Source organism: Nothobranchius furzeri, chromosome 15, assembly GCF_043380555.1.
Source record: "Nothobranchius furzeri strain GRZ-AD chromosome 15, NfurGRZ-RIMD1, whole genome shotgun sequence".
NCBI classification, from domain to species: Eukaryota; Metazoa; Chordata; class Actinopteri; order Cyprinodontiformes; family Nothobranchiidae; genus Nothobranchius; species Nothobranchius furzeri.
Genome location: NC_091755.1, coordinates 18,976,411 through 19,048,499, shown reverse-complemented (window position 1 = coordinate 19,048,499; position 72,089 = coordinate 18,976,411). Strand labels below are relative to the sequence as shown.

The 72,089-nt window shown below is 41.6% G+C and overlaps 2 protein-coding genes across 3 annotated transcripts; both read left to right on the top strand.

Moving 5' to 3' along the window:
* The first annotated feature begins 27,071 nt into the window (after positions 1-27,071).
* Positions 27,072-34,320, top strand: LOC129166989 (uncharacterized). The gene is made up of 11 exons (XM_070545100.1): positions 27,072-27,312; positions 27,991-28,106; positions 29,857-30,013; positions 30,486-30,678; positions 30,765-30,848; positions 31,208-31,297; positions 31,826-31,909; positions 32,959-33,048; positions 33,581-33,664; positions 34,102-34,185; positions 34,261-34,320. The coding sequence occupies exons 2-11, from the start codon at positions 27,998-28,000 to the stop codon at positions 34,318-34,320; spliced, it is 1,035 nt and encodes a 344-aa protein (XP_070401201.1). The 5' UTR covers positions 27,072-27,312; positions 27,991-27,997.
* Positions 34,321-34,486: 166 nt separating this feature from the next.
* LOC139063373 (uncharacterized) lies at positions 34,487-58,282 on the top strand. Of its 2 annotated transcripts, none has more exons than XM_070545102.1 (9): positions 34,487-34,797; positions 40,892-41,026; positions 41,794-41,853; positions 41,980-42,099; positions 43,932-46,071; positions 46,250-46,285; positions 48,219-48,299; positions 55,299-55,385; positions 56,109-58,282. In XM_070545102.1, exons 1-9 carry the CDS (start codon positions 34,678-34,680, stop codon positions 56,324-56,326), a joined length of 2,997 nt encoding a protein of 998 aa, XP_070401203.1. In that variant the 5' UTR covers positions 34,487-34,677; the 3' UTR covers positions 56,327-58,282. The 2 variants fall into 2 exon arrangements, with proteins under 2 accessions (XP_070401203.1, XP_070401202.1); XM_070545101.1 differs by having other exon boundaries at positions 34,487-34,803.
* The last annotated feature ends 13,807 nt before the right edge of the window (positions 58,283-72,089 follow it).

Below are 72,089 nucleotides of genomic sequence, written 5' to 3'. Positions count from 1 at the left end.
AAAACCATAAGTGCTACTGACTCCATTCCTTTTAGTGGTAATGGGGGCTGTTAATTGGAGTACTCTAAAACAAACCTGACCTCTCTAGGATATTCAGAAGCCAAGTTATAAGCCCACAAAAGTGTAACTGGACTACTTATTTAAAGTGACACCAGGCCCGGTGACCTTTGGGACATGGTTTTACCCCCTTAGGAAAGTGCTATCATCATGAAACGTTCAGATCACGTACAACTCAATAGATTCTACCTTCCTGTAACGTTTCAGCCTGATTGGACCTTGTTTTCACACAAATGAACCCAGAATGATGTGAAATTGTGCTTCGTGCAACATAATTCTGGGTGCCATTTAAAAACCATAAGTGCTAATGACTCCATTCCTTTTAGTGGTAATGGGGGCTGTTAATTGGAGTACTCTAAAATAAACCTGACCTCTCTAGGATATTCAGAAGCCAAGTTATAAGCCCACAAAGGTGTAACTGGACTACTTCTTTAAAGTGACACCAGGCCCGGTGACCTTTGGGACATGGTTTGACCCCCTATGGGAATGTGCGATCATCATGAAACGTTCAGATCACTTACAACTCAATAGATTCTACCTTCTTGTAACCTTTCAGCCTGATTGGACATTGTTTTCACACAAATGGACCCAGAATGATGTGAAATTGTGCTTCGTGCAACATAATTCTGGGTGCCATTTCAAAACCATAAGTGCTAATGACTCGATTCCTTTTTGAGGTTGTAGGGGCTGTTGATTGGAGTACATTAAAACAAACCTGATCTCTCTAGGACATTCAGAAGCCAAGTTATAAGCCCACAAATGTGTAACTGGACTACTTCTTTAAATTGACACCAGATCCGGTGACCTTTGGGACATGGTTTGACCCCCTTAGGAAAGTGCTATCATCATGAAATGTTCAGATCACTTACAACTCAATAGATGCTACCTTCCTGTAACGTTTCAGCCTGATTGGACCTTGTTTTCACACAAATGAACCCAGAATGATGTGAAATTGTGCTTCGTGCAACATAATTCTGGGTGCCATTTACAAACCATAAGTGCTAGTCGTAATGGGGGCTGTTGATTGGAGTACTCTAAAACAAACCTGACCTCTCTAGGATATTCAGAAGCCAAGTTATAAGCCCACAAAGGTGTAACTGGACTACTTCTTTAAAGTGACACCAGGCCCGGTGACCTTTGGGACATGGTTTTACCCCCTATAGGAATGTGCGATCATCTTGAAATGTTCAGATCACTTACAACTCAATAGATTCTACCTTCTTGTAACGTTTCTGCCTTATTGGACCTTGTTTTCACACAAATGGACCCAGAATGATGTGAAATTGTGCTTCATGCAACACAATTCTGGGTGCCATTTACAAACCATAAGTGCTAATGACTCCATTCCTTTTTGTGGTTGTAGGGGCTGTTGATTGGAGTATACTAAAACAAACCTGATCTCTCTAGGGCATTCAGAAGCCAAGTTATAAGCCCACAAATGTGTAACTGGACTACTTCTTTAAATTGACACCAGATCCGGTGACCTTTGGGACATGGTTTGACCCCCTTAGGAAAGTGCTATCATCATGAAATGTTCATATCACTTACAACTCAATAGATTCTACCTTCCTGTAACGTTTCAGCCTGATTGGACCTTGTTTTCACACAAATGAACCCAGAATGATGTGAAATTGTGTTTCGTGCAACATAATTCTGGGTGCCATTTAAAAACCATAAGTGCTAATGACTCCAATCCTTTTTGTGGTTGTAGGGGCTGTTGGTTGGAGTACATTAAAACAAACCTGATCTCTCTAGGACATTCAGAAGCCAAGTTATAAGCCCACAAATGTGTAACTGGACTACTTCTTTAAATTGACACCAGATCCGGTGACGTTTGGGACATGGTTTGACCCCTTAGGAAAGTGCTATCATCATGAAACGTTCAGATCACTTACAACTCAATAGATTCTACCTTCCTGTAACGTTTCAGCCTGATTGGACCTTGTTTTCACACAAATGAACCCAGAATGATGTGAAATTGTGCTTCGTGCTACATAATTCTGGGTGCCATTTAAAAACCATAAGTGCTAATGACTCCATTCCTTTTAGTGGTAATGGGGGCTGTTAATTGGAGTACTCTAAAACAAACCTGACCTCTCTAGGATATTCAGAAGCCAAGTTATAAGCCCACAAAGGTGTAACTGGACTACTTCTTTAAAGTGAGACCAGGCCCGGTGACCTTTGGGACATGGTTTGACCCCCTATAGGAATGTGTGATCATCATGAAACGTTCAGATCACTTACAACTCAATAGATTCTACCTTCTTGTAACGTTTCAGCCTGATTGGACCTTGTTTTCACACAAATGGACCCAGAATGATGTGAAATTGTGCTTCGTGCAACATAATTCTGGGTGCCATTTCAAAACCATAAGTGCTAATGACTCGATTCCTTTTTGGGGTTGTAGGGGCTGTTGATTGGAGTACACTAAAACAAACCTGATCTCTCTAGGACATTCAGAAGCCACGTTATAAGCCCACAAATGTGTAACTGGACTACTTCTTTAAATTGACACCAGATCCGGTGACCTTTGGGACATGGTTTGACCCCCTTAGGAAAGTGCTATCATCATGAAACGTTCAGATCACTTACAACTCAATAGATGCTACCTTCCTGTGACGTTTCAGCCTGATTGGACCTTGTTTTCACACAAATGAACCCAGAATGATGTGAAATTGTGCTTCGTGCAACATAATTCTGGGTGCCATTTACAAACCATAAGTGCTAATGACTCCATTCCTTTTAGTCGTAATGGGGGCTGTTAATTGGAGTACTCTAAAACAAACCTGACCTCTCTAGGATATTCAGAAGCCAAGTTATAAGCCCACAAAGGTGTAACTGGACTACTTCTTTAAAGTGACAGCAGGCCCGGTGACCTTTGGGACATGGTTTGACCCCCTATAGGAATGTGCGATCATCATGAAACGTTCAGATCACTTGCAACTCAATAGATTTTACCTTCTTGTAACGTTTCAGCCTGATTGGACCTTGTTTTCACACAAATGGACCCAGAATGATGTGAAAATGTGCTTCGTGCAACATAATTCTGGGTGCCATTTAAAAACCATAAGTGCTAATGACTCCATTCCTTTTTGGGGTAATGGGGGCTGTTAATTAGAGTATTCTAAAACAAACCTGACCTCCATAGGATATTCAGAAGCCAAGTTATAAGCCCACAAAGGTGTAACTGGACTACTTTTTTAAAGTGACACCAGGCCCGGTGACCTTTGGGACATGGTTTTACCCCCTATAGGAATGTGCGATCATCTTGAAATGTTCAGATCACTTACAACTCAATAGATTCTACGTTCTTGTAACGTTTCTGCCTTATTGGACCTTGTTTTCACACAATGGACCCAGAATGATGTGAAATTGTGCTTCATGCAACATAATTCTGGGTGCCATTTACAAACCATAAGTGCTAATGACTCCATTCCTTTTTGTGGTTGTAGGGGCTGTTGATTGGAGTATACTAAAACAAACCTGATCACTCTAGGGCATTCAGAAGCCAAGTTATAAGCCCACAAATGTGTAACTGGACTACTTCTTTAAATTGACACCAGATCTGGTGACCTTTGGGACATGGTTTGACCCCCTTAGGAAAGTGCTATCATCATGAAACGTTCAGATCACTTACAACTCAATAGATTCTACCTTCCTGTAACGTTTCAGCCTGATTGGACCTTGTTTTCACACAAATGAACCCAGAATGATGTGAAATTGTGTTTAATGCAACATAATTCTGGGTGCCATTTAAAAACCATTAGTGCTAATGACTCCATTCCTTTTTGTGGTTGTAGGGGCTGTTGGTTGGAGTACATTAAAACAAACCTGATCTCTCTAGGACATTCAGAAGCCAAGTTATAAGCCAACAAATGTGTAACTGGACTACTTCTTTAAATTGACACCAGATCCGGTGACCTTTGGGACATGGTTTGACCCCTTAGGAAAGTGCTATCATCATGAAACGTTCAGATCACTTACAACTCAATAGCTTCTACCTTCCTGTAACGTTTCAGCCTGATTGGACCTTGTTTTCACACAAATGAACCCAGAATGAAGTGAAATTGTGCTTCGTGCAACATAATTCTGGGTGCCATTTAAAAACCATAAGTGCTAATGACTCAATTCCTTTTAGTGGTAATGGGGGCTGTTAATTGGAGTACTCTAAAACAAACCTGACCTCTCTAGGATATTCAGAAGCCAAGTTATAAGCCCACAAAGGTGTAACTGGACTACTTCTTTAAAGTGACACCAGGCCCGGTGACCTTTGGGACATGGTTTGACCCCCTTAGGAAAGTGCTATCATCATGAAACGTTCAGATCACTTACAACTCAATAGCTTCTACCTTCCTGTAACGTTTCAGCCTGATTGGACCTTGTTTTCACACAAATGAACCCAGAATGAAGTGAAATTGTGCTTCGTGCAACATAATTCTGGGTGCCATTTAAAAACCATAAGTGCTAATGACTCCATTCCTTTTTGAGGTTGTAGCGGCTGTTTATTGGAGTACTCTAAAACAAACCTGACCTCTCTAGGATATTCAGAAGCCAAGTTATAAGCCCACAAAAGTGTAACTGGACTACTTATTTAAAGTGACACCAGGCCCGGTGACCTTTGGGACATGGTTTTACCCCCTTAGGAAAGTGCTATCATCATGAAACGTTCAGATCACGTACAACTCAATAGATTCTACCTTCCTGTAACGTTTCAGCCTGATTGGACCTTGTTTTCACACAAATGAACCCAGAATGATGTGAAATTGTGCTTCGTGCAACATAATTCTGGGTGCCATTTAAAAACCATAAGTGCTAATGACTCCATTCCTTTTAGTGGTAATGGGGGCTGTTAATTGGAGTACTCTAAAATAAACCTGACCTCTCTAGGATATTCAGAAGCCAAGTTATAAGCCCACAAAGGTGTAACTGGACTACTTCTTTAAAGTGACACCAGGCCCGGTGACCTTTGGGACATGGTTTGACCCCCTATGGGAATGTGCGATCATCATGAAACGTTCAGATCACTTACAACTCAATAGATTCTACCTTCTTGTAACCTTTCAGCCTGATTGGACATTGTTTTCACACAAATGGACCCAGAATGATGTGAAATTGTGCTTCGTGCAACATAATTCTGGGTGCCATTTCAAAACCATAAGTGCTAATGACTCGATTCCTTTTTGAGGTTGTAGGGGCTGTTGATTGGAGTACATTAAAACAAACCTGATCTCTCTAGGACATTCAGAAGCCAAGTTATAAGCCCACAAATGTGTAACTGGACTACTTCTTTAAATTGACACCAGATCCGGTGACCTTTGGGACATGGTTTGACCCCCTTAGGAAAGTGCTATCATCATGAAATGTTCAGATCACTTACAACTCAATAGATGCTACCTTCCTGTAACGTTTCAGCCTGATTGGACCTTGTTTTCACACAAATGAACCCAGAATGATGTGAAATTGTGCTTCGTGCAACATAATTCTGGGTGCCATTTACAAACCATAAGTGCTAGTCGTAATGGGGGCTGTTGATTGGAGTACTCTAAAACAAACCTGACCTCTCTAGGATATTCAGAAGCCAAGTTATAAGCCCACAAAGGTGTAACTGGACTACTTCTTTAAAGTGACACCAGGCCCGGTGACCTTTGGGACATGGTTTTACCCCCTATAGGAATGTGCGATCATCTTGAAATGTTCAGATCACTTACAACTCAATAGATTCTACCTTCTTGTAACGTTTCTGCCTTATTGGACCTTGTTTTCACACAAATGGACCCAGAATGATGTGAAATTGTGCTTCGTGCAACATAATTCTGGGTGCCATTTCAAAACCATAAGTGCTAATGACTCGATTCCTTTTTGGGGTTGTAGGGGCTGTTGATTGGAGTACACTAAAACAAACCTGATCTCTCTAGGACATTCAGAAGCCACGTTATAAGCCCACAAATGTGTAACTGGACTACTTCTTTAAATTGACACCAGATCCGGTGACCTTTGGGACATGGTTTGACCCCCTTAGGAAAGTGCTATCATCATGAAACGTTCAGATCACTTACAACTCAATAGATGCTACCTTCCTGTGACGTTTCAGCCTGATTGGACCTTGTTTTCACACAAATGAACCCAGAATGATGTGAAATTGTGCTTCGTGCAACATAATTCTGGGTGCCATTTACAAACCATAAGTGCTAATGACTCCATTCCTTTTAGTCGTAATGGGGGCTGTTAATTGGAGTACTCTAAAACAAACCTGACCTCTCTAGGATATTCAGAAGCCAAGTTATAAGCCCACAAAGGTGTAACTGGACTACTTCTTTAAAGTGACAGCAGGCCCGGTGACCTTTGGGACATGGTTTGACCCCCTATAGGAATGTGCGATCATCATGAAACGTTCAGATCACTTGCAACTCAATAGATTTTACCTTCTTGTAACGTTTCAGCCTGATTGGACCTTGTTTTCACACAAATGGACCCAGAATGATGTGAAAATGTGCTTCGTGCAACATAATTCTGGGTGCCATTTAAAAACCATAAGTGCTAATGACTCCATTCCTTTTTGGGGTAATGGGGGCTGTTAATTAGAGTATTCTAAAACAAACCTGACCTCCATAGGATATTCAGAAGCCAAGTTATAAGCCCACAAAGGTGTAACTGGACTACTTCTTTAAAGTGACACCAGGCCCGGTGACCTTTGGGACATGGTTTGACCCCCTATGGGAATGTGCGATCATCATGAAACGTTCAGATCACTTACAACTCAATAGATTCTACCTTCTTGTAACCTTTCAGCCTGATTGGACATTGTTTTCACACAAATGGACCCAGAATGATGTGAAATTGTGCTTCGTGCAACATAATTCTGGGTGCCATTTCAAAACCATAAGTGCTAATGACTCGATTCCTTTTTGAGGTTGTAGGGGCTGTTGATTGGAGTACATTAAAACAAACCTGATCTCTCTAGGACATTCAGAAGCCAAGTTATAAGCCCACAAATGTGTAACTGGACTACTTCTTTAAATTGACACCAGATCCGGTGACCTTTGGGACATGGTTTGACCCCCTTAGGAAAGTGCTATCATCATGAAATGTTCAGATCACTTACAACTCAATAGATGCTACCTTCCTGTAACGTTTCAGCCTGATTGGACCTTGTTTTCACACAAATGAACCCAGAATGATGTGAAATTGTGCTTCGTGCAACATAATTCTGGGTGCCATTTACAAACCATAAGTGCTAGTCGTAATGGGGGCTGTTGATTGGAGTACTCTAAAACAAACCTGACCTCTCTAGGATATTCAGAAGCCAAGTTATAAGCCCACAAAGGTGTAACTGGACTACTTCTTTAAAGTGACACCAGGCCCGGTGACCTTTGGGACATGGTTTTACCCCCTATAGGAATGTGCGATCATCTTGAAATGTTCAGATCACTTACAACTCAATAGATTCTACCTTCTTGTAACGTTTCTGCCTTATTGGACCTTGTTTTCACACAAATGGACCCAGAATGATGTGAAATTGTGCTTCGTGCAACATAATTCTGGGTGCCATTTCAAAACCATAAGTGCTAATGACTCGATTCCTTTTTGGGGTTGTAGGGGCTGTTGATTGGAGTACACTAAAACAAACCTGATCTCTCTAGGACATTCAGAAGCCACGTTATAAGCCCACAAATGTGTAACTGGACTACTTCTTTAAATTGACACCAGATCCGGTGACCTTTGGGACATGGTTTGACCCCCTTAGGAAAGTGCTATCATCATGAAACGTTCAGATCACTTACAACTCAATAGATGCTACCTTCCTGTGACGTTTCAGCCTGATTGGACCTTGTTTTCACACAAATGAACCCAGAATGATGTGAAATTGTGCTTCGTGCAACATAATTCTGGGTGCCATTTACAAACCATAAGTGCTAATGACTCCATTCCTTTTAGTCGTAATGGGGGCTGTTAATTGGAGTACTCTAAAACAAACCTGACCTCTCTAGGATATTCAGAAGCCAAGTTATAAGCCCACAAAGGTGTAACTGGACTACTTCTTTAAAGTGACAGCAGGCCCGGTGACCTTTGGGACATGGTTTGACCCCCTATAGGAATGTGCGATCATCATGAAACGTTCAGATCACTTGCAACTCAATAGATTTTACCTTCTTGTAACGTTTCAGCCTGATTGGACCTTGTTTTCACACAAATGGACCCAGAATGATGTGAAAATGTGCTTCGTGCAACATAATTCTGGGTGCCATTTAAAAACCATAAGTGCTAATGACTCCATTCCTTTTTGGGGTAATGGGGGCTGTTAATTAGAGTATTCTAAAACAAACCTGACCTCCATAGGATATTCAGAAGCCAAGTTATAAGCCCACAAAGGTGTAACTGGACTACTTTTTTAAAGTGACACCAGGCCCGGTGACCTTTGGGACATGGTTTTACCCCCTATAGGAATGTGCGATCATCTTGAAATGTTCAGATCACTTACAACTCAATAGATTCTACGTTCTTGTAACGTTTCTGCCTTATTGGACCTTGTTTTCACACAATGGACCCAGAATGATGTGAAATTGTGCTTCATGCAACATAATTCTGGGTGCCATTTACAAACCATAAGTGCTAATGACTCCATTCCTTTTTGTGGTTGTAGGGGCTGTTGATTGGAGTATACTAAAACAAACCTGATCACTCTAGGGCATTCAGAAGCCAAGTTATAAGCCCACAAATGTGTAACTGGACTACTTCTTTAAATTGACACCAGATCTGGTGACCTTTGGGACATGGTTTGACCCCCTTAGGAAAGTGCTATCATCATGAAACGTTCAGATCACTTACAACTCAATAGATTCTACCTTCCTGTAACGTTTCAGCCTGATTGGACCTTGTTTTCACACAAATGAACCCAGAATGATGTGAAATTGTGTTTCGTGCAACATAATTCTGGGTGCCATTTAAAAACCATTAGTGCTAATGACTCCATTCCTTTTTGTGGTTGTAGGGGCTGTTGGTTGGAGTACATTAAAACAAACCTGATCTCTCTAGGACATTCAGAAGCCAAGTTATAAGCCAACAAATGTGTAACTGGACTACTTCTTTAAATTGACACCAGATCCGGTGACCTTTGGGACATGGTTTGACCCCTTAGGAAAGTGCTATCATCATGAAACGTTCAGATCACTTACAACTCAATAGCTTCTACCTTCCTGTAACGTTTCAGCCTGATTGGACATTGTTTTCACACAAATGAACCCAGAATGAAGTGAAATTGTGCTTCGTGCAACATAATTCTGGGTGCCATTTAAAAACCATAAGTGCTAATGACTCAATTCCTTTTAGTGGTAATGGGGGCTGTTAATTGGAGTACTCTAAAACAAACCTGACCTCTCTAGGATATTCAGAAGCCAAGTTATAAGCCCACAAAGGTGTAACTGGACTACTTCTTTAAAGTGACACCAGGCCCGGTGACCTTTGGGACATGGTTTGACCCCCTTAGGAAAGTGCTATCATCATGAAACGTTCAGATCACTTACAACTCAATAGCTTCTACCTTCCTGTAACGTTTCAGCCTGATTGGACCTTGTTTTCACACAAATGAACCCAGAATGAAGTGAAATTGTGCTTCGTGCAACATAATTCTGGGTGCCATTTAAAAACCATAAGTGCTAATGACTCCATTCCTTTTTGAGGTTGTAGGGGCTGTTTATTGGAGTACTCTAAAACAAACCTGACCTCTCTAGGATATTCAGAAGCCAAGTTATAAGCCCACAAAAGTGTAACTGGACTACTTATTTAAAGTGACACCAGGCCCGGTGACCTTTGGGACATGGTTTTACCCCCTTAGGAAAGTGCTATCATCATGAAACGTTCAGATCACGTACAACTCAATAGATTCTACCTTCCTGTAACGTTTCAGCCTGATTGGACCTTGTTTTCACACAAATGAACCCAGAATGATGTGAAATTGTGCTTCGTGCAACATAATTCTGGGTGCCATTTAAAAACCATAAGTGCTAATGACTCCATTCCTTTTAGTGGTAATGGGGGCTGTTAATTGGAGTACTCTAAAATAAACCTGACCTCTCTAGGATATTCAGAAGCCAAGTTATAAGCCCACAAAGGTGTAACTGGACTACTTCTTTAAAGTGACACCAGGCCCGGTGACCTTTGGGACATGGTTTGACCCCCTATGGGAATGTGCGATCATCATGAAACGTTCAGATCACTTACAACTCAATAGATTCTACCTTCTTGTAACCTTTCAGCCTGATTGGACATTGTTTTCACACAAATGGACCCAGAATGATGTGAAATTGTGCTTCGTGCAACATAATTCTGGGTGCCATTTCAAAACCATAAGTGCTAATGACTCGATTCCTTTTTGAGGTTGTAGGGGCTGTTGATTGGAGTACATTAAAACAAACCTGATCTCTCTAGGACATTCAGAAGCCAAGTTATAAGCCCACAAATGTGTAACTGGACTACTTCTTTAAATTGACACCAGATCCGGTGACCTTTGGGACATGGTTTGACCCCCTTAGGAAAGTGCTATCATCATGAAATGTTCAGATCACTTACAACTCAATAGATGCTACCTTCCTGTAACGTTTCAGCCTGATTGGACCTTGTTTTCACACAAATGAACCCAGAATGATGTGAAATTGTGCTTCGTGCAACATAATTCTGGGTGCCATTTACAAACCACAAGTGCTAGTCGTAATGGGGGCTGTTGATTGGAGTACTCTAAAACAAACCTGACCTCTCTAGGATATTCAGAAGCCAAGTTATAAGCCCACAAAGGTGTAACTGGACTACTTCTTTAAAGTGACACCAGGCCCGGTGACCTTTGGGACATGGTTTTACCCCCTATAGGAATGTGCGATCATCTTGAAATGTTCAGATCACTTACAACTCAATAGATTCTACCTTCTTGTAACGTTTCTGCCTTATTGGACCTTGTTTTCACACAAATGGACCCAGAATGATGTGAAATTGTGCTTCATGCAACACAATTCTGGGTGCCATTTACAAACCATAAGTGCTAATGACTCCATTCCTTTTTGTGGTTGTAGGGGCTGTTGATTGGAGTATACTAAAACAAACCTGATCTCTCTAGGGCATTCAGAAGCCAAGTTATAAGCCCACAAATGTGTAACTGGACTACTTCTTTAAATTGACACCAGATCCGGTGACCTTTGGGACATGGTTTGACCCCCTTAGGAAAGTGCTATCATCATGAAATGTTCATATCACTTACAACTCAATAGATTCTACCTTCCTGTAACGTTTCAGCCTGATTGGACCTTGTTTTCACACAAATGAACCCAGAATGATGTGAAATTGTGTTTCGTGCAACATAATTCTGGGTGCCATTTAAAAACCATAAGTGCTAATGACTCCAATCCTTTTTGTGGTTGTAGGGGCTGTTGGTTGGAGTACATTAAAACAAACCTGATCTCTCTAGGACATTCAGAAGCCAAGTTATAAGCCCACAAATGTGTAACTGGACTACTTCTTTAAATTGACACCAGATCCGTTGACGTTTGGGACATGGTTTGACCCCTTAGGAAAGTGCTATCATCATGAAACGTTCAGATCACTTACAACTCAATAGATTCTACCTTCCTGTAACGTTTCAGCCTGATTGGACCTTGTTTTCACACAAATGAACCCAGAATGATGTGAAATTGTGCTTCGTGCTACATAATTCTGGGTGCCATTTAAAAACCATGAGTGCTAATGACTCCATTCCTTTTAGTGGTAATGGGGGCTGTTAATTGGAGTACTCTAAAACAAACCTGACCTCTCTAGGATATTCAGAAGCCAAGTTATAAGCCCACAAAGGTGTAACTGGACTACTTCTTTAAAGTGAGACCAGGCCCGGTGACCTTTGGGACATGGTTTGACCCCCTATAGGAATGTGTGATCATCATGAAACGTTCAGATCACTTACAACTCAATAGATTCTACCTTCTTGTAACGTTTCAGCCTGATTGGACCTTGTTTTCACACAAATGGACCCAGAATGATGTGAAATTGTGCTTCGTGCAACATAATTCTGGGTGCCATTTCAAAACCATAAGTGCTAATGACTCGATTCCTTTTTGGTGTTGTAGGGGCTGTTGATTGGAGTACACTAAAACAAACCTGATCTCTCTAGGACATTCAGAAGCCACGTTATAAGCCCACAAATGTGTAACTGGACTACTTCTTTAAATTGACACCAGATCCGGTGACCTTTGGGACATGGTTTGACCCCCTTAGGAAAGTGCTATCATCATGAAACGTTCAGATCACTTACAACTCAATAGATGCTACCTTCCTGTGACGTTTCAGCCTGATTGGACCTCTTTTTCACACAAATGAACCCAGAATGATGTGAAATTGTGCTTCGTGCAACATAATTCTGGGTGCCATTTACAAACCATAAGTGCTAATGACTCCATTCCTTTTAGTCGTAATGGGGGCTGTTAATTGGAGTACTCTAAAACAAACCTGACCTCTCTAGGATATTCAGAAGCCAAGTTATAAGCCCACAAAGGTGTAACTGGACTACTTCTTTAAAGTGACAGCAGGCCCGGTGACCTTTGGGACATGGTTTGACCCCCTATAGGAATGTGCTATCATCATGAAACGTTCAGATCACTTGCAACTCAATAGATTTTACCTTCTTGTAACGTTTCAGCCTGATTGGACCTTGTTTTCACACAAATGGACCCAGAATGATGTGAAAATGTGCTTCGTGCAACATAATTCTGGGTGCCATTTAAAAACCATAAGTGCTAATGACTCCATTCCTTTTTGGGGTAATGGGGGCTGTTAATTAGAGTATTCTAAAACAAACCTGACCTCCATAGGATATTCAGAAGCCAAGTTATAAGCCCACAAAGGTGTAACTGGACTACTTTTTTAAAGTGACACCAGGCCCGGTGACCTTTGGGACATGGTTTTACCCCCTATAGGAATGTGCGATCATCTTGAAATGTTCAGATCACTTACAACTCAATAGATTCTACGTTCTTGTAACGTTTCTGCCTTATTGGACCTTGTTTTCACACAATGGACCCAGAATGATGTGAAATTGTGCTTCATGCAACATAATTCTGGGTGCCATTTACAAACCATAAGTGCTAATGACTCCATTCCTTTTTGTGGTTGTAGGGGCTGTTGATTGGAGTATACTAAAACAAACCTGATCACTCTAGGGCATTCAGAAGCCAAGTTATAAGCCCACAAATGTGTAACTGGACTACTTCTTTAAATTGACACCAGATCTGGTGACCTTTGGGACATGGTTTGACCCCCTTAGGAAAGTGCTATCATCATGAAACGTTCAGATCACTTACAACTCAATAGATTCTACCTTCCTGTAACGTTTCAGCCTGATTGGACCTTGTTTTCACACAAATGAACCCAGAATGATGTGAAATTGTGTTTCGTGCAACATAATTCTGGGTGCCATTTAAAAACCATTAGTGCTAATGACTCCATTCCTTTTTGTGGTTGTAGGGGCTGTTGGTTGGAGTACATTAAAACAAACCTGATCTCTCTAGGACATTCAGAAGCCAAGTTATAAGCCAACAAATGTGTAACTGGACTACTTCTTTAAATTGACACCAGATCCGGTGACCTTTGGGACATGGTTTGACCCCTTAGGAAAGTGCTATCATCATGAAACGTTCAGATCACTTACAACTCAATAGCTTCTACCTTCCTGTAACGTTTCAGCCTGATTGGACCTTGTTTTCACACAAATGAACCCAGAATGAAGTGAAATTGTGCTTCGTGCAACATAATTCTGGGTGCCATTTAAAAACCATAAGTGCTAATGACTCAATTCCTTTTAGTGGTAATGGGGGCTGTTAATTGGAGTACTCTAAAACAAACCTGACCTCTCTAGGATATTCAGAAGCCAAGTTATAAGCCCACAAAGGTGTAACTGGACTACTTCTTTAAAGTGACACCAGGCCCGGTGACCTTTGGGACATGGTTTGACCCCCTATAGGAATGTGTGATCATCATGAAACGTTCAGATCACTTACAACTCAATAGATTCTACCTTCTTGTAACGTTTCAGCCTGATTGGACCTTGTTTTCACACAAATGGACCCAGAATGATGTGAAATTGTGCTTTGTGCAACATAATTCTGGGTGCCATTTCAAAACCATAAGTGCTAATGACTCCATTCCTTTTTGAGGTTGTAGGGGCTGTTTATTGGAGTACACTAAAACAAACCTGATCTCTCTAGGACATTCAGAAGCCAAGTTATAAGCCCACAAATGTGTAACTGGACTACTTCTTTAAATTGACAGCAGGCCCGGTGACATTTGGGACATGGTTTGACCCCCTATAGGAATGTGCGATCATCATGAAACGTTCAGATCACTTACAACTCAATAGATTCTACCTTCTTGTAACGTTTCAGCCTGATTGGACATTGTTTTCACACAAATGGAGCCAGAATGATGTGAAATTGTGCTTCGTGCAACATAATTCTGGGTGCCATTTACAAACCATAAGTGCTAATGACTCCATTCCTTTTTGTGGTTGTAGGGGCTGTTGATTGGAGTACACTAAAACAAACCTGATCTCTCTAGGAAATTCAGAAGCCAAGTTATAAGCCCACAAATGTGTAACTGGAATACTTCTTAAAATTGACATCAGATCCAGTGACCTTTGGGACATGGTTTGACCCCCTTAGGAAAGTGCTATCATCATGAAACGTTCAGATCACTTACAACTCAATAGATTCTACCTTCCTGTAACGTTTCAGCCTGATTAGACCTTGTTTTCACACAAATGAACCCAGAATGATGTGAAATTGTGCTTCGTGCAACATAATTCTGGGTGCCATTTAGAAACCATAAGTGCTAATGACTCCATTCCTTTTTGGGGTAATGGGGGCTGTTAATTGGAGTACTCTAAAACAAACCTGACCTCTCTAGGATATTCAGAAGCCAAGTTATAAGCCCACAAAGGTGTAACTGGACTACTTCTTTAAATTGACACCAGATCCGGTGACCTTTGGGACATGGTTTGACCCCCTTAGGAAAGTGCTATCATCATGAAACGTTCAGATCACTTACAACTCAATAGATTCTACCTTCCTGTAACGTTTCAGCCTGATTGGACCTTGTTTTCACACAAATGAACCCAGAATGATGTGAAATTGTGCTTCGTGCAACATAATTCTGGGTGCCATTTAAAAACCATAAGTGCTAATGACTCCATTCCTTTTTGTGGTTGTAGGGGCTGTTGATTGGAGTATACTAAAACAAGCCTGATCTCTCTCGGACATTCAGAAGCCAAGTTATAAGCCCACAAATGTGTAACTGGACTACTTCTTTAAATTGACACCAGATCCAGTGACCTTTGGGACATGGTTTGACCCCCTTAGGAAAGTGCTATAATCATGAAACGTTCAGATCACTTACAACTCAATAGATTCTACCTTCCTGTAACGTTTCAGCCTGATTGTACCTTGTTTTCACACAAATGAACCCAGAATGATGTGAAATTGTGCTTCGTGCAACATAATTCTGGGTGCCATTTAAAAACCATAAGTGCTACTGACTCCATTCCTTTTAGTGGTAATGGGGGCTGTTAATTGGAGTACTCTAAAACAAACCTGACCTCTCTAGGATATTCAGAAGCCAAGTTATAAGCCCACAAAGGTGTAACTGGACTACTTCTTTAAAGTGACACCAGGCCCGGTGACCTTTGGGACATGGTTTTACCCCCTTAGGAAAGTGCTATCATCATGAAACGTTCAGATCACGTACAACTCAATAGATTCTACCTTCCTGTAACGTTTCAGCCTGATTGGACCTTGTTTTCACACAAATGAACCCAGAATGATGTGAAATTGTGCTTCGTGCAACATAATTCTGGGTGCCATTTAAAAACCATAAGTGCTAATGACTCCATTCCTTTTTGGGGTAATGGGGGCTGTTAATTGGAGTACTCTAAAACAAACCTGACCTCTCTAGGATATTCAGAAGCCAAGTTATAAGCCCACAAAGGGTTAACTTGACTACTTCTTTAAAGTGACACCAGGCCCGGTGACCTTTGGGACATGGTTTTACCCCCTATAGGAATGTGCGATCATCTTGAAATGTTCAGATCACTTACAACTCAATAGATTCTACCTTCTTGTAACGTTTCAGCCTGATTGGACCTTGTTTTCACACAAATGAACCCAGAATGATGTGAAATTGTGCTTCGTGCAACATAATTCTGGGTGCCATTTAAAAACCATAAGTGCTAATGACTCCAATCCTTTTTGTGGTTGTAGGGGCTGTTGATTGGAGTATACTAAAACAAACCTGATCTCTCTAGGACATTCAGAAACCAAGTTATAAGCCCACAAATGTGTAACTGGACTACTTCTTTAAATTGACACCAGATCCGGTGACCTTTGGGACAAGGTTCGACCCCTTAGGAAAGTGCTATCATCATGAAACGTTCAGATCACTTACAACTCAATAGATTCTACCTTCCTGTAACGTTTCAGCCTGATTGGACCTTGTTTTCACACAAATGAACCCAGAATGATGTGAAATTGTGCTTCGAGCCACATAATTCTGGGTGCCATTTAAAAACCATAAGTGCTAATGACTCCATTCCTTTTTGTGGTTGTAGGGGCTGTTGATTGGAGTAGACTAAAACAAACCTGATCTCTCTAGGACATTCAGAAGCCAAGTTATAAGCCCACAAATGTGTAACTGGACTACTTCTTTAAATTGACACCAGATCCAGTGACCTTTGGGACATGGTTTGACCCCCTTAGGAAAGTGCTATAATCATGAAACGTTCAGATAACTTACAACTCAATAGATTCTACCTTCCTGTAACGTTTCAGCCTGATTGTACCTTGTTTTCACACAAATGAACCCAGAATGATGTGAAATTGTGCTTCGTGCAACATAATTCTGGGTGCCATTTAAAAACCATAAGTGCTACTGACTCAATTCCTTTTAGTGGTAATGGGGGCTGTTAATTGGAGTACTCTAAAACAAACCTGACCTCTCTAGGATATTCAGAAGCCAAGTTATAAGCCCACAAAGGTGTAACTGGACTACTTCTTTAAAGTGACACCAGGCCCGGTGACCTTTGGGACATGGTTTTACCCCCTTAGGAAAGTGCTATCATCATGAAACGTTCAGATCACATACAACTCAATAGATTCTACCTTCCTGTAACGTTTCAGCCTGATTGGACCTTGTTTTCACACAAATGAACCCAGAATGATGTGAAATTGTGCTTCGTGCAACATAATTCTGGGTGCCATTTAAAAACCATAAGTGCTAATGACTCCATTCCTTTTTTGGGTAATGGGGGCTGTTAATTGGAGTACTCTAAAACAAACCTGACCTCTCTAGGATATTCAGAAGCCAAGTTATAAGCCCACAAAGGGTTAACTTGACTACTTCTTTAAAGTGACACCAGGCCCGGTGACCTTTGGGACATGGTTTTACCCCCTATAGGAATGTGCGATCATCTTGAAATGTTCAGATCACTTACAACTCAATAGATTCTACCTTCTTGTAACGTTTCAGCCTGATTGGACCTTGTTTTCACACAAATGGACCCAGAATTATGTGAAATTGTGCTTCGTGCAACATAATTCTGGGTGCCATTTACAAACCATGAGTGCTAATGACTCCATTCCTTTTTGTGGTTGTAAGGGCTGTTGATTGGAGTATACTAAAACAAACCTGATCTCTCTAGGACATTCAGAAGCCAAGTTATAAGCCCACAAATGTGTAACTGGACTACTTCTTTAAATTGACACCAGATCCGGTGACCTTTGGGACATGATTTGACCCCCTTAGGAAAGTGCTATCATCATGAAACGTTCAGATCACTTACAACTCAATAGATTCTACCTTCCTGTAACGTTTCAGCCTGATTGGACCTTGTTTTCACACAAATGAACCCAGAATGATGTGAAATTGTGCTTCGTGCAACATAATTCTGGGTGCCATTTAAAAACCATAAGTGCTAATGACTCCAGTCCTTTTTGTGGTTGTAGGGGCTGTTGATTGGAGTATACTAAAACAAACCTGATCTCTCTAGGACATTCAGAAGCCAAGTTATAAGCCCACAAATGTGTAACTGGACTACTTCTTTAAATTGACACCAGATCCGGTGACCTTTGGGACAAGGTTTGACCCCTTAGGAAAGTGCTATCATCATGAAACGTTCAGATCACTCACAACTCAATAGATTCTACCTTCCTGTAACGTTTCAGCCTGATTGGCCCTTGTTTTCACACAAATGAACCCAGAATGATGTGAAATTGTGCTTCGTGCAACATAATTCTGGGTGCCATTTAAAAACCATAAGAGCTAATGACTCCATTCCTTTTAGTGGTAATGGGGGCTGTTAACTGGAGTACTCTAAAACAAACCTGACCTCTCTAGGACATTCAGAAGCCAAGTTATAAGCCCACAAAGGTGTAACTGGACTACTTCTTTAAAGTGACTCCAGGCCCGGTGACCTTTGGGACATAGTTTGACCCCCTATAGGAATGTGCGATCATCATGAAACATTCAGATCACTTACAACTCAATAGATTCTACCTTCCTGTAACGTTTCGGCCTGATTGGACCTTGTTTTCACACAAATGGACACAGAATGATGTGAAATTGTGCTTCGTGCAACATAATTCTGGGTGCCATTTAAAAACCATAAGTGCTAATGACTCCATTCCTTTTTGAGGTTGTAGGGGCTGTTGATTGGAGTACACTAAAACAATTCTGATCTCTCTAGGACATTCAGAAGCCAAGTTATAAGCCCACAAATGTGTAACTGGACTACTTCTTTAAATTGACACCAGATCCGGTGACCTTTGGGACATGGTTTGACCCCCTTAGGAAAGTGCTATCATCATGAAACGTTCAGATCACTTACAACTCAAGAGATTCTACCTTCCTGTAACGTTTCGGCCTGATTGTACCTTGTTTTCACACAAATGAACCCAGAATGATGTGAAATTGTGCTTCGTGCAACATAATTCTGGGTGCCATTTAAAAACCATAAGTGCTAATGACTCCATTCCTTTTTGTGGTTGTAGGGGCTGTTGATTGGAGTATACTAAAACAAACCTGATCTCTCTAGGACATTCAGAAGCCAAGTTATAAGCCCACAAATGTATAACTGGCCTACTTCTTTAAATTGACACCAGATCCAGTGACCTTTGGGACATAGTTTGACCCCCTTAGGAAAGTGCTATAATCATGAAACGTTCAGATAACTTACAACTCAATAGATTCTACCTTCCTGTAACGTTTCAGCCTGATTGTACCTTGTTTTCACACAAATGAACCCAGAATGATGTGAAATTGTGCTTCGTGCAACATAATTCTGGGTGCCATTTACAAACCATAAGTGCTAATGACTCCATTCCTTTTTGTGGTTTTAGGGGCTGTTGATTGGTGTACACTAAAACAAACCTAACCTCTCTAGGATATTCAGAAGCCAAGTTATAAGCCCACAAAGGTGTAACTGGACTACTTCTTTAAAGTGACACCAGGCCCGGTGACCTTTGGGACATGGTTTTACCCCCTTAGGAAAGTGCTATCATCATTAAACATTCAGATCACGTACAACTCAATAGATTCTACCTTCCTGTAACGTTTCAGCCTGATTGGACCTTGTTTTCACACAAATGAACCCAGAAGGATGTGAAATTGTGCTTCGTGCAACATAATTCTGGGTGCCATTTAAAAACCATAAGTGCTAATGACTCCAATCCTTTTTGTGGTTGTAGGGGCTGTTGATTGGAGTATACTAAAACAAACCTGATCTCTCTAGGACATTCAGAAGCCAAGTTATAAGCCCACAAATGTGTAACTGGACTACTTCTTTAAATTGACACCAGATCCGGTGACCTTTGGGACAAGGTTCGACCCCTTAGGAAAGTGCTATCATCATGAAACGTTTAGATCACTTACAACTCAATAGATTCTACCTTCCTGTAACGTTTCAGCCTGATTGGACCTTGTTTTCGAACAAATGAACCCAGAATGATGTGAAATTGTGCTTCGTGCAACATAATTCTGGGTGCCATTTAAAAACCATAAGTGCTAATGACTCCATTCCTTTTTGTGGTTGTAGGGGCTGTTGATTGGAGTATACTAAAACAAACCTGATCTCTCTAGGGCATTCAGAAGCCAAGTTATAAGCCCACAAATGTGTAACTGGACTACTTCTTTAAATTGACACCAGATCCAGTGACCTTTGGGACATGGTTTGACCCCCTTAGGAAAGTGCTATAATCATGAAACGTTCAGATAACTTACAACTCAATAGATTCTACCTTCCTGTAACGTTTCAGCCTGATTGTACCTTGTTTTCACACAAATGAACCCAGAATGATGTGAAATTGTGCTTCGTGCAACATAATTCTGGGTGCCATTTAAAAACCATAAGTGCTACTGACTCCATTCATTTTAGTGGTAATGGGGGCTTTTAATTGGAGTACTCTAAAACAAACCTGACCTCTCTAGGATATTCAGAAGCCAAGTTATAAGCCCACAAATGTGTAACTGGACTACTTCTTTAAAGTGACACCAGGCCCGGTGACCTTTGGGACATGGTTTTACCCCCTTAGGAAAGTGCTATCATCATGAAACGTTCAGATCACGTACAACTCAATAGATTCTACCTTCCTGTAACGTTTCAGCCTGATTGGACCTTGTTTTCACACAAATGAACCCAGAATGATGTGAAATTGTGCTTCGTGCAACATAATTCTGGGTGCCATTTAAAAACCATAAGTGCTAATGACTCCATTCCTTTTTGGGGTAATGGGGGCTGTTAATTGGAGTACTCTAAAACAAACCTGACCTCTCTAGGATATTCATAAGCCAAGTTATAAGCCCACTAAGGGTTAACTTTACTACTTCTTTAAAGTGACACCAGGCCCGGTGACCTTTGGGACATGGTTTTACCCCCTATAGGAATGTGCGATCATCTTGAAATGTTCAGATCACTTACAACTCAATAGATTCTACCTTCTTGTAACGTTTCAGCCTGATTGGACCTTGTTTTCACACAAATGGACCCAGAATTATGTGAAATTGTGCTTCGTGCAACATAATTCTGGGTGCCATTTACAAACCATGAGTGCTAATGACTCCATTCCTTTTTGTGGTTGTAGGGGCTGTTGATTGGAGTATACTAAAACAAACCTGATCTCTCTAGGACATTCAGAAACCAAGTTATAAGCCCACAAATGTGTAACTGGACTACTTCTTTAAATTGACTCCAGATCCGGTGACCTTTGGGACATGGTTTGACCCCCTTAGGAAAGTGCTATCGTCATGAAACGTTCAGATCACTTACAACTCAATAGATTCTACCTTCCTGTAACGTTTCAGCCTGATTGGACCTTGTTTTCACACAAATGAACCCAGAATGATGTGACATTGTGCTTCGTGCAACATAATTCTGGGTGCCATTTAAAAACCATAAGAGCTAATGACTCCATTCCTTTTAGTGGTAATGGGGGCTGTTAACTGGAGTACTCTAAAACAAACCTGACCTCTCTAGGATATTCAGAAGCCAAGTTATAAGCCCACAAAGGTGTAACTGGACTACTTCTTTAAAGTGACTCCAGGCCCGGTGACCTTTGGGACATGGTTTGACCCCCTATAGGAATGTGCGATCATCATGAAACGTTCAGATCACTTACAACTCAATAGATTCTACCTTCTTGTAGCGTTTCAGCCTGATTGGACCTTGTTTTCACACAAATGGACCCAGAATGATGTGAAATTGTGCTTCGTGCAACATAATTCTGGGTGCCATTTAAAAACCATAAGTGCTAATGACTCAATTCCTTTTGAGGTTGTAGGGGCTGTTGATTGGAGTACACTAAAACAAACCTGATCTCTCTAGGACATTCAGAAGCCAAGTTATAAGCCCACAAATGTGTAACTGGACTACTTCTTTAAATTGACACCAGATCCGGTGACATTTGGGACATGGTTTGACCCCCTTAGGAAAGTGCTATCATCATGAAACGTTCAGATCACTTACAACTCAATAGATTCTACCTTCCTGTAATGTTTCAGCCTGATTGGACCTTGTTTTCACACAAATGAACCCAGAATGATGTGAAATTGTGCTTCGTGCAACATAATTCTGGGTGCCATTTAAAAACCATAAGTGCTAATGACTCCATTCCTTTTAGAGGTAATGGGGGCTGTTAATTGGAGTACTCTAAAACAAACCTGACCTCTCTAGGATATTCAGAAGCCAAGTTATAAGCCCACAAAGGTGTAACTGGACTACTTCTTTAAAGTGACACCAGATCCGGTGACCTTTGGGACATGGTTTGACCCCCTTAGGAAAGTGCTATCATCATGAAACATTCAGATCACTTACAACTCAATAGATTCTACCTTCCTGTAACGTTTCAGCCTGATTGGACCTTGTTTTCACACAAATGAACCCAGAATGATTTGAAATTGTGCTTCGTGCAACATAATTCTGGGTGCCATTTAAAAACCATAAGTGCTAATGACTCCATTCCTTTTTGTGGTTGTAGGGGCTGTTGATTGGAGTATACTAAAACAAACCTGATCTCTCTAGGACATTCAGAAGCCAAGTTATAAGCCCACAAATGTGTAACTGGACTACTGCTTTAAATTGACACCAGATCCGGTGACCTTTGGGACATGGTTTGACCCCCTTAGGAAAGTGCTGTCATCATGAAACGTTCAGATCACTTACAACTCAATAGATTCTACCTTCCTGTAACGTTTCAGCCTGATTGGACCTTGTTTTCACACAAATGAACCCAGAATGATGTGAAATTGTGCTTCGTGCAACATAATTCTGGGTGCCATTTAAAAACCATAAGTGCTAATGACTCCATTCCTTTTAGTGGTAATGGGGGCTGTTAATTGGAGTACTCTAAAACAAACCTGATCTCTCTAGGATATTCAGAAGCCAAGTTATAAGCCCAAAAAGGTGTAACTGGACTACTTCTTTAAAGTGACACCAGATCCGGTGACCTTTGGGACATGGTTTGACCCCCTTAGGAAAGTGCTATCATCATGAAATGTTCAGATCACTTACAACTCAATAGATTCTACCTTCTTGTAACGTTTCAGCCTGATTGGACCTTGTTTTCACACAAATGGACCCAGAATGATGTGAAATTGTGCTTCGTGCAACATAATTCTGGGTGCCATTTAAAAACCATAAGTGCTAATGACTCCATTCCTTTTTGAGGTTGTAGGGGCTGTTGATTGGAGTACACTAAAACAAACCGGATCTCTCTAGGACATTCAGAAGCCAAGTTATAAGCCCACAAATGTGTAAGTGGACTACTTCTTTAAATTTACACCAGATTTGGTGACCTTTGGGACATGGTTTGACCCCCTTAGGAAAGTGCTATCATCATGAAACGTTCAGATCACTTACAACTCAATAGATTCTGCCTTCCTGTAACGTTTCAGCCTGATTGGACCTTGTTTTCACACAAATGAACCCAGAATGATGTGAAATTGTGCTTCGTGCAACATAATTCTGGGTGCCATTTACTCTGACCTCTGACCCAGAACAGCACCGGAACAACGAGCTACGGCTACCAAACTGCCTGGGCTAGATCGGGGTGACGGCGGCATGCCAAATCGATGTTTGGTGAAAATCGGTTGAGAAATGCCAATTTGCCGAGCACATGGCAAAATGGAGGGAAAACCGCCCTCAGGCCCCAAACGGACGCTTAACACGATGCGACCGGCACGATTTCGAAATCTGTGGTTCGGACCAGTGCTGGGATGCACCAAAATTTTTTTCGTGCGCCTCGGACCAACGTGGGCCGAACGGCGGCCAAAAAGGGGCTCAAGTGGCAGAAGGCCGAAAATGAAGCCTGAGCTAAATTTTCACACTTTTGGGCCGCCGTTTGAATTCGGTTTGGCGTAGCCGCACGAAATTTGGGGTGGTGCATCCCGGCTACCATCTCATCGACGCATGTCGAAATCGATGCCGTCGGACCTTTTCGAGCGCCCTTACGGGACGCTTGTCCAAGCAGATATAGTCAGGTGTCTTGTTACACCTTTGTGGGCTTATAACTTGGCTTCTGAATATCCTAGAGAGGTCAGGCTGGTTTTAAAATACTCCAATGAATGGTTTGTATCTAGAAAAGAATGAATGGAGTGGATAGGATGTACAGTTTTTAAATGGCACCCAGACCTATGTTGCACCAAGCACAAGTTCACATTATTATGGGTCCAGTTCTCTGAAAAAAGCTTCAATCAGGCTGAAACATCACAGGAAGGTACAATCTATTGAGTTGTAAATGAATCATGTGTTTCATGATGATAGCACATTCCTTAGGGGGTCAAATGTTGTCACAAAGGTCATTGGATCACTTCTTCTTTAAAGGTGTGGTTCGTAACACACCTTTGTGGGCTTATAACTTGGCTTCTGAATATCCTAGAGAGGTCATGTTGGTTTTAAAATGCTCCAATTAACAGCCCCTACTACCAGAAAAAGGAATGGAGTCATAAGCACTTATGGTCTTTACATGGCACCCAGAATTATGTTGCACAAAGCACAATTTCACATATTTCTGGGTCCATTTGTGCGAAAACAAGTTCCAATAAGGCTGAAACATCACATGAACGTATAGTCTATGGAGTTGTAAGTGATCTGAAAGTTACTCTAACAGGGTCAAATGAAGTCACAAAGGTCACCAGACCTGAAATAGAGACTCAATTTTGGTGCTTCTTCAAAAGTAACCCAAAATGGAGGCCTCCAATTTGGGTCTTCTTCTAAAGTAAACCAAAATGGATAAAATGGAGGCCTCCATTTTGGGGCTTCTTCAAAAGTAACCCAAGATGGAGGCCTCCATTTTGGGTCTTCTTCTAAAGTAACCCAAACTGAATTTTTCAATTAAGGAAGCCTTCAATTTGGGTTACTTTCAACTACATGCAAAAGAAGCCCGAAATGTAGGCCTCCATTTTGGTGCTTCTTCAAAAGTAACCCAAAATGGAGGCCTCCAATTTGGGTCTTCTTCTAAAGTAACCCAAAATGGAGGAAATGGAGGCCTCCATTTTGGGGCTTCTTCAAAAGTAACCCAAATTTGAGGCCTCCAATTTGGGTCTTCTTCTAAAGTAACCCAAAATGGAGGAAATGGAGGCCTCCATTTTGGGGCTTCTTCAAAAGTAACCCAAAATGGAGGCCTCCAATTTGGGTCTTCTTCTAAAGTAACCAAAAATGGAGGAAATGGAGGCCTCCATTTTGGGGCTTCTTCAAAAGTAACCCAAAATGGAAGCCTCCAAGTTGGGTCTTCTTCTAAAGTAACCCAAACTGAATTCTTCAATTAATGAAGCATTCATTTTGGGCTACTTTTGAATGTCGTAAAAGTAGCCCAAAAGGAATTCATTTTGGTCTCTTTTTTTACAACATACAAAAGTAGCCAAAAATGAGCCATTCATTTTGGGCTACTTTTACAACATTCAAAAGTAGCCCAAAATGAGCCATTCATTATGGGCTACTTTTCCATACATGCAAAAGTAGCCCAAACGTAATTCTTCAATTAATGAAGCCTTCAATTTGGGTTACTTTCAACTACATGCAAAAGAAGCCCGAAATGGAGTCTCCAATTTGGGCTTCTTGTCTTAATAGAAAATGAAGTAGCACAACATAGGAACAACATAGAAGAGCCACCTCCACGGGACAGGACTCAGCAGTTCATCTGCATCAAAAGGACAAAGGTCACTCCAGGATGACAATGTTCACAGTTTGGACAGAGAGGACAGATGGTTTGAAAGAGGAGTGAAAGAAGCCATTTACATCCACTGTGAGCAACCATCTTTGAAAAGAGGCGGTGGTTTACGACACCAACTGTCTGCCATCTATAATCCAGTTTTGAGATGCCTTCCCAGATGACTTAACGCCCACTCACATCTTGGCCCATCTGACCTCAGGAAATCACATGATAGGGTGGGGCCAGGTTTCACAATGAGCTCACCCGTAACTATGGCTGAATAGGTTCCACACCTGGGCTCATGTGATTATGCAGAAGATCATAGGGGGTCCTTTGTTCTGCGACCCAGGGGCCTCCTGTTGGCAGGGCACACCTGAAACTCCTCCTCCGGAAGGCATTCTTACCAAGTGCCTGAACCTCCTCAGTGGAGCAGCTCCACTGCCAGTTCCTCCTAGATGTCTGAACTCCTCAAAAAACCTCTTTAAATATTCTCCTGCTTTGGTTAACCACTCCTGTTTGGAGGATTGGATTTGTGTGTGTGTGTGTGTGTGTGTGTGTGTGTGTGTGTGTGTGTGTGTGTGTGTGTGTGTGTGTGTGTGTGTGTGTGTGTGCACTTGCAGTCATTACGTTGGGGGGTCCGTTCGCAGGGAGCCCACCAACAATGTGGGGCCCGGTGTAGTTGTGGGGCCCAAAAACCAGGGCCCCACATGGGAAACCATTCTAGAAGAGCTTGGGAGCCTCTCTTGATATGCCTGGTACTTTTTTTCAAGGTGGCCCACAATGTAACAAAAACTGGAAATGTGTGTGTGAAGTGTGTGTGCTCATGCACGCCCCCTATGCCTGAAAGCAGGGTATTGCAAGTATACACACTACAGGAAGTGTGTATCATCGGGACCCCTCGAGGGTGGATTTTAAGAAATAGAGTGTGTTCAGAATGGATCGTGATTGGCTGTCTTTTAGAGGACATATGTCACTTCCTTAAGTTTCAGGAAGTGATATTTACATGATTCTAATTGAAAAAATGGTGTAAAGAATAATGCATAGAACTAAAATAGCATAACAGTGAACAAAAATGAAGTATAAAATAAAGGTATATTAAAAATAAAAAAATAAACAGAAGCTATTAAAAACACACAAGAACTGAAGTTTTAAGTATTAGCTTTAAAACTTTGTGTTGTGTATTTTCTAAAATTGTCTCAACCACAAAGTTTTAAGCACTAGCTATGAAATACAGCCCAAACCAGCAAACTATTTATTGGTAATCATAAATATTCATACTTCGTTTTTTTTTCAAAACTTTATTGAACAAGGTGATAAGTATACAAACAAATTGCATACAAAATTGAACAAAGAAGATTTCATACTTCGGTTTTTGGTTCGTTACCTGTTTGAGGAATGACGTAGCCTACGTTGTGCCGTAAACTGCAGTGACGTAGGCCGTAAAATGCAGTCCTACAGTAAGGTGCATACGTAAAGTAGGCCTGCTTTGCAGCATTTAAAGTCCGTGTGGCCAGAGGAACACAGACAAACCATTGCGGTGAGTACATGAACGTAGTTTGAATATTGCAAATATAAGACGTGTCTTCAGGTTAATATTCGCGTTGATACATCCAAATGTATGTTCTGTATTTGCTTCGGAGCATTATTAGTCAACATAGACCCGTTTTTAGACGTCACTGAGTAGCTAACAGGCAGCTAGCTTAGCGCTAGCTAGTAGCTACTTTGTAACTTCACTCTCGCGGTTTCAAACCATCCTGTTAATTTTTGAAGCAGGTGCATACAAACAGCGCATTTATGGGAGGTTAAACCTTTAGCTAGCTGTTGATGAAGCTAGGTTAATAATTTAAATGTCTTTATTTCGGTTGTAACATGAAGTGGCATCACACCTGCTCCTCCAAACTTCTTGTTGTGAGTTTGGGAAGTTTGAAAACCTAACAAAATTTGTGTTTTATTAAAACTATGTATTAGATGTATGTAAAGTTAAATAAGGGCTTTAGTATTTTAGCATCTGGACCAAATTAAAACCATTGAAGTTGAAATACTACTACTTCGACCAGAAATACCAAAGACTTGGCCTGGAGGTCTGCTATCAGAAAAAATAATTTGAAATTAGGTGATGCTGTTAATCTCATAGGGTGCCTAAGTCAGACCCATTTACTTCCATTTAATTATCAAAGAATGCTCACTAATTTCTTGTTTTATAATTTGCTTTCAGAGGCAAAATGTTCAAAAGGAAAGCAAGAATAAAACCTATCGATGAAGCCAAATGTTACATTCAATCTTCAAAGGACAAGCAAGGATTAAAGGAAAGATATATAGATGATTACAAAGGTAAGACATAACTCATTTTTGTTATGTTTATTACAAGTTGGATTTATTTGGTTTTGTAAATTTACACTGCTCACAAGAATTAAAGGTTGCTGCTGCTGTTTGGATCGCTGGCTGTAATACACATAACACACAAGCTTGCAATATAAAGAACAGCGCCTGTCCCCCTCCAGCTCGGGCTGTGTGACTGCACTGACCTGTCCTGTGGGACCCTCACCATGTAACTCTCATGTCCATGCTGTCTCTGGAGGAGCAGATAGGAGACAAGATCTCCTGTAACTTAAAATGAACCAAAGCTTCCTCCCAGCTTCTCTTTAGCTGAATTTAACATCAGTTTATCATCATGAAACAAAGGAATAAAGTGGAACAAGAACTTCTATCTTCTATTTCTCTCTCCTTTTAACTTCTCCGTGTCCCTAAATAAAAGAGACAGATGATTACGCTGCTCTGACCCCGCTCCCTCCCCAAGACCGGACCTTCCGACATCACAACACTCGGTCTGGCTGCTCCCACCTCCACTTTAGCTTTGGATTAGTTTCAGGTTAGCTTGTAGCTAGTTCGACCGGGTGTCGTCAGTTGATCCCAACCTTACAGCCCCACCCTCAGCTCCACCTCTCTTCCCTTTTGTGGAATTGTCTGGGCTTGATGGAACCTGTGACACTGTCAAAATGGCGGTGGTGGCCACCTCCCATTTCCCCTCAAAAATGTGTTATTGGAGCCTATGGAAATGAATTGTCCAGTATATATGTCGATGATCTCGATGCTGCGCTGGTGCCGCCGTTATAATAACACAACTACATTCCACTATAATTGATTATGGTACTCTTCTATGATGCAGAATTGTTTATGCCCGCATCTCATGCATTGATTATTTTCCTCAGCTCTATCTATCCTACATCTCCCGGTCGGGGGTGGAGGGTGCGCGCAGGGTTTGGGGGCCACAAAGAGAGGGCTCGTGGGCCGGACGTGGCCCGCGGGCCGCCATTTGCGGACCACTGCCTTAGGCTGATGCAGTAGGTCCTGGTTTTCTCCTAATGCACTACAATGCCCGGCCTCATGTGGCAAGAGTATGCAGGCAGTACCTGCAGGATGAAAGAATTGAAACAATTGAATGGCCTTCACGATCCCCTGACTTAAACCCAATAGAACATCTGTGGGATATTATGTTTCGATCCATTAGGCGGCGCCAGGTTGCTCCTCAGACTGTACAAGAGCTCAGGGATGCCCTCACACAGATCTTGGAGGAAATGCCTAAAGACAGCATCCGTTGTCTCATTAGGAGCATGCCCCGATGTTGTCAAGCATGCTTACAAGCTCGTGGGGACCACACAAGATACTGAAAAGCAATTTGAGTTGGAGAAATTAAGTTTTTGAAATAATGGACTAGCCTGCCACATCTTCATTTCACTCAGATTTTAGGGTGTCTACACAGTTGAGCCCTCTGTAGGCTGATAACTTTTATTTCCATTAAGACTTGGCATCCTTTTGTTCCTAAGACATTGCCCTGTCATTTTTTGTATAGATATCCAACTTCATATTGAGATCTGATGTATTTAATGTGTTTCTTTAAAGTGTTCCTTTAATTTTTGTGAGCAGTGTACATACAAGAAATAATTATTTAGGCCACACATTCATAATGTTGCTTTGTTCTTTGCATCTAAGCAAGACTTAAACATTTATTCTGTTAAAAATATATTTAAAGTAAAAAACGTTCTCTTCTAACCAGTGTGTTTATTTAAAACACCCTTTTCAGGAAGAGGTGTATTTGCTATGGAGGACATTGAACAAGGTGCTTTTGTCCTTGAATACAGAGGTGAACTTCTCTCGTTTGATGAATGCATGTCCAAAAAGTACTCTGAAATAGAGAGTACTTTTCTATTTGAGTTTGAATGGCAGAATCATCACTGGTGGTGAGTATCTTCAAATTTATTTTAGACAGGATTCTTATAACGCCTAGCCAAAAAAACATCATCACCAAAAAAATGTCACACACGCACTAATATTTTGTTGAGACATAATTTTCACACATGGATTGGCCACCACAGTCCCGCAGCGCTCCTCCATGAGAGAGCGGGGGTGGGGGGTTTGCACACGTTCCGCTGCTGTTTCTCACAAGTATCAGCTGATGGAGGGCTCTAGTTTCTTTGCTCCGTTCGTGTCTGGAGACACTGTAGGGTCGGGGAGGGGGGCGGGGCAAGACACTTAGCCTGGCAGGTGGCCAAGCAAAGCCTGGTGGCCCGCCAGGCTTCTAAAGCGCTGGGGGAAACCCTGACCTGATTAACTGAAAATCAACACACAATTTTCTGTTTTAAAAAAAAAAACTTTTCTATGACCTCAGAAATTTACATTTTATTAATTTTTTTAACACTTTTTTCTTGCTAGTGTTGATGCGTCAAAAGAAGATGGATCTCTTGGAAGATTAGTTAATGACAACCACAGATCACCAAACTGCACCATGAAAAAAATTACAGTAAATGGTCAGCCCCATCTGTGCCTGTTTGCCATCAGAAAAATAGAGAAAGGCACTGAAATTGATTACAATTATGGTAATTCTAAATGGCCATGGCGTGAAAAGGTACGTTTATTAGATAAAGAATACAGGTGTACTTAAAGTGGTTAAAAAAAACTTAATGATTTTCCTTTTTCTTACATGGCTCTCAGCCTCCAGTTACCGAAGCTGAAAAAGCTGTGCTTTCCCGTGATTCCTCAACTGAGGATTGTGTCAGACCCAGAATCAGCAGACAGGTAAAAGTGAATTATGGAAAAAATTCACTAACAACTATAAACTTCCCAGGCACTGTTGTATGGATGTAATGTTTTGTTTATTTTTACATGCTAGTTGCAGTGTCTGTTCTTATGAAAGCACATTATATTACAGCTACAGTTCCACACATTGTCACTGTGCAACAGGTAATCTGGCATTTTAAGTTGTGATCCCAAATATCCACTTACATGTGGGTGTAATGGCTAAAAAATGGTCCTAAACAGGCTGGAACATGAGTAATTAGGGGTTTGGTTTTGGGGACAAACGGCACATGAATTGCCTTCTTGACTCTTGACAGTAATGTATGTCAAGAAGACTTATTTTTGTTTTTTATTTTCAGGTGAAGGACTCGAAGACTCGAGTTTCTGAAAAAGCTCAGTTGTTCCAAGACTCGTCTCCTAGCAGACTGGACGTTGGCCCACAGGTAATGGTGAGTTAGATCTTAGACTGTCACTTGTGCAAATGCGAGTGGATCTCTTCTTGATATCCATGAACTCAGTCTCTCACACACATACACACACACACAGATCTCAAGATTGTATCTTTGTGGGGCCCTGCCGTATAGATGTGCAAATGCGAGTGGATTTCTTATATCCATCAACTCAGTCTCACACACACACACAGATCTCAAGATTGTATCTTTGTGGGGCCCTGCCGTATGGATGTAATGTTTTGTTTATTTTTACATGCTAGTTGCAGTGTCTGTTCTTATGAAAGCACATTATATTACAGCTACAGTTCCACACATTGTCACTGTGCAACAGGTAATCTGGCATTTTAAGTTGTGATCCCAAATATCCACTTACATGTGGGTGTAATGGCTAAAAAATGGTCCTAAATAGGCTGGAACATGAGTAATTAGGGGTTTGGTTTTGGGGACAAACGGCACATGAATTGCCTTCTTGAGTCTTGACTGTAATGTATGTCAAGAAGTCTTATTTTTGTTTTTTATTTTCAGGTGAAGGACTCGAAGACTCCTGTTTCTGAAAAAGCTCAGTTGTTCCAAGACTCGTCTCCTAGCAGACTGGACGTTGGCCCACAGGTAATGGTGAGTTAGATCTTAGACTGTCACTTGTGCAAATGCGAGTGGATCTCTTCTTGATATCCATGAACTCAGTCTCTCACACACATACACACACACACAGATCTCAAGATTGTATCTTTGTGGGGCCCTGCCGTATGGATGTAATGTTTTGTTTATTTTTACATGCTAGTTGCAGTGTCTGTTCTTATGAAAGCACATTATATTACAGCTACAGTTCCACACATTGTCACTGTGCAACAGGTAATCTGGCATTTTAAGTTGTGATCCCAAATATCCACTTAGATGTGGGTGTAATGGCTAAAAAATGGTCCTAAACAGGCTGGAACATGAGTAATTAGGGGTTTGATTTTGGGGACAAACGGCACATGAATTGCCTTCTTGACTCTTGACTGTAATGTATGTCAAGAAGTCTTATTTAAGTTTTTTATTTTCAGGTGAAGGACTCGAAGACTCGAGTTTCTTAAAAAGCTCAGTTGTTCCAAGACTCGTCTCCTAGCAGTCAGGACATTGGCCCACAGGTAATGGTGAGTTAGATCTTAGACTGTCACTTGTGCAAATGCGAGTGGATGTCTTCTTGATATCCATGAACTCAGTCTCTCTCACACACACACACAGATCTCAAGATTGTGTCTTTGTGGGGCCCTGCCGTATAGATGTGCAAATGCGAGTGGATTTCTTATATCCATCAACTCAGTCTCACACACACACACAGATCTCAAGATTGTATCTTTGTGGGGCCCTGCCGTATGGATGTAATGTTTTGTTTATTTTTACATGCTAGTTGCAGTGTCTGTTCTTATGAAAGCACATTATATTACAGCTACAGTTCCACACATTGTCACTGTGCAACAGGTAATCTGGCATTTTAAGTTGTGATCCCAAATATCCACTTAGATGTGGGTGTAATGGCTAAAAAATGGTCCTAAATAGGCTGGAACATGAGTAATTAGGGGTTTGATTTTGGGGACAAACGGCACATGAATTGCCTTCTTGAGTCTTGACTGTAATGTATGTCAAGAAGTCTTATTTTTGTTTTTTATTTTCAGGTGAAGGACTCGAAGACTCGAGTTTCTGAAAAAGCTCAGTTGTTCCAAGACTCGTCTCCTAGCAGACTGGACGTTGGCCCACAGGTAATGGTGAGTTAGATCTTAGACTGTCACTTGTGCAAATGCGAGTGGATCTCTTCTTGATATCCATGAACTCAGTCTCTCTCTCACACACACACACACACACACAGATCTCAATATTGTGTCTTTGTGGGGCCCTGCCGTATAGATGTGCAAATGCGAGTGGATTTCTTATATCCATCAACTCAGTCTCACACACACACACAGATCTCAAGATTGTGTCTTTGTGGGGCCCTGCCGTATGGATGTAATGTTTTGTTTATTTTTACATGCTAGTTGCAGTGTCTGTTCTTATGAAAGCACATTATATTACAGCTACAGTTCCACACATTGTCACTGTGCAACAGGTAATCTGGCATTTTAAGTTGTGATCCCAAATATCCACTTAGATGTGGGTGTAATGGCTAAAAAATGGTCCTAAATAGGCTGGAACATGAGTAATTAGGGGTTTGATTTTGGGGACAAACGGCACATGAATTGCCTTCTTGAGTCTTGACTGTAATGTATGTCAAGAAGTCTTATTTTTGTTTTTTATTTTCAGGTGAAGGACTCGAAGACTCCTGTTTCTGAAAAAGCTCAGTTGTTCCAAGACTCGTCTCCTAGCAGACTGGACGTTGGCCCACAGGTAATGGTGAGTTAGATCTTAGACTGTCACTTGTGCAAATGCGAGTGGATCTCTTCTTGATATCCATGAACTCAGTCTCTCACACACATACACACACACACAGATCTCAAGATTGTATCTTTGTGGGGCCCTGCCGTATGGATGTAATGTTTTGTTTATTTTTACATGCTAGTTGCAGTGTCTGTTCTTATGAAAGCACATTATATTACAGCTACAGTTCCACACATTGTCACTGTGCAACAGGTAATCTGGCATTTTAAGTTGTGATCCCAAATATCCACTTAGATGTGGGTGTAATGGCTAAAAAATGGTCCTAAACAGGCTGGAACATGCGTAATTAGGGGTTTGATTTTGGGGACAAACGGCACATGAATTGCCTTCTTGACTCTTGACTGTAATGTATGTCAAGAAGTCTTATTTTTGTTTTTTATTTTCAGGTGAAGGACTCGAAGACTCGAGTTTCTGAAAAAGCTCAGTTGTTCCAAGACTCGTCTCCTAGCAGACTGGACGTTGGCCCACAGGTAATGGTGAGTTAGATCTTAGACTGTCACTTGTGCAAATGCGAGTGGATGTCTTCTTGATATCCATGAACTCAGTCTCTCTCACACACACACACAGATCTCAAGATTGTGTCTTTGTGGGGCCCTGCCGTATAGATGTGCAAATGCGAGTGGATTTCTTATATCCATCAACTCAGTCTCACACACACACACAGATCTCAAGATTGTATCTTTGTGGGGCCCTGCCGTATGGATGTAATGTTTTGTTTATTTTTACATGCTAATTGCAGTGTCTGTTCTTATGAAAGCACATTATATTACAGCTACAGTTCCACACATTGTCACTGTGCAACAGGTAATCTGGCATTTTAAGTTGTGATCCCAAATATCCACTTAGATGTGGGTGTAATGGCTAAAAAATGGTCCTAAATAGGCTGGAACATGAGTAATTAGGGGTTTGATTTTGGGGACAAACGGCACATGAATTGCCTTCTTGACTCTTGACTGTAATGTATGTCAAGAAGTCTTATTTTTGTTTTTTATTTTCAGGTGAAGGACTCGAAGACTCGAGTTTCTGAAAAAGCTCAGTTGTTCCAAGACTCGTCTCCTAGCAGACTGGACGTTGGCCCACAGGTAATGGTGAGTTAGATCTTAGACTGTCACTTGTGCAAATGCGAGTGGATCTCTTCTTGATATCCATGAACTCAGTCTCTCTCTCTCACACACACACACACACACAGATCTCAAGATTGTGTCTTTGTGGGGCCCTGCCGTATAGATGTTAATTCTATGGAAGTTGACAAAATGTTGTGCATATGTTGATTTATAATGTGATCAATCCAGTATACAAGGTAAACTCGTACTATTTGTAGTGGCATTGGGTGATCTGATTGAGGTGACTTATATTCTGTAGGTCAAAGCTCCTGAGTGTCTGAGTGAGTTCTGGATGTTAGGCTCTATAACCGTTTATAGCTACAAAAAAATTAGCATATTGTGATAAAGTTCATTATTTTCTGTAATGTACTGATAAACATTAGACTTTCATATATAGTAGATTCATTACACACAACCGAAGTAGTTTAAGCCTTTTATTGTTTCTAAAATTGATGATTTTGGCGTACAGCTCATGAAAACCCAAAGTTCCTATCTCAATGAATTGGCATATTTCATCTGACCAATAAGAGAAAAGTGTTTTTAATACAAAAAAAGTCAACCTTCTAATAATTATTTTCAGTTATGCACTCAATACTTGGTCGGAAATCCTTTTGCAGAAATGACTGCCTCCATGCCACGCCGCATCGCAGCAATCAGCCTGTGGCACTGCTGAGGTGTTATGGAGGCACAGGATGCTTCCATAGCGGCCTTAAGCTCATCCAGAGTGTTGGGTCTTGCCTCGCTCAACTTTCTCTTCACAATATCCCACAGATTCTCTACGGGGTTCAGGTCAGGAGAGTTGGCAGGCCAGTTGAGCACAGTCATACCATGGTCAGTAAACCATTTACCAGTGGTTTTGGCACTGTGAGCAGGTGCCAGGTCATGCTGAAAAATTAAATCTTCATCTCCATAAAGCTTTTCAGCAGATTGAAGCATGAAGTGCTCCAAAATCTCCTGATAGCTAGCTGCATTGACCCTGCCCTTGATAAAACACAGTGGACCATTACCAGCAGCTGACATGCCACCCCAGACCATCACTGACTGTGGGTACTTGACACTGGACTTCAGGCATTTTAGCATTTCCCTCTGCCCAGTCTTCCTCCAGACTCCAAATGGTGCTCGCTGCAGAACCACAAAGGTGGAGCTGCACCAGAAGGTGGAGCTGCACCAGGGTCAGCCCCACCCATTCCAGAGTCAGCCCCGTCCATTCCATCAGAGTCAGTACAATTCCTTCCAGTTGTCAGACTTGATAGCATTCTGGAACCAAAGAGGGTTTTATAGCTAAAAAATACAAGATTGAGGACGGAGGTGAGAAGTTAACTGAACAGTTTTTGTAAAGGTTCCATATAATTAAAAATCTAACTTTTGGAACTTTTTTATCATGTTATATTGTCATTTCCTCATAAGAAACACGCCAAAGCCATTTTTGGCCTCATTCATGCATTTTCCTCCCATCTCAGCTTCAATTTGGTCTCCTCCCCTGAAGTGGGTCTGGTCTTGGTTCTCAAATCTGGATATTCTGTGAATTTTCTGACAAATTATTTCTGAAATGACTTCTACTGAGACACCGCCAATAAACCATACATCCCATCTCCAAAGACACACTGGATAGGACAATTACATGTAACACCACTTACTTCATATCAGATGTGGTGGGGTAGAGGCTATGGAGGCAGGTTGGCATATAGTTTTGCGCAGGTTCGACTCCCAGTGGCAGAAATCTTAGGTAGATTACAACCCCTTTTCTTAATTTCTAGCTACACTTGCCAGTACTATGTTTACAACAATTTACTGGTATACCGTTTACAATACAATGACTAATGTGTTTATTTATTTATTCGTTTATTTAGCCAGTGTGAGTCCATTTGTGAGCAGAGTTTCAACTAAAATGCTGTTTAGGAACGACCAAATTCAAAGAACTTTTAGAGACATAAATATTTTGCTGAAAAATAAACATTACAACTAAAATATAAACAAATTCAATGTTTCAGATGGCTAAATAGATTGATGCCGACCCCACCGAGAATCGAACCAGCATCAGCTGAGGGGGAAGCAAAATTTGCTTCAGATGATCTTACCACTGGACTACCAGAGCACATATGACAGTCACTCATGCTGTTGCCCCACATTATTGTTAGAGCGGCTGTGGGCAGATATCTGCTAAAAGAAATCGTTTCATTTCAAGATGTATTCAGGCTTTGTCATGTAGCAAGTTATATTTATCTTGTTTAATTGGAGCATTAACATTTGTAAAGTAGTAACAGCCATAATTCATGTGGGTCAGGTTAGTTTGCGATGAAGTTGGAAAACAAAAACGGAAGTCAGTGGGCTAGGCTGAGTTTGCGTGAATGGGCGGGGCTGACCCTGGTGCAGCTCCACCTTATGGTGCAGCTCCGCCTTTGTGGTTCTGCAGCGAGCACCCTCTCCCAGACTCTGGCACCTTGATTTCCTTATGAGATGCAAAATTTGATTTCATCTGAAAAAAGTACTTTGGACCACTGAGCAACAGTCCAGTGCTGCTTCTCTGTAGCCCAGGTCAGACGCTTCTGCCGCTGTTTCTGGTTCAAAAGTGGCTTAACGTGGAGAATGTGACACCTGTAGCCTATTTCCTGCACACGCCTGTACACGGTGGCTCTGGATATTTCCACTCCAGACTCGGTCCACTGCTTCCGCAGGTCCCCCAAGGTCTGGAATCGGTCCTTCTCCACAATCGTCCTCAGGGTTCGGTCACCTCTTCTCGTTGTGCAGCGTTTTCTGCCACACTTTTTCCTTCCCAGAGACTTCCCACTGAGGTGCCTTGATACAGCACTCTGGGAACAGCCTATTCGTTCAGAAATGTCTTTCTGTGTCTTACCCTCTTGCTTGAGGGCGTCAATGATGGCCTTCTGGACAGCAGTCAGGTCGGCAGTCTTACCCATGATTGTGGTTTTGAGTAATGAACCAGGCTGGGAGTTTTAAAAGCCTCAGGAATCTTTTGCAGGTGTTTAGAGTTAATTAGTTGATGCAGATGATTAGGTTAATAGCTCGTTTAGAGAACCTTTTCATGATATGCTAATTTGGAATTTAGGGTTTTTATGAGGTGTACGCCAAAATCATCAATATTAGTAACAATAAAAGGCTTGAACTACTTCAGTTGTGTGTAATGAATCTAATGTATATGAAAGTCTAATGTTTGTCAGTACATTACAGAAAATAATGAACTTTATTGCAATATGCTAATTTTTTGAGAAGGACCTGTATGAAGGACCCAATGAAAGTTGTTTTACATCTAGGTAACTGCACACATCCACAAACGCTGGAGGGCAAGAACACCATTTCCAGATCTGTATTGCTGCAATTTAAGCTAACAAAATAAAACCTAGAGGTTTAGATAATGTAAAGCAGTAAAATCTAATATATTTGTGCAGAACAAAAAAAAATCTTAAAGCTAACAGTGTTTAGCATAAATCTTCCAGATCCATTAGAAATGGCTAACGAGCTGTGAGACAACAGTCCTCAGTCAGAACTGACCACCTGCATTTCTCAACTGAAGCAACACAAATGTAACCGGTTCTCTTCTACGTTTTGCGGTTTAATGTTGAAGGGTCGCTGTGACACCGCTTGTCTTTAAAGATTAGTGGATTCTCCATTTATTCTGTCAAGCAACGTAATTGGAAATGCTAAACAAGACATTATAGGGTGCCACTCCAATGACAACACATTTTGTGTAATTATTAAAACAAGGCCATTACCGCTGGTGAAACTAAACTACACACCACATTGGCATTGGCGTTTTCACACACTTATTTCTAATGACTGATCTGCAGCACAGTTCTCCTCTCTGCTGTTAGATCTGAGCCGGCGTTCTGCCCCGGCTCCTCGACACCCAGCCATGCATAAATATATCAAAAGGCACATAAGTCATTAGATGGCTAACTTGTTTGTGTCTTGACATGTGGGTTAGGGTCAGTTTAACCAGTGAACTGAAGAATCTGCTAAATGAGTAAAAAAAAAAAAAACCTTAAGGAGGGAGACAGGGAATAATTGACGAGTATGCAGAAGCAACTTAAGATCAAGATCAGAGACAGCAAGGAGGCATACAGGAAGAAGCTGGAGAACAAACTACAGAGGAACAATATCAGAGATGTGTGGTCAGGGATGAAGAAGAACACAGGCTTCAAGCAGAGGAAGGATTGCACAGATGGCAGCCTGGACACAGCCAATGAACTGAACAAGTTCTTCAATAGGTTCAGTTCCCACATCCCACCCTCCTCTGATCCAACATTTTCCTGTCACACGCCAGCTCTTTTGTCCTCTAACACAGTCATGGACTCTTCTGGTTCTATAAATCTGTCTTCAACCAAGTCGGGAGATGCTGCTGCCCCATTTACCTCCCCCTCCCACCTATTGGTCTTTAGAAGTCAGGTGAAGAGGCAGCTAGAGATTGAACAGGAACAAAGCTGCAGGTCCAGATGGTGTCAGCCCCAGAGTACTGAAGACCTGTGCAGAGCAGCTCTGTGGGATTCTGCAGCACCTCTTCAACCTCAGCCTGGCCCAGGAGAAGGTTCCAGTCCTGTGGAAGACATCCTGCCTTGTTCCAGTTCCAAAGAAAACTCGCCCATCAGTCAATGACGACTACAGACCGGTTGCCCTGACATCCCACATCATGAAGGTCCTGGAGAGACTCCTGTTGGTCCACCTGAATAAGCAAACTAGAACATACCAGGACCCGCTGCAGTTTGCTTATCACCATTGAGTTGGAGTTGAAGATGCCATCATCCTGCTGCTTCAACCAACCCACTGTCATCTGGACAAAGCAGGCAGCACTGTGAGGGCCATGTTCTTTGATTTCTCCAGTGCATTTAACACAATCCAGCCTGATGTACTTTGCCAGAAACTCCAGAAGACACAGGTGGGGGCCTCAACTATCGCCTGGATTAAAGACTACCTGACAAACAGACCACAGTTTGTGAGGCTGAAGAACTGCACATCAAACCAGGTGATCAGTAACATTGGAGCACCACAGGGAACTGCACTCTCACCATTCCTTTTCACCCTGTACACCTCAGACTTCCAGTACAAATCAGAGACCTGTCATCTACAGAAATACTCAGATGACTCTGCAGTCGTCGGGTGTATCAGAGATGGACAGGAAGCTGAGTACAGAGAGCTGGTGGAGCATTTTGTGGCATGGTGTGGAAACAATCATCTGACCTTGAACATGAACAAAACAAAGGAGATGATTTTAGACTTCAGAAGAAACAGGGTGGAGTCAAACACTGTTTCCATCATGGGAGAAGAAGTGGAGGTGGTCGAGGAATACAAATACCTTGGAGTTCACCTGGACAACAGACTGGACTGGAGAAAGAACAGCCAAGCTGTTTACAAGAAGGGACACAGCAGACTTCACTTCTTGAGGACGCTTAGGTCCTTGGGTTAGGGCTGAATTGAAGGAATTAATCATGCTGATGAATTTTATTTCGCCACAATTTTGCTCTATTTATTGACAACTGACAGATAAAATGATGGTCAATGGGGATGTGCTGGCTTCTTGCTCTACAGCCTGGGGAAGAGGTGTGGGTGCATGATGTCACGCTTCAAGGGGTCTATTAGAAAGTTGTTCTTCTTTAAACCTAATCAAACTTTGACATGGTTCATCTCCAGACATTTCGATGTCCATCTTCAGACTTTTAATGTGTATTTTTATAGTTCATCACTGACAAAAGCATCAAGGAAAATGTTTTTTATTCTTTTTAACCAGCGAAATCTCGCTGTGGTTGTCTTTCAGGTTGTTCCTTTTTTTTCTGTTTTTTTTTTGTGAAGCTGTAGCATATACACCTTTTCCAAAAGTGGTTCCAAGAGAACACTGTTAACAAGAATAGTTTTACATAAAATCAAGTCAGTCATTTATAAGAAGCACAGATATGTTAATCAATATTAAGTTGATTAGGCTTAATTGAGTGTACAGAAATTTTGTTGCCTGTAGTTTTAATTTATCTTTAATATCTGATTGACCTTTTCATTGTGCAGCAGGTAGCCTTTTCATCCCTTAACTTGTGATATTTTTTTCATATTGCAATTAATTATCATACAGCTTTCCATTGTGGACTACTCGGACAGTGATGATGGGGACAGTGATGATGGGGACAGTGATGATGGAAACATGGATGCAAAGAATGACACTTCTGACACGCTACATAACAGTGACATTGGAATGCAAAGCAAAACGGTAGAAACAAATTTCTGAAATACCTTAAATGATCAAAATCAAATGTTATGTAAATGAATAACAAACAATGGTGCTTCTTTGTGTTTTTAAAAGTTTACCATTAGAGGTGGTAGAAAATGAACCTCTGCTGACTTTGTAAGTTGTCCCATGAAAAAGAAAATATAACTCTAATTTAAATGGTGGGGACAAATCTGTAAAAGAAGAGGGAAGTAAAAATAAACGGTGCCTCAGAAAGGTAAGGAAATGAGTACAATTTGGACAAGCAGGCGGTGAGCAGGTATATGGCAAACCATTTTTTACATTAGATCAACAATTAGACCTCTCTGTAATTCCTATTTTATATAGTAATAATTTAATTTATCCATCCATTTTCAACTGATTATCTGGAGTCGGGTCGTGGGGGCAGTAGTCTAAACAGAGAAGCCCAGACTTGACACCTTCTCCCATAGTACTCTCCTCAGCAGTCATCCATAGGGTATCATGGGGATATCCCCATAGGAGCAAGAAATCTTGTTGATGGGGATCTGAAAACTATTTCATTCACGAAAATGTGAAATAATTGTTACCTAATTTGAAATGCATTTTTTTATTCTGTCTCACTGTTTAAATAATTGAAGTTGGAGTTTGTTAAATGGCAAACGCACAAAGTCAGCATGGTTTCAGTTATTTTTTCCCCTGACTGTATAATCTTAACTACACAACACTGTTCTTGCTCATGTACTGAAACCTTCTCACTGTTTTGACACACTGTTTATTATTCAAATCAGTATGCAGTTGGCCAAATTGGAGATGATGTTCCAAAGCTTAGACGAACCAGAAGCATTCAGGTATTCCTTTACCAACTTTACTTCACTACATAAAAACATAATTAGCTTATATAGTGAATCTATAATATTTTTCATTTAAAATATGATTATGAATTGTAAAATTCACTTCAATGTAATATGTTGCAGATGAAGAAGAAAGTACCAAGTTTTTCTGATGCGCTATATGATTCAAGTGATGACAGTATGGAAGTCCCTTCAGCATCAAATGAAATGGAGTCACACTGGCTAAGAGGATCTTCCTTTTCTGTAAGCCTCATCATTCAATTTCAAATGTGTATTGCCCCAAAAAAATGTTTTACACCCTTAAATTTTTGAAAATATCCAGTGTCCTGTTATTGTAAAGTCTAATGGCACTTACACACTAGCATCGGCTCCACTCCACTCTGCCCGCCGTGTTTGTTCCACACTGCCTTAGGGATGTGGATGTAATTGAGCACATAGGCCATCTCCAAAATCACAAAGATAAAAGCCTCAACTACTGCAAAGCCCTTCTAACTGGTCTTCCAGGCTGTACTGTGAGACCTCTTTAAATGGTCCAGAACGCAGAGGTGCGTCTGGTCTTCAATCAGCCAAAAAGAGCACACGTCACCCCTCTGCTCATTGAGCTCCACTGGCTACCGCTAGCAGCACGCATCAAATTCAAATTGCTAACACTAGCATACAAAGTCCGAGATGGTACGGCTCCCATCTACCTGAATCCTCTTGCAAAGGCTTGCGTCTCGGCCCGGCTGCTCCGGTCATCACAGGATCGTCGGCTAGCAGTGCCTACACCACGCTCAGGACAATCCAGACTCTTCTCATGCATCGTTCCACACCTACCAAGCACTACCAGAACAGGAGCTTCCTTTTCAATTTTCAAGAAACTCCTGAAGACCCTGCTCTTCAGAGAGCATCTTCTTAACTAGCACCCTCCCTGCACCCGTCCCCCCTCTCTGCTGTCCACTCCTTGTTCCCTCCTCTCCATGATTCATAATGCTGCCTCACTGCCACCTGTGATTGACTGAATAGTGTTTGTTGTTGTTAGCCTCAAGGGCTACATGCTGACTGTCACTTGTAAGTCGTTTTGGACTAAAGTGTCTGCTAAATACATAAATATAAACTCCTCAGCATCCAGAATGTTGATGAAGTAGGCATGCAGGATGGTCCTGCCCCCTAATGATGGTGTGTGGGTTGGACTGGTTTCGGCCTGAGGCAGGCCGCCTTGGGAAGAGGGCTGAAAATGCATCCGGTTGCATGCGGTAAATTCCCGGGCTACTAAAATTTGAACACTAATTATCCTATCTAGGCTGTGTAGAAGCGATGCTAGTGTGTAAGTGCAATAATTCAAACATTTCTTGGAAGGTGCTATAAATACTGGCCAGTTCTAATTTTGTTTAAAACAAAAACGGAACAGGGTTTTGATTTGATTTATAATAAATTTGTGGTTTATATTGCGACATTCCTCACTAATCCAGATGCTGAGGTACATGTCAAGCTAGCTGTTCTGCACTTTCTCTTTTTGTTGACACATTTTTGTATTTCTGTAACATGTTTTACTGATAACCTGGCAGCAGCCAGATCTCTGTGTCCCCGTCCTGTGTAGAGTCTACACATTTAGATCTAGAATCACTGCCACGGAAACTGTCTGAAAGAGGGAGAGCTCTCTGGTAGCAATATTTTAAACTGATTGGAAGATGCGCAAGCTAGTGCCCAGCTAGTGCTGCTGCCAGGTTAGGATGCTTGATACAATCTAACTCGCTCTCTACAGCTTAGTGCTGACACACGATTGGTTAGTCTATTTTGGCCCGGAGTTCGGACGGTTTGATCTGGAGCGGTACAAGATGAATTCTCCTGAGTTTAAGAAAACTCCAAATCTCACGAGAATTCATCTAGGAGCGCACGGTTATTTTACTGTATTAGTTTGGGCTCTAAATGCCCTGAAAACAATTGGACCAAATACTCTTATTAAAGGGAGCATCTTTTTTATTTTATTTTTTTATAAAGAGGGAATTTAAATGAAGATGTTGATTTCTGTTTTGAATTAAGAATGCAGGAAGAAATACTAATTTATTTCTACCTCCCTTTCTCCATTATTAAAGAGTTTTGTTGGATTAGACGAGGCCAGTGAAGGGAGCGAAGAAGAATATGTACCAGACACCAGTGGAGAAAGCACAGACAGCGAGGCCAGCCTAAAAATATCTCAGGAAAAAAAGATTTCTCCCTGGAAAAAAAGAATGTCAACTACTAAAAAGAGGAGCAAGTTTGGCTGTCGGGTCCAACATAAGTACAGTCATGGTACAAGTTTGGAAGAGTGTGATTCCAGCTCCACTACAAGTGAATATGAAAAGTTAGACCTAAAGGATAGATCTGGTTATCTCGCTCCTGTTTCAGAGAGTTGTTATAGAAGTACTGCTCAAAACAGAAGCATGTGTTGCAGTCAGGGAGAGTCTGGTCAGAGTAGAAGCTCTGAAAGCCATGATGCCAGAGCCACTACAAGTAAGGATGAAGGAACATCTCTGGAAGAAGAACTTGTTTTTGTTTCTCCTGTTACAAAGAAAGAAGATGGTTCCAGGAAGTACAACAAGAAACACCATTGTGTATATTGTGGTGGTCTTGTTCAAAAAATGTCGAGGCATCTACTACGTAAACACAAAGATAAAGTGGAGGTAGCAAAAGCCAGTAGTTTGCCAAAGAACTCCAAACAACGACGACTTCAGTTTGATTATATACGGAATAAAGGTAATTTTGAGCATAACTCGGAAGTCTTGCAAAAAAAGCAGGGCAAACTCATTCCATGGAAGCAACCAAATGCCCAAATGGACGGACAAATATTTAAACACTGTGTGTATTGTTTTGGATTATTCAACAGAAAGCAAATGTGGCGGCACTTCCAGTCATGCAAATTTAAGCCTCAAGATGAGCTTTCTAAGGGGGGTAAGACAAAAGTACAAGCATTGTGTGCATTTGCGGAGGCAGTTCCACTGGGGTTCAGTGATGCATACTGGAGGTTCTTGAGCAATCTTATTCAAGACAAGATAACACTTGCGATCAAGCAGGATCATTGCATACTGGATTATGGATACAGATTGTTCAAGAAGAATGAGAAGTTGGTCAACCAGCACCAGTACATCCGCCAAAAGCTGAGAGAACTTGGCCGACTACTACTCGAAGCCAAAGCTGTTTCTCCTGTGAACAGTGTTAAAGATCTGATCAAGCCTGAAAAGTACAGTCAGGTAATCTCTGCTACAAAATGCCTTGCTGGATTTAATGATGAAAATGGCAAGTACCAGAAACCATCCCTGGCTAGAAAAGTTGGTCACAACATTCATTCTTTAGCCATGTTTGTTAAGACTGAAGGACTAAAGATGAAGGACAAACAAACTGTCCAAGATGCAGAAGAATTTATTCAACTGTATCAAGAAAGCTGGAGGTATGACATTGCTAGTCAAGCTTTGACTCAAATTGAACAGAAGAAGTGGAATTCTCCTCTCCTTCTCCCATTTACACATGATGTCCAGATCCTTCACAGCCATCTGACAGACAAACAACAAAAACATCTAAATGCATTGAAAGAAAAGCCTTCACACTCAACCTGGAAAGATCTTGCTAAAGTGACTCTCACACAAGTCATTCTTTTCAATCGCCGGCGAGCTGGTGAGGTTTCCAGGATGCCGTTGTCTGTTTACTTGTCAAAGGATGCCTCAGAAACCCACGAGGATGTTAACTTGGCCCTCACAGCACTTGAACAAAAGCTTTGCAGCTACTTTGTCAGGATTACCATTGTGGGAAAGAGGGGAAGGAAAGTCCCTGTTCTACTAAGTCCAACTATGAAAGAATCACTGGATGCCCTTAGTGAAAATCGTGAAGAATGTGGAGTTTTGAAAGAAAACCAGTACCTGTTTGCATTGCCTCACTCCATCCACTACCTGAGAGGTTCAGACTGTATAAGGCAGTTTGTAAGTGAATGCAATGACTTGAAAAACCCTGCAGCACTTACCTCAACTAAGCTCAGGAAGCATATTGCTACCTTGTCAACAGTTTTGAATCTCAAGACCACAGAACTGGACCAATTAGCCGATTTCCTTGGGCACAACATTGCAGTCCACAGAAAGCACTACCGCCTTCCAGAGGGTACCCTACAGTTGGCAAAAGTAAGCAAAGTTCTCCTAGCCTTGGAACAAGGACGCCTAGGCGAATATAAAGGGAAGAGCCTGGATGAAATCCACCTAGATGTCAATGGTATTAACATTTAATCATTTCTATTTTAAGGAAAATAAGTCCACTAGCCTTCTTATTGAAGATATTTATAAACTTGTGATTTGTGTAAGAGAGTATTTTTTTCTTAACTTTTCTTGTATTGGTTCTGCAGTTCCTGGTCAATAACATTATCCTTTGAAACTTCTTATTACCATTTCAGAAACTGTTGATATGGATGGGATTTCACAAGAGGAAGGTATGAATTTCTTTTAATTCTCAAATTGAATTATCATTAGTTATCATTACACTAGACCAGTGGTGTCCAACCCTGGTGCTGGAGGGCCCCTATGTAGCAAGTTTTAGTTGTTTCCCTGTTCCATCATACATAATTAAATGGTTGAATCGGCTATCCAGCAGGGCTGCAAGTTCTGTAGAGGCCTGTTAATCGCCCAAGTAGTCAAGTGTAGTGAATCCATTTCTCTGCTTAAACACATCCAACCCATTGGGTGATTAACAAGCTTCAACAGAACTTAAGAACATGCTGAACAGATAATTAAAACATGGAATAAAGTATGTTGCAGTTGGGAAAATAGTAAATCATGCTGGATATAGGGGCTCTTGAGGACCTGAAAATTGGAATGTTACATGACACAAATTTGAAAAAGCTCCCTCAATCTATAGTGGAAGCACAGTTGATTTGACACCAGCTATGGGGTACAAAGTCAGTGCAGACATAGCATCATGGTTGACCTGCAAAGCATTGCTGCTTGTTGCACCTCCTTTAGTACCTTTGCACAGGTGTGGCCTTCTAGTCCAGGGGTTCTCAAACTTTTGGGTGTAGAAATTTTCTAGGGACCCCCCCTATAATCCTCAAGCTGATAAGATTTTCTACACTGCCTTTTGTAGTCCCAGACACTGTAGATATTGATTTTATTTAATTTCATTTATTTTAATTTTAGATGATTTTGTTTTTCATCTGACAATATTAGAACATTTCGGTAATGTCTGACATGTTTTTAAAAACACTATAATTAATACTCCTGGACAGGGTATGAATTTCAAAATTGCTTCTGGGGAGCCCTAAGATGGGAGTGGGTTAGGGGGGTTGCCTTGGCCCCCAAAATGCCTTGAAACGGCTCTGGGTGTGTGACTGAGTTTTGAAGGTGATCTGAATTGTATCAAATGTATAAATATTATGTGCTGCTTTAGAAAACGTAATATAAACGATTCTGCACCATAGAAGAGTACCATAATCAGTTATAGTGGAATGTAGTTTTGTTATTTTAATGGCGGCACCAGCTTAGCATCCAAACCTGTCAGAGCGGTGTTCTCAACATTTACCGGGTAGGAAACTTTGGTCTGCCTTCATGTGGTACTGCAGGGCTGAGCGCTGGAGTTGTAACCTGAGACCGAACCTGAATCAAATCAGCCCGACCGGTTCTGTTGGATTTGGGCCGTAAATTATGTTGAGTGAGTGAGTCTGCTCACACAAGAGAGGATCGGAGGACGCTCCTCCAAATACTCATTATTTTAATTTCATTAATATTTCTCCTGGAAGCGCTCAGTCAGACCGAGTGTTGTGATGTCAGGAGGTCCGGTCTTGGAGAGGGAGCGGGGTCAGAGCAGCGTAATCATCTGTCTCTTTTATTTAGGGACTCGGAGAAGTTAAAAGGAGAGAGAAATAGAAGATAGAAGTTCTTGTTCCACTTTATTCTTTTGTTTCATGATGATAGACTGATGTTAATTTCAGCTTAAAGGGAAACTGGGAGGAAGCTTTGGTTCATTTTAAGTAATATGAGATCTTGTTTCCTATCTGCTCCTCCGGAGACAACATGGACATGAGGGTTACATGATGGCAGTCACACAGGAGGGGGACAGGTGTTGTTCTTCCTAATATTGCAAGCTTGTGTGTTATGTACATTACAGCCAGCGATCCAAGCCGCAGCAGCACCCCCCGGCCTCTTGCTTCTGGGTCTATCTTGTGAGTGGCCCTCGGACCATTGTAATCGAGGAGCCCTGCTTTAATCCCTAGAGTACAGCTTACAAGGCATTTATTCTTACTATAGACCACTGCGAATGTGTTAAATATGAGTAAAGTTGACCTTGTATATTTATGAAATAGTTATTGTCACTGTAGATCATCACAATACAAAGTGTAATCTGTTTTTTTCTTGTTAAAAATCTTTCAGAAGAGCAGACACCAGAAGATGTTGAAGGGACATCTTTGTCCGTCACACCAAGTGGTCCAGAAAGCGAGTCCACAAAGAAAGGTGAGCTTGTAAAACCACTATTTGGGGTTAGTATTCCTTTCCAATATTAAACATTTCTTATTAACACATACATAAGCTAAATATTAAAAGTCCATTATCATTTCTATCCTCCCATCTATGCTCCCATCTGTTACTTGCTTAAATATAAATGGCAAACAAAAACATAATAAAATCTAGTGGAATGACTTCATAAATTATGATTTTTGTGGCGCCACAATGAGGGGAGTCACAGGTTGCTCCAGAGTTTTACGCCTTCCACTCGCAGCCTTTTCCAGTTTTACTCTGACAAAAAAACACAGACTGAGCAGAATGTTCAAAATCACCAGCATATCTACCTATGTTGTGTTTTTGTGACCTACTGATCACCTTGTGTTGCCCAGACTTTCCTCTCCCTAACCACTTAGGCCAGCTCCTCCGGGGGGATCCCAAGGCATTCCTTTGCCAGCCGAGAGACATAGTCCCTCCAGCGTTTCCTGGGTCTTCCTTTGGTCTCCTCCCAGTTGGACGTGCCTGGAAAATCTCACCAGGGTAGCGTCCAGGAGGCATCCTAACTAGATGCTCTCACCGAGCTTCTCACCCTATCTCTAAGGGAGAGCCCAGCCACCCTGTGGAGAAAACTCTTTTTGGCTGCTTTTATCCGTAATCTTGTTCTTTCGGTCACTACCTAAAGGTTACAACCATAGGTGAGGGTAGGAACGTAGATCGACCAGTAAATGGAGAGCTTCGCCTTCTGGCTCAGCTCTCTCTTCACCACGACAGACCGGTACAACATCACTCCAGATACAGCTTCAATCCGTCTATCGATCTCCTGATTCATCCTCTTAAACTCCTCCACTTGGGGAAGGATCTCATCCTTGACCTGGAGAAGGCATTCTACCCTTTTCCGACGGAAGACCATGGTCTCGGATTTTGAGGAGCTGATTCTCATCGGAGCTGCGTCACACTTGGCTGTGAACTGCTCCAGCGAAAGCTGGAGAACACAGTCTGATCAGAGACCTGATCCTTAGGCCACCAAAACAGATCCCCTTACCACCTTGGCTGCACCTATAAATCCTGTCCATAAAAGTTATAAACAGAATTGGTGGAAAAGGCCTGCCTTGGCCAAGTCCAACTCTCACAGGAAATGAGTCCGATGCAGACCAAGCTCTGACAATGGTCGTACAGGGCTATCAGCCGGTATCAAGGGGCCTGGTACCCCAAACTCTCAGAGTACTCCACACAAGCCCCCCCCCCCCCCCCCCCCCCAACCACCACCAAGGGATGCAGTTGAACACCATCTCAAAATCCCCACACACCCCATCGACAATCCGATGGACCCTCCTCTCCAGAACCCCCAAATAGACCTTACCAGGAAGGCTCATGAGTATGATCCCCCTGTAGTTGGAACACACCCTCTGTTCTTTCTTTTTAATTATAGGCCCGTTGCACGTTATTGTTTACATCCGGGTAACAACGCACATCCAAACTAGCTGGAGGGGAAAAAGCCCGTCTCCAGCCCTTTCCCAGAGCTGTATCTCTGCGATTTAGACTAACAAAATAAAACCTATGGATTTAGATATCACCACTTTAGACCATCTAACATCTTTGTGCAGATGAATAAAATAAAAACATCTTGAAGCAAACGATGTAGCTCAAAGCTTCTAGATGCTTTTGAAGTAGCTAGCTAGCTGTGAGATGAGGATCCCATGCTGACCTGGCAGCCCGAGCAGATCTGGTACCAACACCAGCTGTCTGGACTTCTCACAGAACCAAAGGAGTAACTGGATCTCTTACGTTTTGTGGATTAATGCTGAATGGTCGCTGTGACAATGCTCGTCTTTTGAGATTAACAGATGCTCCGTTTATTCTGACGATTGAGTGCAAACAGAAACAAACGACCTTAGCGGCTACCCACTCCAATTACACATTTGGTTTAATTATTAAGATCGTTGCCGTGGTTAACACACAGAAATACGCACCACACCGGCATTGTCCTTTTAACACATTTATTTCTCAGGACACATCTGCTGCAGCACAGCTCTCCCCTGGTTCTGGTTCTGTCCCGTATAATATAATTGTATGATAAAAGCGTATAAGTCAGATGGCTGTAACTTTTTTGTTTCTGGGCATGTGGGGCAGATTAACTTTTTTATTCTGTCACAAGACTTTGTCTGCCACAATGTGTGTGGTTTATCCACTAGCCGTTCTGCCTTTGGCGTATTTTATCAGCTAAAATCCTGCAAAATTGAGCTCATCTGTCCTTCATTTGTTTACTTATGCAGCCTACAGGACTGTGTGTGTGTTAACCCTGCATATAGATTTTATTTCTCCGCTATTTACCTCTGTTTATTGACAACTAACAGATAAACACAACTGGGGTCAGTGCGGAGATGCATCTTCTTGCCCTCCAGTCTGCAGCTATGGGCGGGGGTGTGGGCATGTGACATCACGCTGCAATGGGTCAATAGGGACCACCAGCCCGGTCTGCCAAACCAGTGGAACTGCTCCCGATGCTCATGTGATATTTCAGAGCCGCGTCAACCAACACAGCCCCTCAACATCTAGAACCTTAAGGAATTCTGGGCGGATCTCATCCACCCCTGGAGCCTTTCCACCGAGGAGTTTTTTGACTGCCTCAGTGACCTCAGGGTCCAGAGATTAGAGAGCCCAACTCAAAGTCCCAAAACTCTGATTCCACACTGGAAGGTGGGATTAAGGAGGTCTTCCAAGTACTCAGCCCATTGATTCACAATGTCCCAAGTCGAGATCAGCAGCACACCGTCGCCACTGTAAACAGTGTTGCTAGTGCACAATTTTACCTTCCTGAGACGCCGGATGGTGAACCAGAATCTCCTCGAAGCCGTACAGAAGTTTTGTTTTATGCTCTCACCAAACTTCTCCCGTGCCCGGGTTTTTGCTTCCGCAACCATCCAAACCACATTCCGCTTGGACTGCCGGTACCCATCAGCTGCCTCCAGAATCCCACAAGCAAAAAAGACCCACTAGGACTCTTTCTTCAGCCTGACAGCATCGCTAACCCCCAGGGTTCACCAGCCAGTTTGAGATTGGTGCCACAGCAGGCACAGACCACCCTGCGGCCCCAGCTGCGGTCAGCCACTTTGACAATGGATGGAACATGGCCCACTCAATGTCTCCTGCCTCCCTCAGGACTCTACGTTCTGTTGGAGGTGGGAGTTAAAGCTCCTGACAGGAGACTCTGTCAGACATTCTCAGCAGACCCTCAAAACATGTTTGCGTCTGCCAGGTCTCACCGGCATCTTCTGCCACCATTGAAGCCAACTCACCACCACATAGTGGTCAGTGGACAGCTCCGCCCTTATTTTCACCCAAGTGTCCAAGACATACGTTCGCAGATCAGATGAGACGACAACAAAATTGGTCATTGAGCTGCGATCTAAAGTATACTGGTGCCAAGAGACACCTTTATGCCTGAACATGGTGGTGTTCATTATGGACAATCCATGACGAGCACAGAAGTTCAATAACAAAACACCACTCTGATTCAGATCAGGATGAACATTCCTCCTAACCACACCTCTCCAGGTCTCACTGTTGTTGCCCACATGAGCATTGAAGTCCCCCAGCAGAACGAGGGAGTCACTGGAAGGGGCGCTCTCCAGTACCCCCTCCAGGGACTCCAAAAAGGATGGGTATTCTGAGCTGTAGGTTGGTGCTTAAGCACAAACCACAACCAGGACCCGTCCCCCCCACACAAAGGCGGAGAGAGGCTACCCTCTCCTTTACCGGGCTAAGCCCCAACACACAGGCACCAAGATGGGGAGCAAGAAGTATGCCCAGCCCTGCTCGGCACCTTTCAGTGGGAGTAACTCCAGTGTGGTAGAGAGTCCAACCCCTCTTGAGGAAACTGATTCCAGAGCCATGCATTGAGGTGTGTCCAACAATATCCAGTCGGAGTCTCTCAACCCCACATGTCAACAATGGCTCTTTCCCCACCAGAGAGGTGACATTCCTCTTGTCGAGAGTAGCGATACTTTTTAAGGTACTGACCGAATTCCATAGTACCGACTGAGCACAGATTCACGTCATTTGAAAAGGTGCCTTGTTTCAGTACCCGTCCTTCGTAACGAGAACTTGCCTAGACAGCTGTGCATGCGCAAGGACGTTGTCGTCGGTCGCTGCAAGTGAGTTGTAAACAGAGCAGCATGGTAGAAAGAACGCACGCCAAAACTTGGGTCCACTTCACTAAATGTGATGGGTAACTGGGTGATGATGAAACCAGCGACAACAATCTAAGTAAAGCTGGGCGCACACTGTGACTTTTTTCACTTTTTTGAGCTGATTTTCCACTCGTGCGAGAATCCACGAGATCGGGGCGAGTTTTGCGCTGAGCGTCGTGTAGTGTACAGGGGGTTACGAGAGGCGATTAACACCACGTGACCAGCTACCGATCAGCAATCTTGAGCTTGCACGGACTTCTGGTGTGTTTGATATTTTGCTTGTCCCTCGTGAGGGTATCGCACTGTTGAAGCGGCGCTGCGAGCAGCTGCAACCCACAAAGTGTCAGAACCACTCACGGCGCATGCGCAATCATGCATAAACACTGCTCGCCTGCTAACACACGTTATTCGTTTTAATTTCTACACGTCTTTTGCACATAATGACAAGGATTGTCAAAGCGTGTTTGTCGTGTTCATGTCAAATTAAACTGATCACAAAACAGATTTACTTTTTTTTGTTTTCCTCATCCAACCCCCATAAATCCCTGTGTGTCCTCCTGCAGCACTCCTGAAGGACAACAGGCAAGACAAAAAAGTCGGACGTGTTGTGTAAAAACTGCTATTTTTACCATATTTTAGGTCCGACGTGTTGCTACCAGGCATACAGTGTGAGCAGTCAGGTCGCATCCGAGAACTGGGTTGTACAGTGTGAGCACATGGCTCGTGAGATCCGCCCTGCGAGGAAGTCGTACAGTTTGAGCTGAAGCTGAACGCTGCGAGTGAAAAAGTCGCACAGTGTCCACCCAGCTTAAGGCATCCTCATCTTAATCTGCTCCTGTAGGTAAATAAAATGTTTAAGATAACATTAGCTTGATATGTTAGCTTCCGTTCCGCTAATGGTGCGTTTGCTTTCTCCTCGGAACTCCGAATTTCTTACTAGAAGAACATGAACGCGCTCTAAAGTTTGGCTTCACTAAATGCGACGGGTGATTATGAGAAGATGAAACCAGCAACAACGATCTGTGTGAGGCATCATCGTTTTAATCTGCTCCAGCAGCTAAATAAACTGTTTAAGATAACGTTAGCTTGATAAATTAGCTTCCATCGCCACCATTGTTATCAGCTAATGGTGCGTTCGCTTTCTCCTCGGAAATTCTAACTTCCCAATAGGAAAAATCGAATGAAAAAGGACTGCAAAAGGAATGAAGATACACAGTAAATTTAGTTCACAGTAAAGATGTTTGCTTCAGTTTAATTATCAGCTTATAAAACTACAAGGACGATGTTAAAATACAAACAGTTATGTGTTATTTATCGTGATATTTTTCAAATATGGTTATATATTGAGAAAAATATATATTTAATTATAAAAGAGAATTACAATATTAAACACGCAAGTATCGAAAATTGGTACCGTTAAGTACCGGTATCGATTCCTAGGTACCGGGAATTAGTACTGGATCGATTCAAATGTCAAAGGTACCCATCCCTAGTTGAGAGCTAGCTTTTGTAGCCGAGGATCAGTCCGCCAAGGTCCCCGGCTTTCCACACTGCACCCAACCACTCTGGCCCCTCCTACGAGTGGTGAGCCCATGGAAAGGGGGACCCACATCTCCTCTTTGGGATGTAGCCCGGCCAGGCTCCATGGGTAAAAGCCCGGCCACCGGGCGTTCGCCAGCCTGCCCCAACTCCAGGCCTGGCTTCAGATCGGGGCCCCCGGTGACCCACGTCTGGGCATGAGAACGCTGTTCCCATTTATAGTATTCATCATAAGGGGTCTTTGGGCTGCACTTTGTCTTATCCTTCCCTAGGATCTGTTTGCCATGGGTGACCCTGCCAGAGGCATAAAGCCTCAGACATCTTAGCTCCTAGAATCATTGGGACACTCAAACACCTCTACCACGTTAAGGTGGCAGCCCAGGGGGAGTGGCCTTCTGAACTGGCTGAGTAGAAGTTTATGCATAACTGCAAGCTCAGGAGAATCCAACTCCTTAATGTTTGCAGGCCTTCAGACACAAGCACCTTGCTTTATAATGGAATTTTAGCAGCTGCTCTGTATTAGTTTTGGCAGAAACCTTTCTCACATTGGCTTTATCAAAGCAAACGTGTGTGCTCTGAATCGGCCACAAATCTCTCAACACTGCGAAGATCAGGCTCTAGATTTTGTTAAATATCCAAAAGTGTAATAGTAGGTTGAAGTTTTCTGACCCATGACATACAAAGTCAATACGGAGACAGAGGTAAGAGTTTTTATTAACAAGAGTAACAAAGCAGGATACTTGGAGGGGAAGGTCAGAGTCCAAGGGGGTGGGTCTGAAAGCAGAGTTTCTTTAATTATGGTATTATTGGCAGTTGCATTTTGAAGGTTAAGAAGGGTTTACGAGTCTAAGAGTTGAGTTGGCTCCCAAGGAAGGGAGAGAGGAGGTCTTGCCAGAGTGAGTGGTGTGGCAAGAGTAAATCCAGAAGACTGCAGTAACTGAAGGGTGGACAAGTGGGCAACAGAGCAGGCAGTCAGAAGGAGCTCGAGGTGGGATGTTGAGACTAGAGAATCCGGGAGGTTTATAGCAGTGACAAGAGAGATGACATGAAAGCCCAATGTGAGTAATCATCCAGCAAGGTGAAGGTGTCCAACATCTTTTTAAATCACTGGTGGTAGATTAGGGAAACTAGCAACAGCTACACCCACTGCTCAGAAATACCCGGCTGTATTTGGGACAGTGTAAATATGTAAAGCTTTTTTTGTTTTTCTTGGCCACTGCAGATTATTTGCTGTCTCAAAATAGACAAGTTTAACTTGTTTTCTTTTCTGTGCTAATTTCAGCACTGCTGATGCCAGAAGACAACCAACCGACTTCTTGTGTTCCTACATCTAGCGGCCAGTGTAAAGAGAAGTTGCCCAAAAAGAGAGGTGAGCTAGAGTAGCCCTCATTCGGGGGCAGTAAGCTTTCTACTTTTCAGTATCCAGATTTATCACCACTGTTTTTGCATAGTTCAAACATTAAAACTGCATCAGTGTATTCATTCCTTCACATTTCCTGCTAACTAAACCCACACGACTTAAGCATCATGCTCTCTATACCATACCAAATTTATTTGTTTAGCGCGTTTAAAAAAAAGCTGACCAAAGTGCTGCAATATACACACACACACACACACACAAAACTATTTTATGAGTTAAAATGACTAATTAGCATGATTAAAATGATCAACATTGCTTTGATTTGTAAAGTAAATTCCAAAAGTATGAATGAAGTTATATTATGACAGATTTGGTGTGGTGACTCGCTGTCATGTTTAATTACCAGCATTTTCTTGAACAGTTGCCCCCCCCCCCCCCCCCCCCCCATAGTTGTCGGCCTTCAGTCTCAAAACTATGGTATCTAGGTAGTTGTTTTACCACCTGAGAAAACATTTCTCGCACAATTTTTGGTTACATTTTTCTCTACACTTTGGTTTCTCTCCTCACCTCTGGTTTTTCTCCACCAGGGGATACAAAAAGGCTGTTTATTGTCAATGAGCCATTCCTCAGCTTTCAGAAGCTGGAGTTTTTTAGTTTGTTGTAGTTACAGTCATTAAAAATGGTTTATCAAAGCTATTTTGTAAAGCTACAGAATTTTTTTTATGTCCTTAGGTAAAGAAATGGCTGCCAAAAGAAGCTGGACTTCAGAGGAATGTAATGCAGTAAACAGACATTTAAGGAAATGCATAATGACAAACCAGGTCCCGGGTAAGGCAGAGTGTGAAAGGTGCATCGCTGCAGAACCTGAAGCTCTGGGGACCAGAGATTGGAGAGCTGTGAAATATTATGTGAAAAACAGAATCACTTGCATGAGGAGAAAAAATGAGTAAAACACTAGTAGGTCACCAGTCAGTTAGAAATGAAATGTTTCTGGCAAAGCACCAGTTGGAGCACAACTGCTGGAGAGGGAGGAGCAAGCGGGGCCACAATATCAGCGTTGCGTGCACGAACCCTTGGCTGGAGCAAATGAGTAACTGGATGTCGCTTCCTACATGTAGGAGCTGGAGGAGGAGATGCCTACATTGGCACTCAACGTAGCAGACAGTGCTGCCTCAACACAACACCCACCGCACACCACTTAAGTTATTTACGTATAACATAATACCTGTTTTGCTTGTAGTGCAGGAGCTTTTTCCCTTGTATATAGGAAGAGGCCATTGGTTACTCATCTGCTCCAGCTGAGACTCTGTGCACACATGATGCTGATCTTGCGGCTCCTCCTGCTCCTCCTTCCCCCACAGTCGCTCTCTGACTCGTGCATCACTACAAAAACATTTCATTTCTACTTAACCGTCACAAAGGAAAAAGGAAATACAGTTCAGTTTCTTCCAGAATATGTTTTTATTTTCATTTTAGAAACTTGTATTAATAGACAAGTGCAGTTATGCAAATTAGTTAAAAGACATGTTCAGTTTTAAAGGGTTTGAAACCTTATTGGTTATTCTAGAGCTTTTTTTATTCAAGTTTTTCTATTCTGAATGTCTTCTGAATAAAAGAAGGAAAAAAATCTTTGAATGGCACATTCAGTCTTTTAAAACTGTGCTTTTTTCCATTAAATATTTGGTTCAGTGAAAAATGTTTTCATTGATTATTTCTGAATAATCGGTCAGTTTCATGCAGGCTGAGCATGAAAATAGTCTCCTACACCTATGTCCTGCATTAGCTTCTGATAGAAAATAGACGATGAAACTAGGATTAGAAAAGCCTGACAGATCTACGTCAAACTGTCACTTAATGTTCATGGACTCACCCATCTTGACCTGATCTGACAATCTTCTAGACTTTGAAATAGGTGCACCAGGACTTTTTGTACCCAGAGTACAACTTACAAGGCATTCATTCCTAACTAGAGACCACTGCAAAAATATTATTTATACAAGTGAACCACACTTAACATCTTAAAGTATAAAAAAATGCATAACAAAGGTCATCTTTTCTATGGCTACATTTGTAATCCTTTTCCTAAACTCAGGAAAAGCTATGGTTAGTACTTTCTACCAAATGGTATTCCGTTCAAATAAACACCATTATGACCTAATTAACAGAAGAAAATAGGTCAGCAGGGGAAAAGGGACAAGATCATTTTAAAATGTACAGTTTATTTAACCAGATGGAATAACCGGAAGGAAATTGATGGCTGAATGGATACAATGATTCATAACACTAAAACTTTAAAGGTTTTCTTGAACTAAATTATAAAATCGGGATAGATGAATGTTTGTATGGGTTTAACTTAAACATAATTTTGACAGAAATCCTATTTTAAACTAAAAGATTGGAAATTTTCATAAAAAGCCCCATAAAATACTAAAAAAAAGTGTAATAACACGATGTATAAATGTTTTTTCCCACTAAATTATAACATGTGTATACATGCATGTTTGTATTGGTTTAACTTAATGAAAATTTTGATAGAAATCCCCATTTAGATCAGAAAACATTTTAATGTATACAAAGGCCCCACGACGGAGTAAAAAACGTGTGTGTAAAGTGGACCTCACAAAGCTGGAATGTAAGAAACCGGGCCCCATAACTAGCTAAAATCCTTTTTTATAAAAAGTTTAAAGTTTTGCTTATTGAAAGTGATTTTTGGCATCAAGATTTTTTTTGGGACTTGCCTGATTTTTTTCAGCGTTCTAGTACCACTAGAAGGGTTGGACCCTGCAACTGGGGGAAAAAAGTTCGGGCCCCACATGCGAGTTACGCTATAATGTGTGTGTGTGTGTGTGTGTGTGTGTGTGTGTGTGTGTGTGTGTGTGTGTGTGTGTCTGTGTGTGTCTGTGTGTGTGTGTGTGTCCCTCTTGGGGGGGAAACCGGAGTCTCCATTTTGGGGCTTCTTCTAAAGTAACCCAAAATGGAGGCCTACAATTTGGGGTTTCTTCTAAAGTAACCACAAATGTAGGCTCATTTTTGGTGCTTCTTCTAAAGTAACCCAAAATGTAGGCTCATTTTTGGTGCTTCTTCTAAAGTAACCCAAAATGGAAGCCTCAATTTTGGGTCTTCTTCTAAAGTAACCAGAACTGAATTTTTCAATTAAGGAAGCCTTCAATTTGGGTTACTTTCAACTACATGCAAAAGAAGCCCGAAATGGAGGCCTCCATTTTGGGACTTTTTCCAAAGTAACCCAAAATGGAGACTCCATTTTGGGGCTTCTTGTAAAGTAACCCAAGATGGAGGCCTCCATTTTGGGTCTTCTTCTAAAGTAACCCGAACGTTTCATGATGATAGCACTTTCCTAAGGGGGTCAAACCATGTCCCAAAGGTCACCGGATCTGGTGTCAATTTAAAGAAGTAGTCCAGTTACACATTTGTGGGCTTATAACTTGGCTTCTGAATGTCCTAGAGAGGTCAAGTTTATTTTACCTTCTTGTAACGTTTCAGCCTGATTGGACCTTGTTTTCACACAAATGGACCCAGAATGATGTGAAATTGTGCTTCGTGCAACATAATTCTGGGTGCCATTTAAAAACCATAAGTGCTAATGACTCCATTCCTTTTTGAGGTTGTAGGGGCTGGTGATTGGAGTACACTAAAACAAACTTGATCTCTCTAGGACATTCAGAAACCAAGTTATAAGCCCTCAAAGGTGTAATTGGACTACTTCTTTAAAGTGACACCAGGCCCGGTAACCTTTGGGACATGGTTTGACCCCCTATAGGAATGTATGATAATCATGAAACGTTCAGATCACTTACAATTCAATAGATTCTACCTTCCTGTAACGTTTCAGCCTGATTGGACCTTGTTTTCACACAAATGGACCCAGAATGATGTGAAATTGTGCTTCATGCAACATAATTCTGGGTGCCATTTACAAACCATAAGTGCTAATGACTCCATTCCTTTTTGTGGTTGTAGGGGCTGTTGATTGGAGTACATTAAAACAAACCTGATCTCTCTTGGACATTCAGAAGCCAAGTTATAAGCCCACAAAGGTGTAACTGGACTACTTCTTTAAATTGACACCAGATCCGGTGACCTTTGGGACATGGTTTGACCCTCTATAGGAATGTGCGATCATCATGAAACGTTCAGATCACTTACAACTCAATAGATTCTACCTTCTTGTAACGTTTCAGCCTGATTGGACCTTGTTTTCACACAAATGGACCCAGAATGATGTGAAATTGTGCTTCGTGCAACATAATTCTGGGTGCCATTTTCAAACCATAAGTGCTAATGACTCCATTCCTTTTTGTGGTTGTAGGGACTGTTGATTGGAGTACACTAAAACAAACCTGATCTCTCTAGGACATTCAGAAACCAAGTTATAAGCCCACAAATGTGTAACTGGACTACTTCTTTAAAGTGACACCAGGCGCGGTGACCTTTGGGACATGGTTTTACCCCCTATAGGAATGTGCGATCATCATGAAACGTTCAGATCACTTACAACTCAATAGATTCTACCTTCTTGTAACGTTTCAGCCTGATTGGACCTTGTTTTCACACAAATGAACCCAGAATGATGTGAAATTGTGCTTCGTGCAACATAATTCTGGGTGCCATTTAAAAACCATAAGTGCTAATGACTCCATTCCTTTTAGTGGTAATGGGGGCTGTTAATTGGAGTACTCTAAAACAAACCTGATCTCACTAGGACATTCAGAAGCCAAGTTATAAGCCCACAAATGTGTAACTGGACTACTTCTTTAAATTGACAGCAGATCCGGTGACCTTTGGGACATGGTTTGACCCCCTTAGGAAAGTGCTATCATCATGAAACGTTCAGATCACTTACAACTCAATAGATTCTACCTTCCTGTAACGTTTCGGCCTGATTGGACCTTGTTTTCACACAAATGGACCCAGAATGATGTGAAATTGTGCTTCGTGCAACATAATTCTGGGTGCCATTTAAAAACCATAAGTGCTAATGACTCCATTCCTTTTTGAGGTTGTAGGGGCTGTTGATTGGAGTACACTAAAACAAACTTGATCTCTCTAGGACATTCAGAAACCAAGTTATAAGCCCTCAAAGGTGTAATTGGACTACTTTTGGACTACTTCTTTAAAGTGACACCAGGCCCGGTAACCTTTGGGACATGGTTTGACCGCCCTATAGGAATGTATGATAATCATGAAACGTTCAGATCACTTACAATTCAATAGATTCTACCTTCCTGTAACGTTTCAGCCTGATTGGACCTTGTTTTCACACAAATGGACCCAGAATGATGTGAAATTGTGCTTCATGCAACATAATTCTGGGTGCCATTTACAAACCATAAGTGCTAATGACTCCATTCCTTTTTGGGGTTGTAGGGGCTGTTGATTGGAGTACATTAAAACAAACCTGATCTCTCTTGGACATTCAGAAGCCAAGTTATAAGCCCACAAAGGTGTAACTGGACTACTTCTTTAAATTGACACCAGATCCGGTGACCTTTGGGACATGGTTTGACCCTCTATAGGAATGTGCGATCATCATGAAACGTTCAGATCACTTACAACTCAATAGATTCTACCTTCTTGTAACGTTTCAGCCTGATTGGACCTTGTTTTCACACAAATGGACCCAGAATGATGTGAAATTGTGCTTCGTGCAACATAATTCTGGGTGCCATTTTCAAACCATAAGTGCTAATGACTCCATTCCTTTTTGTGGTTGTAGGGACTGTTGATTGGAGTACACTAAAACAAACCTGATCTCTCTAGGACATTCAGAAACCAAGTTATAAGCCCAGAAAGGTGTAACTGGACTACTTCTTTAAAGTGACACCAGGCGCAGTGACCTTTGGGACATGGTTTTACCCCCTATAGGAATGTGCGATCATCATGAAACGTTCAGATCACTTACAACTCAATAGATTCTACCTTCTTGTAACGTTTCAGCCTGATTGGACCTTGTTTTCACACAAATGAACCCAGAATGATGTGAAATTGTGCTTCGTGCAACATAATTCTGGGTGCCATTTAAAAACCATAAGTGCTAATGACTCCATTCCTTTTAGTGGTAATGGGGGCTGTTAATTTGAGTACTCTAAAACAAACCTGATCCCACTAGGACATTCAGAAGCCAAGTTATAAGCCCACAAATGTGTAACTGGACTACTTCTTTAAATTGACACCAGATCCGGTGACCTTTGGGACATGGTTTGACCCCCTTAGGAAAGTGCTATCATCATGAAACGTTCAGATCACTTACAACTCAATAGATTCTACCTTCCTGTAACGTTTCAGCCAAATTGGACCTTGTTTTCACACAAATGGACCCAGAATGATGTGAAATTGTGCTTCTTGCAACATAATTCTGGGTGCCATTTACAAACCATAAGTGCTAATGACTCCATTCCTTTTTGTGGTTGTAGGGGCTGTTGGTTGGAGTAAATTAAAACAAACCTGATCTCTCTAGGACATTCAGAAGCCAAGTTATAAGCCAAAAATGTGTAACTGGACTACTTCTTTAAATTGACACTAGATCCGGTGACCTTTGGGACATGGTTTGACCCCCTTAGGAAAGTGCTATCATCATGAAACGTTCAGATCACTTACAACTCAATAGATTCTACCTTCCTGTAATGTTTCAGCCTGATTGGACCTTGTTTTCACACAAATGAACCCAGAATGATGTGAAATTGTGCTTCGTGCAACATAATTCTGGGTGCCATTTACAAACCATAAGTGCTAATGACTCCATTCCTTTTTGTGGTTGTAGGGGCTGTTGATTGGAGTACATTAAAACAAACCTGATCTCTCTTGGACATTCAGAAGCCAAGTTATAAGCCCACAAAGGTGTAACTGGACTACTTCTTTAAATTGACACCAGATCCGGTGACCTTTGGGACATGGTTTGACCCTCTATAGGAATGTGCGATCATCATGAAACGTTCAGATCACTTACAACTCAATAGATTCTACCTTCTTGTAACGTTTCAGCCTGATTGGACCTTGTTTTCACACAAATGGACCCAGAATGATGTGAAATTGTGCTTTGTGCAACATAATTCTGGGTGCCATTTTCAAACCATAAGTGCTAATGACTCCATTCATTTTTGTGGTTGTAGGGACTGTTGATTGGAGTACACTAAAACAAACCTGATCTCTCTAGGACATTCAGAAACCAAGTTATCAGCCCACAAATGTGTAACTGGACTACTTCTTTAAAGTGACACCAGGCGCGGTGACCTTTGGGACATGGTTTTACCCCCTATAGGAATGTGCGATCATCATGAAACGTTCAGATCACTTACAACTCAATAGATTCTACCTTCTTGTAACTTTTCAGCCTGATTGGACCTTGTTTTCACACAAATGAACCCAGAATGATGTGAAATTGTGCTTCGTGCAACATAATTCTGGGTGCCATTTACAAACCATAAGTGCTAATGACTCCATTCCTTTTAGTGGTAATGGGGGCTGTTAATTGGAGTACTCTAAAACAAACCTGATCTCACTAGGACATTCAGAAGCCAAGTTATAAGCCCACAAATGTGTAACTGGACTACTTCTTTAAATTGACAGCAGATCCGGTGACCTTTGGGACATGGTTTGACCCCCTTAGGAAAGTGCTATCATCATGAAACGTTCAGATCACTTACAACTCAATAGATTCTACCTTCCTGTAACGTTTCGGCCTGATTGGACCTTGTTTTCACACAAATGGACCCAGAATGATGTGAAATTGTGCTTCGTGCAACATAATTCTGGGTGCCATTTAAAAACCATAAGTGCTAATGACTCCATTCCTTTTTGAGGTTGTAGGGGCTGTTGATTGGAGTACACTAAAACAAACTTGATCTCTCTAGGACATTCAGAAACCAAGTTATAAGCCCTCAAAGGTGTAATTGGACTACTTCTTTAAAGTGACACCAGGCCCGGTAACCTTTGGGACATGGTTTGACCCCCTATAGGAATGTATGATAATCATGAAACGTTCAGATCACTTACAATTCAATAGATTCTACCTTCCTGTAACGTTTCAGCCTGATTGGACCTTGTTTTCACACAAATGGACCCAGAATGATGTGAAATTGTGCTTCATGCAACATAATTCTGGGTGCCATTTACAAACCATAAGTGCTAATGACTCCATTCCTTTTTGTGGTTGTAGGGGCTGTTGATTGGAGTACATTAAAACAAACCTGATCTCTCTTGGACATTCAGAAGCCAAGTTATAAGCCCACAAAGGTGTAACTGGACTACTTCTTTAAATTGACACCAGATCCGGTAACCTTTGGGACATGGTTTGACCCTCTATAGGAATGTGCGATCATCATGAAACGTTCAGATCACTTACAACTCAATAGATTCTACCTTCTTGTAACGTTTCAGCCTGATTGGACCTTGTTTTCACTCAAATGGACCCAGAATGATGTGAAATTGTGCTTCGTGCAACATAATTCTGGGTGCCATTTTCAAACCATAAGTGCTAATGACTCCATTCCTTTTTGTGGTTGTAGGGACTGTTGATTGGAGTACACTAAAACAAACCTGATCTCTCTAGGACATTCAGAAACCAAGTTATAAGCCCACAAATGTGTAACTGGACTACTTCTTTAAAGTGACACCAGGCGCGGCGACCTTTGGGACATGGTTTTACCCCCTATAGGAATGTGCGATCATCATGAAACGTTCAGATCACTTACAACTCAATAGATTCTACCTTCTTGTAACGTTTCAGCCTGATTGGACCTTGTTTTCACACAAATGAACCCAGAATGATGTGAAATTGTGCTTCGTGCAACATAATTCTGGGTGCCATTTAAAAACCATAAGTGCTAATGACTCCATTCCTTTTAGTGGTAATGGGGGCTGTTAATTGGAGTACTCTAAAACAAACCTGATCTCACTAGGACATTCAGAAGCCAAGTTATAAGCCCACAAATGTGTAACTGGACTACTTCTTTAAATTGACACCAGATCCGGTGACCTTTGGGACATGGTTTGACCCCCTTAGGAAAGTGCTATCATCATGAAACGTTCAGATCACTTACAACTCAATAGATTCTACCTTCCTGTAACGTTTCAGCCAAATTGGACCTTGTTTTCACACAAATGGACCCAGAATGATGTGAAATTGTGCTTCGTGCAACATAATTCTGGGTGCCATTTACAAACAGTAGTGCTAATGACTCCATTCCTTTTTGTGGTTGTAGGGGCTGTTGGTTGGAGTAAATTAAAACAAACCTGATCTCTCTAGGACATTCAGAAGCCAAGTTATAAGCCCACAAATGTGTAACTGGACTACTTCTTTAAATTGACACTAGATCCGGTGACCTTTGGGACATGGTTTGACCCCCTTAGGAAAGTGCTATCATCATGAAACGTTCAGATCACTTACAACTCAATAGATTCTACCTTCCTGTAATGTTTCAGCCTGATTGGACCTTGTTTTCACACAAATGAACCCAGAATGATGTGAAATTGTGCTTCGTGCAACATAATTCTGGGTGCCATTTACAAACCATAAGTGCTAATGACTCCATTCATTTTTGTGGTTGTAGGGGCTGTTGATTGGACAATACTAAAACAAACCTGATCTCTCTAGGACATTCAGAAGCCAAGTTATAAGCCCACAAATGTGTAACTGGACTACTTCTTTAAAGTGACACCAGGCCCGGTGACCTTTTGGACATGGTTTTACCCCCTATAGGAATTGACGATCATCATGAAACGTTCAGATCACTTACAACTCAATAGATTCTACCTTCTTGTAGCGTTTTAGCCTGATTGGACCTTGTTTTCACACAAATGAACCCAGAATGATGTGAAATTGTGCTTCGTGCAACATAATTCTGGGCTCCATTTAAAAACCATAAGTGCTAATGACTCCATTCCTTTTAGTGGTAATGGGGGCTGTTAATTGGAGTACTCTAAAACAAACCTGACCTCTCTAGGATATTCAGAAGCCAAGTTATAAGCCCACAAAGGTGTAACTGGACTACTTCTTTAAAGTGACACCAGGCCCGGTGACCTTTGGGACATGGTTTGACCCCCAATAGGAATGTGTGATCATCATGAAACGTTCAGATCACTTACAACTCAATAGATTCTACCTTCTTGTAACGTTTCAGCCTGATTGGACCTTGTTTTCACACAAATGGACCCAGAATGATGTGAAATTGTGCTTCGTGCAACATAATTCTGGGTGCCATTTAAAAACCATAAGTGTTAATGACTTCATTCCTTTTTTTGGTTGTAGGGGCTGTTAATTGGAGTACACTAAAACAAACCTGATCTCTCTAGGACATTCAGAAGCCAAGTTATAAGCCCACAAATGTGTAACTGGACTACTTCTTTAAATTGACACCAGATCCGGTGACCTTTGGGACAAGGTTCGACCCCTTAGGAAAGTGCTATCATCACGAAACGTTTAGATCACATACAACTCAATAGATTCTACCTTCCTGTAACGTTTCAGCCTGATTGGACCTTGTTTTCACACAAATGAACCCAGAATGATGTGAAATTGTGCTTCATGCAACATAATTCTGGGTGCCATTTAAAAACCATAAGTGCTAATGACTCCATTCCTTTTAGTGGTAATGGGGGCTGTTAATTGGAGTACTCTAAAACAAACCTGACCTCTCTAGGATATTCAGAAGCCAAGTTATAAGCCCACAAAGGTGTAACTGGACTACTTCTTTAAAGTGACACCAGGCCAGGTGACCTTTGGGACATGGTTTGACCCCCTATAGGAATGTGCGATCATCATGAAACGTTCAGATCACTTACAACTCAATAGATTCTACCTTCTTGTAACGTTTCAGCCTGATTGGATCTTGTTTTCACACAAATGGACCCAGAATGATGTGAAATTGTGCTTCGTGCAACATAATTCTGGGTGTCATTTAAAAACCATAAGTGCTAATGACTCCATTCCTTTTTGAGGTTGTAGGGGCTGTTGATTGGAGTACACTAAAACAAACCTGATCTCTCTAGGACATTCAGAAGCCAAGTTATAAGCCCACAAATGTGTAACTGGACTACTTCTTTAAATTGACACCAGATCCGGTGACCTTTGGGACATGGTTTGACCCCCTTAGGAAAGTGCTATCATAATGAAACATTCAGATCACTTACAACTCAATAGATTCTACCTTCTTGTAACGTTTCAGCCTGATTGGACCTTGTTTTCACACAAATGGACCCAGAATGCTGTGAAATTGTGCTTCGTGCAACATAATTCTGGGTGCCATTTAAAAACCATAAGTGCTAATGACTCCATTCCTTTTTGAGGTTGTAGGGGCTGTTGATTGGAGTACACTAAAACAAACCTGATCTCTCTAGGACATTCAGAAGCAATGTTATAAGCCCACAAATGTGTAACTGGACTACTTTAAATTGACACCAGATCCGGTGACCTTTGGGACATGGTTTGACCCCCTTAGGAAAGTGCTATCATCATGAAACGTTCAGATCACTTACAATTCAATAGATTCTACCTTCCTGTAACGTTTCAGCCTGATTGTACCTTGTTTTTACACAAATGAACCCAGAATGATGTGAAATTGTGCTTCGTGCAACAATTCTGGGTGCCATTTAAAAACCATAAGTGCTAATGACTCCATTCCTTTTTGTGGTTGTAGGGGCTGTTGAATGGAGTACATTAAAACAAACCTGATCTCTCTAGGACATTCAGAAGCCAAGTTAAAAGCCCACAATTGTGTAACTGGACTACTTCTTTAAATTGACACCAGATCCGGTGACCTTTGGGACATGGTTTGACCCTCTTTGGAAAGTGTGATCATCTTGAAACGTTCAGATCACTTACAACTCAATAGATTCTACCTTCTTGTAACATTTCAGTCTGATTGGCCCTTGTTTTCACACAAATGGACCCAGAATGATGTGAAATTGTGCTTCGTGCAACATAATTCTGGGTGCCATTTACAAACCATAAGTGCTAATGACTCCATTCCTTTTAGTGGTAATGTGGGCTGCTAATTGGAGTACTCTAAAACAAACCTGACCTCTCTAGGATATTCAGAAGCCAAGTTATAAGCCCACAAAAGTGTAACTGGACTACTTCTTTAAAGTGACACCAGGCCCGGTGACCTTTGGGACATGGTTTGACCCCCAATAGGAATGTGCGATCATCATGACACGTTCATATCACTTACAACTCAATAGATTCTACCTTCTTGTAACGTTTCAGCCTGATTGGACCTTGTTTTCACACAAATGGACCCAGAATGATGTGAAATTGTGCTTCGTGCAACATAATTCTGGATGCCATTTAAAAACCATAAGTGCTAATGACTCCATTCCTTTTTGAGGTTGTAGGGGCTGTTGATTGGAGTACACTAAAACAAACCTGATCTCTCTAGGACATTCAGAAACCAAGTTAAAAGCCCACGATTGTGTAACTGGACTACTTCTTTAAATTGACACCAGATCCGGTGACCTTTGGGACATGGTTTGACTCTATTTGGAAAGTGTGATCATCTTGAAACGTTCAGATCACTTACAACTCAATAGATTCTACCTTCTTGTAACATTTCAGCCTGATTGGCCCTTGTTTTCACACAAATGAACCCAGAATGATGTGAAATTGTGCTTCGTGCAACATAATTCTGGGTGCCATTTAAAAACCATAAGTGCTAATGACTCCATTCCTTTTAGTGGTAATGGGGGCTGTTAATTGGAGTACTCTAAAACAAAACTGACCTCTCTAGGATATTCAGAAGCCAAGTTATAAGCCCACAAAGGTGTAACTGGACTACTTCTTTAAAGTGACACCAGGCCCGGTGACCTTTGGGACATGGTTTGACCCCCAATAGGAATGTGCGATCATCATGAAACGTTCAGATCACTTACAACTCAATAGATTCTACCTTCTTGTAACGTTTCAGCCTGATTGGACCTTGTTTTCACACAAATGGACGCAGAATGATGTGAAATTGTGCTTCGTGCAACATAATTCTGGGTGCCATTTAAAAACCATAAGTGCTAATGACTCCATTCCTTTTTGAGGTTGTAGGGGCTGTTGATTGGAGTACACTAAAACAAACCTGATCTCTCTAGGACATTCAGAAGCCAAGTTATAAGCCCACAAATGTGTAACTGGACTACTTCTTTAAATTGACACCAGATCCGGTGACCTTTGGGACATGGTTTGACCCCCTTAGGAAAGTGCTATCATCATGAAACATTCAGATCACTTACAACTCAATAGATTCTACCTTCTTGTAACGTTTCAGCCTGATTGGACCTTGTTTTCACACAAATGGACCCAGAATGATGTGAAATTGTGCTTCGTGCAACATAATTCTGGGTGCCATTTAAACACCATAAGTGCTAATGACTCCATTCCTTTTTGAGGTTGTAGGGGCTGTTGATTGGAGTACACTAAAACAAACCTGATCTCTCTAGGACATTCAGAAGCAATGTTATAAGCCCACAAATGTGTAACTGGACTACTTTAAATTGACACCAGATCCGGTGACCTTTGGGACATGGTTTGACCCCCTTAGGAAAGTGCTATCATCATGAAACGTTCAGATCACTTACAATTCAATAGATTCTACCTTCCTGCAACGTTTCAGCCTGATTGTACGTTGTTTTCACACAAATGAACCCAGAATGATGTGAAATTGTGCTTCGTGCAACAATTCTGGGTGCCATTTAAAAACCATAAGTGCTAATGACTCCATTCCTTTTTGTGGTTGTAGGGGCTGTTGAATGGAGTACACTAAAGCAAACCTGATCGCTCTAGGACATTCAGAAGCCAAGTTATAAGCCCACAAATGTGTAACTGGACTACTTCTTTAAATTGACACCAGATCCGGTGACCTTTGGGACATGGTTTGACCCTCTTTGGAAAGTGTGTTCATCTTGAAACGTTCAGATCACTTACAACTCAATAGATTCTACCTTCTTGTAACATTTCAGCCTGATTGGCCCTTGTTTTCACACAAATGGACCCAGAATGATGTGAAATTGTGCTTCGTGCAACATAATTCTGGGTGCCATTTACAAACCATAAGTGCTAATGACTCCATTCCTTTTAGTGGTAATGTGGGCTGCTAATTGGAGTACTCTAAAACAAACCTGACCTCTCTAGGATATTCAGAAGCCAAGTTATAAGCCCACAAAGGTGTAACAGGACTACTTCTTTAAAGTGACACCAGGCCCGGTGACCTTTGGGACATGGTTTGACCCCCAATAGGAATGTGCGATCATCATGAAACGTTCAGATCACTTACAACTCAATAGATTCTACCTTCTTGTAACGTTTCAGCCTGATTGGACCTTGTTTTCACACAAATGGACCCAGAATGATGTGAAATTGTGCTTCGTGCAACATAATTCTGGGTGCCATTTAAAAACCATAAGTGCTAATGACTCCATTCCTTTTTGAGGTTGTAGGGGCTGTTGATTGGAGTACACTAAAACAAACCTGATCTCTCTAGGACATTCAGAAACCAAGTTAAAAGCCCACAATTGTGTAACTGGACTACTTCTTTAAATTGACACCAGATCCGGTGACCTTTGGGACATGGTTTGACTCTCTTTGGAAAGTGTGATCGTCTTGAAACGTTCAGATCACTTACAACTCAATAGATTCTACCTTCTTGAAACATTTCAGCCTGATTGGCCCTTGTTTTCACACAAATGGACCCAGAATGATGTGAAATTGTGCTTCGTGCAACATAATTCTGGGTGCCATTTACAAACCATAAGTGCTAATGACTCCATTCCTTTTAGTGGTAATGTGGGCTGCTAATTGGAGTACTCTAAAACAAACCTGACCTCTCTAGGATATTCAGAAGCCAAGTTATAAGCCCACAAAGGTGTAACTGGACTACTTCTTTAAAGTGACACCAGGCCCGGTGACCTTTGGGACATGGTTTGACCCCCAATAGGAATGTGCGATCATCATGAAACGTTCATATCACTTACAACTCAATAGATTCTACCTTCTTGTAACGTTTCAGCCTGATTGGACCTTGTTTTCACACAAATGGACCCAGAATGATGTGAAATTGTGCTTCGTGCAACATAATTCTGGATGCCATTTAAAAACCATAAGTGCTAATGACTCCATTCCTTTTTGAGGTTGTAGGGGCTGTTGATTGGAGTACACTAAAACAAACCTGATCTCTCTAGGACATTCAGAAACCAAGTTAAAAGCCCACGATTGTGTAACTGGACTACTTCTTTAAATTGACACCAGATCCGGTGACCTTTGGGACATGGTTTGACTCTATTTGGAAAGTGTGATCATCTTGAAACGTTCAGATCACTTACAACTCAATAGATTCTACCTTCTTGTAACATTTCAGCCTGATTGGCCCTTGTTTTCACACAAATGAACCCAGAATGATGTGAAATTGTGCTTCGTGCAACATAATTCTGGGTGCCATTTAAAAACCATAAGTGCTAATGACTCCATTCCTTTTAGTGGTAATGGGGGCTGTTAATTGGAGTACTCTAAAACAAAACTGACCTCTCTAGGATATTCAGAAGCCAAGTTATAAGCCCACAAAGGTGTAACTGGACTACTTCTTTAAAGTGACACCAGGCCCGGTGACCTTTGGGACATGGTTTGACCCCCAATAGGAATGTGCGATCATCATGAAACGTTCAGATCACTTACAACTCAATAGATTCTACCTTCTTGTAACGTTTCAGCCTGATTGGACCTTGTTTTCACACAAATGGACCCAGAATGATGTGAAATTATGCTTCGTGCAACATAATTCTGGGTGCCATTTAAAAACCATAAGTGCTAATGACTCCATTCCTTTTTGAGGTTGTAGGTGCTGTTGATTGGAGTACACTAAAACAAACCTGATCTCTCTAGGACATTCAGAAGCCAAGTTATAAGCCCACAAATGTGTAACTGGACTACTTCTTTAAATTGACACCAGATCCGGTGACCTTTGGGACATGGTTTGACCCCCTTAGGAAAGTGCTATCATCATGAAACATTCAGATCACTTACAACTCAATAGATTCTACCTTCTTGTAACGTTTCAGCCTGATTGGACCTTGTTTTCACACAAATGGACCCAGAATGATGTGAAATTGTGCTTCGTGCAACATAATTCTGGGTGCCATTTAAACACCATAAGTGCTAATGACTCCATTCCTTTTTGAGGTTGTAGGGGCTGTTGATTGGAGTACACTAAAACAAACCTGATCTCTCTAGGACATTCAGAAGCAATGTTATAAGCCCACAAATGTGTAACTGGACTACTTTAAATTGACACCAGATCCGGTGACCTTTGGGACATGGTTTGACCCCCTTAGGAAAGTGCTATCATCATGAAACGTTCAGATCACTTACAATTCAATAGATTCTACCTTCCTGTAACGTTTCAGCCTGATTGTACGTTGTTTTCACACAAATGAACCCAGAATGATGTGAAATTGTGCTTCGTGCAACAATTCTGGGTGCCATTTAAAAACCATAAGTGCTAATGACTCCATTCCTTTTTGTGGTTGTAGGGGCTGTTGAATGGAGTACATTAAAACAAACCTGATCTCTCTAGGACATTCAGAAGCCAAGTTAAAAGCCCACAATTGTGTAACTGGACTACTTCTTTAAATTGACACCAGATCCGGTGACCTTTGGGACATGGTTTGACCCTCTTTGGAAAGTGTGTTCATCTTGAAACGTTCAGATCACTTACAACTCAATAG

Excerpts from the sequence above, each read along its gene's own strand:
- LOC129166989 (XM_070545100.1), top strand. The coding sequence starts at position 27,998 with ATGTTCAAAAGGAAAGCAAGAATAAAACCTATCGATGAAGCCAAATGT. Across the intron at positions 31,910-32,958 it reads GACTGGACGTTGGCCCACAG|GTGAAGGACTCGAAGACTCG; the intron begins GTAATGGTGAGT and ends TTTTATTTTCAG. Across the intron at positions 34,186-34,260 it reads GACTGGACGTTGGCCCACAG|TCTCTCTCACACACACACAC; the intron begins GTAATGGTGAGT and ends CCATGAACTCAG.
- LOC139063373 (XM_070545101.1), top strand. The coding sequence starts at position 34,678 with ATGTCAAGAAGTCTTATTTTTGTTTTTTATTTTCAGGTGAAGGACTCG. Across the intron at positions 41,027-41,793 it reads TTGGAATGCAAAGCAAAACG|TATGCAGTTGGCCAAATTGG; the intron begins GTAGAAACAAAT and ends TATTCAAATCAG. Across the intron at positions 46,286-48,218 it reads TGGGATTTCACAAGAGGAAG|AAGAGCAGACACCAGAAGAT; the intron begins GTATGAATTTCT and ends AAAATCTTTCAG.